The 72,074-nt window shown below is 35.9% G+C and overlaps 1 protein-coding gene across 5 annotated transcripts; it reads right to left on the minus strand.

The window, feature by feature from the left end:
* Positions 1-15,953: 15,953 nt before the first annotated feature.
* On the minus strand, positions 15,954-38,780 carry LOC125671295 (galactoside alpha-(1,2)-fucosyltransferase 2-like). 5 transcript variants are annotated; one of them, XM_056163963.1, is made up of 3 exons: positions 37,896-38,780; positions 18,127-18,198; positions 15,954-17,976 (listed from the first exon to the last, which is right to left on the minus strand). In XM_056163963.1, the coding sequence occupies exons 2-3, from the start codon at positions 18,140-18,142 to the stop codon at positions 16,535-16,537; spliced, it is 1,458 nt and encodes a 485-aa protein (XP_056019938.1). In that variant the 5' UTR covers positions 18,143-18,198; positions 37,896-38,780; the 3' UTR covers positions 15,954-16,534. The 5 variants fall into 5 exon arrangements, with proteins under 5 accessions (XP_056019938.1, XP_048762833.2, XP_048762838.2 ...); XM_048906876.2 differs by lacking the exon at positions 37,896-38,780 and adding an exon at positions 35,669-36,556; XM_048906881.2 differs by lacking the exon at positions 37,896-38,780 and adding an exon at positions 21,478-21,625 and having other exon boundaries at positions 18,123-18,198.
* Between the last annotated feature and the right edge of the window lie 33,294 nt (positions 38,781-72,074).

Below are 72,074 nucleotides of genomic sequence, written 5' to 3' on the forward strand. Positions count from 1 at the left end.
GTGACGTCTCTATATTGGCGAAAAATTCTCAAGAGGGACGTTAAACAATATACAATCAATCAATCTTTGTAATTGCTTGAGTACGAAAAATGAAATTCAAAACAATGTAAATATCTAATAAGATCCACATATGTAAATTCGATTCGTTCGACCCCATTGTAATTCGTTGTATGATTGGACAATTCAAGAGGTTTCTGATTGGCAGAGGTACAATAAACTCGAAAAAATAGTGGCGTCTCTACATGCTTTTTTGATTTAATATATCTTTTTACTTTTTCACCTTCGGACCAAAAATAAATGGAGAATTCCAAAATTGATACAATTGCCTATTTTGATAATTCAGTGGTCGTCCAATAAAAACTCGAGTCTCCAATTACTTCCCACAAGGTCTTACACTCTCAATGTAAACAAAGATGGCCAACAAGATATCGTTTCGTACGCTTTTGTAGCCGATTTTGATGTTTTAGATATTCAATTATAAGAATTACTTTCGTAACACATTTATCAGCTTGGCCGCCAGGCTTGGAAATTGTACATCACATGTGGCTAAAGCATTGTATTCACCGAGAAAATATCAGTAATTGTATCAAATCACAGAGAGCGTTGATAGAGAGTGGATCCAACTCTCTTAAAACTCTAGATAATCTCATCATCTTTACCCATTGCCCTTTTCTCTTCTGTCACCTCCATGCAACCGTAGGGATCCGGGTTAGAACAGGTCCTTAGTACCCCTTACTTGTCGTAAGAGGCGACAGATTGGGGCCGTCCTTCAGATGAGACCGAAAAAAAACGAGGTCCCGTGTCACAGCAGGTGTGGCACGATAAAGATCCCCCCTGCTCAATGGCCATAAGCACCGAGCATAGGCCTAAATTTTACAGCCCTTCATCGACAATGGTGGCGTCTCAAAATGAGTGAAATATTCTAGAGCGGGACGTTAAACAGTACATAATCAATCAATGAATCCACGTAACCTCGTCCGTCACTGTTTAGTAGGTTCTCAGGGGTCGGACTGACTGTTAAAGTAATTTAAAAAAGAGTTTTGTGCTTCAAATATAACCTATAATGTTTTCTTTTGTTTCCCTTATAATTCATACAGCGTCCTTTATCTCTCTCTCTCTCTCTCTCTCTCTCTCTCTCTCTCTCTCTCTCTCTCTCTCTCTCTCTCTTGCCCTTTATAATTATAGCATTATTCAGTGCCCTTTGTAACGTCTTTTAGAACTTTTAACATTATCCACTGCCCGTTGTTACTTCAGATATAACGTTACGTAGTGTTTTTATGTCCTTAATCCTATCCAATGTGGGTAAAAATAGTCCATATATATTGTCACTATACGCTCGGCGTATAGCCGTGCCTTCTTTTGCTGGCCATTTGAAATACACTACAGTTCCACTGGCAAGCCAACCCGTCCACCAACTGATGGGAGACAGAGGAAATCACGTGATCACATGTCGTCATCAAAGCCAAGTCTGCCGGAAATGAATTTTACTCTGTATTTTGGAGATATGTTGGCTTTCGATCATTAGAGATCATCGGTGCAAAGAAATGAAAATAGGGAAAAGGTGATCTTCAAATAGCCTCATGGCAGTGTGAAAGTATTTTTATAGGCAACCTGATATCCATTTTTGCTGTTGACCATGTCAGTTCTCCTTATATGGACAACGATCAAAGTCACGTGTCTCCGAGATTTGTTGTACGGATGTAGAATGCTATCTATTATCATATTAGCATTGATTTCCAGAGGATCTCGAAAAACTAGTTGTTGTCTGAGTTCCGCAGAAGCTTCTTGAAAATATTTCCAAGAATGTAGATAATTACCCACTCTGTATGTCGCATTCGGTGTAAAATGGAGGATGGTCTCGTCGTATAGAGACGCCTGCTTTTCCATGCAAAATTTTGCGTTCGAACACTCGGTTTTTATTGCCTATAGAGGAATGCGTGCTATTTCTTACTCTGAAAACTCTGTACACAGCATCTTTTCTAATTATAATCAAAGTTATTATTTCCTATAAGCTATTCTGAGGGCTGATGCAAATTGAAATAGATTGTTTCCTAATCTGTATATAAATGAAGGGCATACGTAGAACTTAGGCTGTGAAGGTGATGTACCATTCTCTCACCAGAGGGCGCGCTACGCAAGCTTCACTTTGTTGTGGAGCGTAGCGTAACGCCGTCTGGTGAGAGATTGGTGATGTACAGGAAATAGATTGAGCCAAGCGGGTCCATTTGAGGAGATTCGGGCACCCATTTGAAATAGCAGGTCGGTGGATTGTAATATATATTACTGATGGGAAATGGGTGATTGGGCTGGGTACCGTAGACATTCCGATCATTTGCTAACGCCCTATTCAATATTTGCCCTATTCAATAGTTGGAAACGCAGACATTCTTGGTCTGTAAAGATATTGATGACCAGTATCAGTGATTGAACCGTCAATAGAACACACCAAATCCTGCAAAAAAAAGTTGAAAACATAAGTATATATCCACCTCTTAATTACATGTATTAATGAATAAATCAAGTTTTTCAGTAGGTAAAATGAAGGAATTTACTTCACAATTAATCGACGGAGTAGTAAGAGATCAGGATAAAGTTAGAATAGACCGTAGTTACGTAAGCAAAGACTGGAATAACGTTAGAGAAGACCGGAGTAACGTTAGAAAAGACCGGAGTAATGTTAGAAAAGACCGGAGTAACGTTAGAAAAGACCGGAGTAACGTTAGAAAAGAGACCGGAGTAACGTTAGAAAGACCGGAGTAACATTAGAAAGACCGGAGTAACGTTAGAAAAGAGACCGGAGTAACGTTAGAAAGACCGGAGTAACATTAGAAAGACCAAAGTAACGTTAGAAAAGAGACCGGAATAACGTTAGAAAAGACCAGAGTAACGTTAGAAAAGACCAAAGTAACGTTATAAAAGTCCAAGTTCAGAAGATTTCATAAGGTCCATTGTTCACTTTATCTTAGAATATAACCAAATTCCTACTTTCTTGCAGGGTTTTGCCGATGGTGACTAAAATTCACAAACTTCCTGAATATAAGAAACTTGCTCCCATAACATTTTAGGTTTATTTACATGAACTCAAATCAATATGCATACATGTACTGATGCAAGGGCTGTACTAGTAATATCATGCAAACCACGTGACTCAGACCTATGAAATACTGATAATGATTTCTATCATTCGTATACCCAGTTTCTTAACTAATTTGCTGTATTTGTATGGACGTACTTAATCTAGGCGCGTAATGAAAGGACAAACATCTATGATATTGATTTCCGCGGGGATCCGGGTTAGAATAGGTCCTCCGCACCCCTTGCTTGTCATAAGAGTTGACTAAATGGGACGGTTCTTCGGATGAGATCGCAAAATCCGAGGTCCCGTGTCACAGCAGGTGTGGCACGATGAAGATCACTCCCTGCTCAAAGGCCCTAAGATCCGAGCAAATGCCTAAATTTTGCAGCCCTTCAATTCCATTCTCGAGCGGGACGTTAAACGATGTACAACCAACCATCAATGTCATTTTCATACACGAAGAATGCTAGTAAAGGTGAGGACAAAACACTTCGTCTTGTAGCAAACGTTTATTATTTTGGTTGAGCAAACTGATATTCTACACAAGAATTGGCATTGCTACAAAATTGTACCGGTAAGTCCTCGGAGGGTTAAAAACAAACAAATACTTCATATTTGAATCATACAAATTGGTCAAGATGGAAAAACCGACTAAAACTCCAAACGTTAATATTGAGATGAACTAACTCTGAGGTACACACCAGAAAAGATCGTCTGGACCAATCAGAGGTCAGGAAAATTCCGGATCATTTAATAAAATCAGACCCAGTGCTTAAGAACCCGCTTCCGACCCAACACTTCCTCTTTAAGACACACATTTTTCTTGTGCACTTTGTATAATCGCATATCTGACATACACAGCTATTAACTTTAACCCGCACCGCCAAAAACAATTCCACTCAGATTTTGTCGGAAAACTCTCGAATCTCAAGGGGGATTATTTAGGGAATATAACTCTCGAATCCCAAGGGGGATTATTTAGGGAATATAACTCTCGAATCCCAAGGGGGATTATTTAGGGAATATAACTCTCGAATCCCAAGGGGGATTATTTAGGGAATATAACTCTCGAATCCCAAGGGGGATTATTTAGGGAATATATCGTTTCAGCTAGAGGTGATTACTGATGTGAAACCTAAAATTATTGCACTCTAGCTGTAGATAATAATGGCCGACTAAATATCATTTGGTAAGTTCGACGTTTTATCCATTAAGGATGTACTCTAAATCGTCTTAAAATCCACCTATGACGTCATTCTTTTGTTCGAACACTCCATTATTTTTCAGGAATGGAGTGTTCGAAAAGTAGGTCAACCTTTATACAAGTAGATATAAATGCATGAAATAAAAGAAGGAAAAACGTAAGACATGATTGAAATGCACAAAGTTTAGTTTTTATTAATTAAGCAAAGGTGGATTTTAAGTGGGTCAATGTACTCGTATCACTCCATTCCTTAAAAGCAATGGACCTCGGCCCCTCCGGGGCCTCGGTCCATTACTTTTAAGGAATGGAGCGATACTCGTACATTAACCCTTACATAATGGCTGACTTCCTTTTAAAACATGGATGAAAATATCTATATGAGCAATATTTTGCTATTCATTTAAAAACTCGCCTCGTTGAGTAGCTCAGTAGGTTAGCAACGTCGACTGCTGAACTGTAGATCACGTGTTCGAGTCCAGCAGGGGTTTTGAATTTTTCTCAGATTGCTTTCAACTAAAACTGCATTTTTTGACTAAATAAATTTGAAAGTTTTAAATTTCAAAATATTGTTGTACATATCCTCAACTTTTCATCCATATCAAATTTCTCTGGTGTAGCATACCTCCTTAAGCTTTACTTACTGTCATTATATTTTGTTTCTTAATAAGTGATTAGGACCAAAAAATGTTGTTCATGATTTGAAACATTTCACTAGTGGGTGAATGCCAATACTGCATGCACTCATATATAAGTAACACTAATGCTTCTGTTTCTATACTTGGTGAGAAAGTGAATAAATCATCAACAACTGGGATGTACGTCATATAATACCTTAATATACCTCATATAATACCTTGATCTACCTCATATAATACCTTGATCTACCTCATATAATACCTTAATATACCTCATATAATACCTTAATATACCTCATATAATACCTTAATAAACCTCATATAATACCTTAGTATACCTCATATAATACCTTAATATACCTCATATAATACCTTAATATACCTCATATAATACCTTGATAAACCTCATACAATACCTTAATAAACCTCATACAATACCTTAATATACCTCATATAATACCTTGATCTACCTCATATAATACCTTAATATACCTCATATAATACCTTAATATACCTCATATAATACCTTAATATACCTCATATAATACCTTAATAAACCTCATATAATACCTTAGTATACCTCATATAATACCTTAATATACCTCATATAATACCTTAATATACCTCATACAATACCTTGATAAACCTCATACAATACCTTAATATACCTCATACAATACCTTAATATACCTCATATAATACCTTAATATACCTCATATAATACCTTAATATACCTCATATAATACCTTAATATACCTCATATAATACCTTAATATACCTCATATAATACCTTAATATACCTCATACAATACCTTAATATACCTCATATAATACCTTAATATACCTCATATAATACCTTAATATACCTCATATAATACCTTGATCTACCTCATATAATACCTTAATATACCTCATATAATACCTTAATATACCTCATATAATACCTTAATATACCTCATATAATACCTTAATAAACCTCATATAATACCTTAGTATACCTCATATAATACCTTAATATACCTCATATAATACCTTGATATACCTCATATAATACCTTGATAAACCTCATACAATACCTTAATAAACCTCATACAATACCTTAATATACCTCATATAATACCTTAATATACCTCATATAATACCTTGATCTACCTCATATAATACCTTGATCTACCTCATATAATACCTTAATATACCTCATATAATACCTTAATATACCTCATATAATACCTTAATATACCTCATATAATACCTTAATATACCTCATATAATACCTTAATATACCTCATATAATACCTTAATATACCTCATTCAATACCTTAATATACCTCATATAATACCTTAATAAACCTCATATAATACCTTAATATACCTCATATGATACATTAATATACCTCATATAATACCTTAATATACCTTATATAATACCTTAATATACCTCATATAATACCTTAATATACCTCATACAATACCTTAATATACCTCATACAATACCTTAATATACCTCATATAATACCTTAATATACCTCATATAATACCTTAATATACCTCATATAATACCTTAATATACCTCATATAATACCTTAATATACCTCATATAATACCTTAATAAACCTCATATAATACCTTAATATACCTCATATAATACCTTAATATACCTCATATGATACATTAATATACCTCATATAATACCTTAATATACCTCATATAATACCTTAATATACCTCATATAATACCTTAATATACCTCATACAATACCTTAATATACCTCATATAATACCTTAATATACCTCATATAATACCTTAATAAACCTCATATAATACCTTAATAAACCTCATATAATACCTTAATATACCTCATATAATACCTTAATATACCTCATATAATACCTTAATATACCTCATATAATACCTTAATAAACCTCATACAATACCTTAATAAACCTCATACAATACCTTAATAAACCTCATACAATACCTTAATAAACTCATACAATACCTTAATAAACTCATACAATACCTTAATAAACCTCATATCATACCTTAATATACCTCATACAATACCTTAATAAACCTCATATAATACCTTAATATACCTCATACAATACCTTAATAAACCTCATACAATACCTTAATAAACCTCATATAATACCTTAATATACCTCATATAATACCTTAATATACCTCATATAATACCTTAATATACCTCATATAATACCTTAATAAACCTCATATAATACCTTAATAAACTCATACAATACCTTAATAAACCTCATATAATACCTTAATATACCTCATATAATACCTTAATATACCTCATACAATACCTTAATAAACCTCATATAATACCTTAATAAACTCATACAATACCTTAATAAACCTCATATAATACCTTAATATACCTCATATAATACCTTAATATACCTCATACAATACCTTAATAAACCTCATATAATACCTTAATAAACCTCATATGATACCTTAATATACCTCATATAATACCTTAATATACCTCATATAATACCTTAATATACCTCATACAATACCTTAATAAACCTCATACAATACCTTAATAAACCTCATATAATACCTTAATAAACCTCATATAATACCTTAATAAACCTCATATAATACCTTAATATACATCATATAATACCTTAATATACATCATATAATACCTTAATATACATCATATAATACCTTAATAAACCTCATATAATACCTTAATAAACCTCATATAATACCTTAATATACCTCATATAATACCTTAATATACCTCATATAATACCTTAATATACCTCATATAATACCTTAATATACCTCATACAATACCTTAATATACCTCATATAATACCTTAATAAACCTCATATAATACCTTAATATACCTCATACAATACCTTAATAAACCTCATACAATACCTTAATAAACCTCATACAATACCTTAATAAACCTCATATAATACCTTAATAAACCTCATATAATACCTTAATATACATCATATAATACCTTAATATACATCATATAATACCTTAATAAACCTCATATAATACCTTAATAAACCTCATATAATACCTTAATATACCTCATATAATACCTTAATAAAGGGGGTATTGAACTTATATATCCGTGAATATCTTAAACTTGATGGGAGTATGAAGCGTGCAACCTTGCACATCTACAATCAACTTGCTTTACTAGTATTAATTACGAAGTTTTGAAATAACATAAAAAAATATATGAAATGTATTACTGAATGGGTTTTTCAAAGTTGTACTTCAATTTTGCACTATTGTCTAAATATTGAATTTCTTGAGGCCCTAGTAAATTAATCACAAAGGTATGGATTTCTCCAGGCTATGAAACAGCTTGCCTGATCAGATAACAATAGACGGTGCATTATAATTATATCGTGTACCATATCTAATTGTTTTATCTCAAATTTGCATTTTCCCTCGTGTGTAGTAACAATTTGGTTTAAAGAGCCAATAAAAAGGATGTGTGATTAAGCAAAATGATGATTATCTCCTGGTAATTAAATATCAAGCGGCATGAAATGCAGATATCGGGAGTTCAAAATTAAACTGCTTAACTGGAATATGGGTGAATCATTTAGGTAAAAAAAAAATATGTAAGAGTGAAAAAGCTACTTGATATCTACAGTAAAATCGCGTAGTTAATTATGTCATGGGGCGAGGTGGTATTGAAGAAAAAATTTTAAAAATCGACTATAAGGTGTGGGGTAATCCTATTTTCTAACGGCCAGTTGGCATATATGTTGCAGCAACTTGACAAAAGAGTCGGAGAGAAAAAGAAGCAGCTAATGATGAAAATTATGCAGAAGTTGGCAGTGGGGCTAGTTGTAATGCACTGAACATACCTCAACGTTTGATGAATTTACATTTAGTAGTTTTCGAGAAATCGTTTTTACTAACTTTTGAATTATCAACTAATTTATAAAGTAGATCAACCCTGATTTTTTTTTAAACTTTTAAATTTTTTTTATTATGATTTCAGAATTATCATGACCAGTTGTGATTTGATCAGAGGTTATAAGACCTCAAAATAGACGCGATCCTTATAGACCATGGGCTAATAAAAGTAATGGGGACCCCCCCCCCCCACCTCCACCACCACTTTGGGCTAATAAAAGTAATGGGGACCCCCCCACACCACCACCACCACTTTGGGCTAAAAAAAAAAAGTAATGGAGGATCCCCCCCTTTGAGATTTTTCCAAACAAGTGTTTTTGGAATGTTTCCAACTTTATTTCTCTACAGAGGGATCACGGCTCGTGTGACCATCTACAGGGTATGCTTACTCCCCTTAGGCACCTGATCCCGCCACTTCTGTGTCCAAGGTCTGTGTTTGCCCTCGTCTCGATTTTATGTTTTTTATAGGATTTCTGAGATTGATCACTATTCGTTATCTTTACCTTTTTCATTACCATGAGAAGTTTTGTCTGTAGGCAAGATATCAACGCCAGTAATCCATTTCCATCCCATCAGAAAGACGAAATACCCATTAACGGGATTGATTTAAAAAAATCTTCAGTACGTTTTTTGGACTTGGTCGATATAATACAAGAGACCTGAGCCACTTTCACCTTTCTTTATAATGCACAACCAACACAAAGGACACGCCCACCAGAATATAATCCTACATTCAAAACCCGATTTCAATGCAAAAAGTTTAAGAAATCCTACCTAATATAGACGGTTCATATTCCTACAATCAAACGTGGTCGAAAACGTGGCAAATCGTGAGAGACGTGGGGAAGTCTTCATAAGCGCAGTATGAACGGGCTAGGATGTCTTTACCCTTTCCCCACGCTTATTTTGAACCTGTCGCGGGGATGGCGGCAAACAAGACGCGGGGTAAAGTCGTATTTAGAGCGGGTTAGAAACGCCATAATTGTACAAGCAGCGTGGAAACATCGCGGTGAGATCTTAATGGTGGTAGTAAAAGCGCAGTACAGGCGGGAACTTACTCGGGTCAGTACGCCTCTACCACGCTCCCTCTATCTCCCGGACGTACTAGTGGCGTGCTTCACATTCGTCACCACCCTTCGTCCAAATAAATCAAGATACACTGAAATAATTATTTGTATGAGGTATCATAAACAAACGCTGTAAAATGGGCCGCTGGTCAGGAGCAGTCAGGACCGTTATTTAATCATTGGTCATTCTTATTTTGACGCTAGTTAATTAATGTATCTTTGATTCTTCTGATTCTGATTCTTTACTTTCCTTAAGCTATACAGCTCATCGGTTATAAATACAAAATATTTACAAATATATACAAATAATACAGTAGAGGGTGAGTAGACATACAGATACAATTTTGAGCATACATATAACAATACACGTGAATAATATGTCGAAGCAAGTACAGAATTCATAAGTTACATGAAGATCGAAACTTTGCAGTCTGTTGTAGGAACTTTCCTAAATTATTGAGTTTTTTGTATTATTTACACTAAGAAGCTTTACTAATTTGAAGACACTGGGTTTCTTGTAATAAAATGTTTTGATATATTTAATTCTTAAACCGTTATAAAAAGGACATTTTAAAATAAAATAAAATTCGTCTTCTAACTCATTTAGGTTACAAAATGTACAAATCCTATTATTTCTTGAAATATTTTTATGCCTACCCTTCTCAATGTTCAAAGAGTGTGAAGACGTCCGAAAGTTTGTTATATATTTCTTTCCATTGGGATCAATCGGTTTTTTAAGATAGAACTGTAAACAAAAATTATCAATAAGGTGTTGATATAAAAAGAATTTTGGTGAATTTACAAAAGATGAAAAAATATTTTGCTTATATATATCTAACAATTTTTGTTCAATTACCTTGTATGTATTCTGGCCAAATCCCGATTCTTCCCATAAATATGTTAATCCCAATTCAGACAATTCTTGTTTTATACTTACAACCCAACTGTCTTTATTCAAAATCATGTAATCAAAACATTCTTTTAAAATACAATTATTTGTATTTCTAAGTTTTAACCAGTATTTAAAAATGCACATTTTTCTTCTGACATATAGAGGTAACCGTCCTAATTCACAATATATAACATTATTATTTGTACGCTTACTCACTCCCAATAACTTTTTACAAAACATAAGATGAACCTTTTCAACATCAGGTGCCTTGTGAAAACCCCCAAATTTCGCATGCATATGAAAGAATGCTATGTAAATAAGTATCGAATACAGAACATTGTGTTTCTACATTAAAGTGATGGCTTTTCAATGTATTAGATATTGCAAACAACGCCTTTCGCCCTTGTTCAGTCACATGCTTTTGTGTTTGTAAAAAATTTCCATTATAGTTAAACAACATTCCCAAATAGTTAAAATTATTGTCAACTTCAATATTATGATTATCATAAATCCATTTTTCATTATTCCTTATAATGCTCCCATTTCCAAAAATAACAACTTTTGTTTTTGATATGTTCACAGTCAATCTTTTGTATAAACATGTAATGCATTCAACATTTCCTGCAAACCATCTGGTGTCTCAGCCAAAATCACCATGTCATCGGCATACATTAAAAGAAAAAAATTAAATAACTGTAATTCAATACTTGCACAATTTCCACGTATAAAACTTATTTCAAAATCATTTACATATTAAGCAAAAAGTATGGGTGATAACACTTCACCTTGCATAAGCCCAGTTTCGTTATTGAAATATTCACTCAAAAATCCATCGAATTTAACACATGACTTAACATTACTGTAAAGCGACTTAATGACTTGGAGTAACTTTCCCCGTATACCAACATTACATAGTTTGGACCATAATTTTGATCTATTCACAGAATCAAAGGCCTTCTGGAAATCTACAAAGCAACAATACAAACGCTTTTTATTATTCAGAGTTTTGTTAATTAATGATTGTAAAATAAACATGGCGTCAACTGTAGAACATCCGGATCTAAAACCAAGCTGCGCATCTGTTAATATATTGTTCTCTTTCTCCCATTCCAAAATTCTGTAATTTAAAACACCAGTAAACAATTTACCAAAGCAACTAACAATAGAAATGCCTCTGTGATTATTGATATCATTAATATCACCTTTTTTATATAAAGGAACAATACAACTTTTTGTCCATACCTCAGGATATAAACCGGACTCTAAAATTTTATTAAACAGTTTGTATAATATAGGCATCAAAATATCTTCACAAACAATAAAAACTTCGTTCATTATTAAGTCCTCGCTACAACTTTTGTTTAATTTCAACTTTCCAATTGCTTTTTCAATTTCCTTACATGTGATTTCTTTGTCCAATTCATCATACACAACTTCATTATCATATGCAGCGCAAGTGTTATCCGAAGGATTATTCATATTGTTTTGGATAAGGTTCTTGAAGTGTGTGTAGAAATCTTCATTAGTTAGATTACTATTTAAACGTTTGCTTTTTGAAAATAAACTGTCAAAATGCTTTGGATTCCGTTTCTTTAAATACTCTAACATATCACCCTCATGTTGTTTATATTTCCGTTTAAGTTTAAATTCATATTTTTTGTATTTTTTCTTGGCATTCAAAAGAGTTATCCTATTCTCATGAGATTTACATTTATTATAATTGTAAAGAATGCGTTTATACTCTTTCAAAAGGTTCGTACACGTATCATCAAACCAGGGCTTATCTCCCTTACCTTGATTACGAATAACAACATTTTTATTATTACTATTACCTATTGTATCTTTAACTTCAGCAAAAGGCAATACACAGTCATTTAAGACACTGCAGATATTATCAATACATGCATCTACATCTGTAGAACAATTAAAATCGACATCTAAAGCGCTCACTAACAGGTCACGATTACGTGAAATTTCGTTCGAAATACAATGTGAGTTGTCCTGTTTCCATTTCACTGATTTACAAGGTATTCTACCAAACGAAGATTTAACTTCATGGTCTAGTGACATTAAACGTATGCCAGATATCATTTTACCCTTTAATTTGTCAGTGAATGAGAATAGATACTTTGTATTTACTCAGTAATTTTTACCTGGACGACTATCTAACTACTGGTAATTTTTACCTGTCTATCTAACTACTGGTAATTTTTACCTGTCTATCTAACTACTGGTAATTTTTATCTAACTACTGGTAACTTTTACCTGGACGGCTATCTAACTATTGCTAATTTTTACCTCAATTTCTCTCTAATTACTGGTAATTCTTATCCGATCAGCTGTTTAATTACCAGTAACTCTTACCTGGTATTCAATTTCTGGTAACATTTACCTGGATTGATATCTAAATATAAGTACCTATACATCTAAAACAAATGATTACCTTGGAAAACACCAAGCTTTAACCATTCTGCAATTCAGGGTAGTAAGGTAAAAATTCACCAGGTATAAAAATTTTTTAAAAAAGAGCGGAAAGTTCAGTGGGAAATGATTAATTTTACTTATGTTTTTGATTTGTTTTGAGAAAAAATAGTAAATCCATTTCATTTTCAACTAGTTTACTGTAGAAAAAGGTTTATGGGTGAATGAAGTTCAACACGTGGCCGAGTGGTCAGAGCATCGCACTCAAAATCACACGGCCTCTTACCTCTGGTCGACGCGGGTTCGAATCCCGCTTGCGCCGGTAAGTGAAAAAGTTTCCCAGTTTACTTTCGGAAGGTCGGTGGTCTCTTCCCAGGTACATTGTATCTGGGTTCTCTCTTCCAACAATAAAAACTGGGCGCCACCAGATAACTGAAAAATTGTTAAGTGTGGCGGGAAACACCAATCAATCCACACAATCTAATAGATCTTTCTCGCCCCGTGTCTTAAAAGTAGTCTCGTCGTACAGGTATATCGATGATAACAAGACAATTATTTGAATTTCTTTTCTATAAATGACGAACACAGAGGTTTCTACCAAATGAGAATTCATGAACCTTGGGTTGGGTCAGGAGTTCCGGGATTATATGATAAACAGGAGGCTCACAGGCCTTATCGGTCACCCGAGTATTAGTAAAATGTATTACTAACCCCAAGGGCTGTGTAATATGTAATAATTGTCCTGTTTTGCATAGTAAGCTAAATTTTAATACATGAATTCAGCAGCGGTATAAAAAAGATGTGTTCCTGAGACACACGTGTCCAATCTGATGAAATACTTTGCATAATTCAATACACACTTTAACACTATATGAGCATTTTGGGTCCGCCTTAGAGTATAGAATCTTGAGGTTGAGAAATTCACAACTTTGGTATACTCCTTTCTGCTTTCCCTAAATATGCATTAATTTTTTTTTATCATATCAGAATTTTTTTTTGGGGTCCAATCCTCAACGAAACTTATAAAAAAAGATTGTTTGCAATTATATAGAAATATATAGGGATAGTTGCCACATTATCTGCTTTTCCAATGTGCATCGGCATGTCTGCTCTACTGGTTTTGTTACGAAATCCAGATAATCTGCAATATCTTATTAAAATGACTCTACACTATCCAACTACATATCTAGAAAAGATATAAATCTATATCGTATGACCTAAATACCTTAAAACAAGTCTTCATCTCAATCCCCGGAGGAGTTTCTTACTTTTCATGAATACCCGAGAACAAGAAAGTCTGGTGATATAAGCAATTGTCCAAAACGTATTATTTCATGAGACATATAATCACGTGACATGCAGGACAAGGGGATACTTCAGATTGTTTTCTTTCAGATCAGTTGATTAAAACGGTTGGTTTTCAATCATAAGGACGAGTCTCGCAGGGGTTTTCATTTCCCCCTAAAGGATGAAGTTGCAAATTTTGTCGCTAAATAAGTTAAATCTTAATACTATTAAAATAATTTTTATCCAATACTAATTTCTTTGATGTATTATTCATCCTTGATAGTAGCCACTGTTCCCTCAACAAGTGACCGAAATAAGACGAGAAAGTTGCGTTTCTGTCAGAGGAAACTTTGAAACACGAAGTCACGTGTCACGGTAAGCATTGACACGATGGAAAATTCTCTCTGCAAAATGACCGAGATTAACCTGTGTCACAATATGTAGCGTTCACCTGAAGAGTGCCCAACATGTGTCAAAATTAGCAGCGCTTCACCTAAAGAGTGCCCAACATGTGTTAAAATCTGTAGCGTTTCACTTGAGAGTGCCCAACATGTGTTAAAATCTGTAGCTCTTCACTTGAGAGTGCCCAACATGTGTTAAAATCTGTAGCGCTTCACTTGAGAGTGCCCAACATGTGTTAAAATCTGTAGCGCTTCACTTGAGAGTGCCCAACATGTGTCAAAATTAGCAGCGCTTCACCTAAAGAGTCCCCAACATGTGTTAAAATCTGTAGTGCTTCACCTGAAGTTGGGAACATCTGAATATAACTAGAGATTATCGAAAGGACGTACATTACCTGATAAATAAGGAGGTGATACATTATAAATACTAAACGACAAGACTTCAGATCGACAGCTACACAAGGCAACACCTTGGATCTACCAGCAACACAAGACAGCATCTTAGATAACTCCGTTTACCTGATCAGGATATAGGGCTCACGGCGGGTGTGACCGGTCAACAGGGGATGCTTACTCCTCCTAGGCACCTGATCCCACCTCTGGTGTGTCCAGGGGTCCGTGTTTGCCCAACTATCTATTTTGTATTGCTTATAGGAGTTATGAGATTGATCACTGTTCGTTATCTTCACCTTTATAGGAGTTATGAGATTGATCACTGTTCGTTATCTTCACCTTTATAGGAGTTATGAGATTGATCACTGTTCGTTATCTTCACCTTTATAGGAGTTATGAGATTGATCACTGTTCGTTATCTTCACCTTTATAGGAGTTATGAGATTGATCACTGTTCGTTATCTTCACCTTTATAGGAGTTATGAGATTGATCACTGTTCGTTATCTTCACCTTGCATCTAACAACAACAGAAACTTACACATCGGATCAAACTGCAACACAATCAACATTTTAAATCAAGCAACAAAAAGGAACCCTATCAATTGACAAAATTAATATATTATCTACATAGCTAAAAACATATCATTAAAAAATAAAATTTTATTGCAATGATATATGCAAGTTCGATTTAATGACAAATGCTTATCACAGACATTTTGGTACCAATTGACGAGCAGACGATAACAATAACATCATATCCCTCAATATCAATAATACTACATGCTAATAATAGATGCTCTACATTTCCAACATATTCAAAAGAACTTTTACCAACATAATGGTGATCAGAAAGATTAACGAACTATGACATCAAACATACAGTATATCAAACACTTCGGCTTACTGGTTTTTGTGTTTGGAAATGTTAGCGATTTGATCCCCAATAGGTAGCAAATTATATCCCACGTTTCTGCGGTTGTTATACATGTATCTATATATTTTGCGATTGTAATTCTTGCGGATTTTTCCTATCCGCAAAATTCTGCAATTAATGGACAACTGCAGAAATTACCTGTTATAAGGAATCACGTTCATTTGTTTTCTACATTCATCCCAATCTAGAGTTCATACAAATAATCTCAATAATTGTTAACGTAGTATGCTATGGTTATACACAATTTCATCAATACTGTAAACTTCACCCAATACACTAAGATTACTAATGGTTATAACCCTGTCCAATGTGGATAGAAATAGTCCATAAAGTCGGAACTGAACTGAGCGCGGAGACCGGATCCTTCCTTGGCCGGCCATTTGTAGTATGTCACTGTACCATTATTCAGCCAGCCCGTCCACCAGCTGAAGGAACCCACTGACGATATCACGTGATCACATGACGCCATCAATGCCATGTCGACTTCCGCTGAATTCCCAGATATAAACTCAACAGTTTTTGTCTGAGGTATGTTCGCCTTAGACCATGCGAGATCATTAGAACAAAGTATATAAATAGGACTAGAATAATTGCTGAACAATTCCATTGCTTTTTCAAAGTATTCCTTCGTAGCCACTAAATACCCGAAGCCATGATTGACCATGTCTCCACGTCTTACGTGAATAGCAATTAATGTCACATTCTCTCGCGATGCATTGTATTTCTTTAAAATACCATCTATAATACTGTCAGCTTTCGTCTGGGATTGAGCTTTAAATTTCAATTGTTCCCGTAATTCTTGGGATGCATTTTGAAAATATTTCCAAGATTGTAAATAACTTGCAACTCTATATGTAGCATCCGGTTTAAAGTTTCCAACATTTTTATCGTAGGAACAAGCACGTGCTTCTACGTGAGGTCTGGCGTGGGCACATTCGTGTCTGTCTCTACTTATGAGAAGGTGTCTACTGTTTTTCAGCTGAAATATTCGGGATATCAGATCACTTTCTCCAACCACAAACTGCATGTCCTTGGACGCAGCGATGCCAAATCCCGACGCAAACTGAAATAAATGATTTCCAAGTCTTCCCATGAACGTGGGGCACACATAGAACTTGGATTGTGCCTTTGTTGTGGCTTTTATCGGTGAGGGCGATGTGGGCTTTGTTGTGACTGTTGCCGATGTGGGCTTCCTGGTGGCTGTTATCGGTGTGGGCTTTGTTGCCGCTGTTGTCGATGAGGGCAATGTGGGCTTCCTTCTGGCTGTTTTCGGTGAGGGTGATGTGGGTTTTGTTTTTGTCACATTGATAATGGAAGACGACTCTGATACTCCCGTAGATTTAGCATCTGTTACTGTTGTGATGCTTGATTTCGTGGAAGCTGCTGGGGTGCTGGATTTTACATTAGAAGATGTTGTCCTGAGTTTCGTAGCGAATGAAGTGGCACCAACTTTTGTTGGGGAAGGTAGCAGAGAGGAAGATGGAGGCACCGATGGCTTTATTTGAGTATTTGCTATTGCAATAAGTTCTATATCAGTTTTTGTTGCAACCGGAAGTGGATCTCTGAATGGCGTGGACTTGATGATGCCATTGGATGACATCCGATTACCTTGTAGCATGACATTCAGAAGTTTTATTGGTCTAAAGTGATCTGGTCCCAATCTTTGGCTCAACATAACTAGGGTGCTGAAAGCTACCATTGTTGCAAACAGACTTGCAACGAGACATGCTGAATCTAAAATGATAAGTTATTAAATCATGAAAACACCAATTCGACTTTTTCGCTATACTTGTATTATCTATAGTTACGTTAGCGTGGAAATAGAGATATGACAGTGGTATCTGTAATAGATAGATGACATCTTTATGATAAATGTTTACCTACATCTTTTGAGATTCATGGAAATGGTTTGAACGGTTTCTAAATCTCATGTCGACTCAGTGAGATATCTTTAGTCTGCAAAAAGAAAGAACACGTGTTAAAAATGCATAATCCGTGCCTAGAGATGACAGAGCAGTATTTTTAAATTATAATAATTTCATTCCTAAAAAGTGAAAGGGATTGGGCAGCAGGCAGTGCAGTAAACACCATAATGTCGCGTTTGTGAACTCAGATCCGCGCCTCGTCAAAACGACAGCAGAGCAGTCATCTTTGTGTTTGCTTGAGAATCTTTCACTCATATGGAGACATCACCACTGCCGGTGAAGGACTACAAAATTTTGGTCTATGCTCGGCGCTTACAGCCTTTGAGCAATGAAGGATCTTTATCGTGCCACACCTGCTGTGACACGGGGCCTCGGTTGTTGTGATTTCATCCGAAGGACTGCCCCATTTAGTCGCCTCTTACGACAAGTAAGGGTACTGAGGATCTATTCTAACTGGATCCATACGGGAGGAATTGACAGGGGGGAGATACACGAAAGGATAAAATACAGGGCCGTAAATTAACCTTCAATTTGGAGGAGGCAGGAAATTAGGCGGGGGTCTGAGGGCCGCCCAGGCCCCCAGACGCTGAGCACATTTTGTGCACACTGAACACGTTTCGTGCAAAATCCTTGATTCTAGGGCCTTCTAAGATGTTACTTGACTAACTCATTCTAAAAGAAAGATTTGGAATGCTTTTTAAGGGAGGTATCATGTTCTTAGTTATTGGAAACAACATAAATTCTAATGAACTTTAAATTTTAATTTTTTTTGGCTCAAAAGTTGGAGGAGGCAGCTGCCTCCTCCGCCTCCATGTAATTTACGGCCCTGAAAATACATGTATCATATTCACACCTCTGTTGCTAGGAGTTGAGGGAGTCGATAAGTATCAAAAGATTTTTAGTAGTGATATAAATTATCGAGAGCATTGCATCAGTGTATGACGTTGACTTTATCTCAGGATCCTGTTTATAAAATTTTCGACGATTGTTGTCCCGCAATAGTTTAATTTGTTTTGTTTTCCCTCTGGGGAGAGTCTTAAAGGTTGAAATCAGTTACTGACAAGACACATGATCGCGCCTTTCCCCCGATGTACGTTATCATATGAAGAAAGTTGAAAAATTATTCCCTGCATCTAGAAAGTATTCGACTATAACGAACGTAAACTAACTACATGTAGATATATCAAAATACCTATTTATAGTGTACCGGCTATTAAACTAAATACATGTAGGCATATCAAAATACCTATTTATAGTGTACCGGCTATTAAACTAAATACATGTAGGCATATCAAAATACCTATTTATAGTGTACCGGCTATTAAACTAACTACATGTAGATATATCAAAATACCTATTTATAGTGTACCGGCTATTAAACTAAATACATGTAGGCATATCAAAATACCTATTTATAGTGTACCGGCTATTAAACTAAATACATGTAGGCATATCAAAATACCTATTTATATATAGTGTACCGGCTATTAAACTAAATACATGTAGGCATATCTAAATACCTATTTATAGTGTACCGGCTATTCGAACGGTATCAAGTTTAAATTTATTGTCGCTATTGCCAACAAAGTTCTATTTCTTTGCTCCTCATATAAAGACATCCCCCCAACCCCAACCCCCAACCCCCCCCCCCCCCCCAAAAAAAACAAACCCAGACACACGCACGCACGTACACATACACGGGCGACTGTAACGCTCACCTAAGATCGTCCTGGTGTTCTTTAATAAAAGATTATTTACCGACTTATCTGAACTTGAATTCACCACACATCGTAAGGCTACTTCTACATCAACATTACTGAATTTCCTGCTTTTGTGGAGATAAATCATAAATTAAAGTAATGAGACCCGAAAAATCAAACAAGTGCATAAAGAAATCAATCGATTGTTGGTACTAGTATAAAAGTAACTTAAAAGCCTCCAGACCCCGGACTCCACAAACTCACATCGCCAGGATCCGCCACTGCTGTAGATGTTTCAGAGAAAAATAGATAAACTTGAGTTTAAATTATTCTAAAAGCTAAACCAATCACTCTGAATTGTTAATCGATAGTATCGGATATAGAGGATGGCGTGGATACAATATAGTTAGGTTTGTTTCTGTTTCTGATGTATTTTGTATACATGTATGTGTTCAGTCTGAGACGTTGTTCAGGTGCGGTCATTGCTTTTCTACTGGAAACATAAATTATTTTTTATTTGTTCTGCATATGTTAAATTTATAGAAAAAAATATTCGGCAATATAGGATGTAATATCTCATTTTTTCAGATTTAAAATGAACTGTGTTTCAAGTAACTTTCTACGAAAAATGGCAAAATATCTGTAAATATCTTAAAACTACACAGTCCATCCTCTGGTCAATAAAATTATACATAGTGCCTTGGTAAAGTCACATACACATGTTGGCCCGATGGGTCAGGTTTAAAATTGTGTAAACTTTGTATTGAATATTTCTATAACATATTTAATGTAATTATGATGAAATATTTTATTAACTTATCAACTAATAGTAAGGCGTTTAAAAGTTTTACTCAAGTATTTAATCCTCAAGTGTGTCTAAGTAAGCGGGAATGCACGCAATTTACGCTAATCGGACGAATGAAGAAGTCCGTGTACATATGGGTAGGTGCGTTTATATATGGTAGTCACTAACATTTTATGATTTATGAGACATCGATGATCAAAAAGTGGTATGTTTTACAATGACCAATAAAAGAAATATATCTTTATCGCTCCAGGATGCACAAGTTTCATAAAATTGATCCCGACCACAATATATTGCATGTAAACAAAAGCTGTATTCAAATATTACGCTCGAATGCAATAAATCAACGAATACACACTCCACTTGGGTCTGAAGGAAGAACTAGAATCGCTTACAATGTACTAACCGTTGACTGCGCCCTCGATGTGCACAAACATATGACTAAAATCACTTACATACAATTTCCACGCCTCGGGGAAGTTTGATCATTTCGTGACAGAGCTCAATGATTAAAAAAAAAAAAACCTTACCCGGTGTAGGTATGTCGACGAGGCTACGCCTGACTGGTTTCTCCCATTTCCGAACAGTAAGGACTTTTAAAACGACTACGGTAAACAATGCTTTATATATAACAAAACCTAGTACGAGTTAAGAACACATAGCATTAGATGATTTTCACAAAAATACTTCTCAATGAAATGTGTACAAATCTCTCTCTCCCCCCCCTCTCTCTCTCTGCATTAAACCGGATTAAATATATATATATATATATATATATATATATATATATGTGACAGAAATTTACCTCGTGGCTCCTTAATACATGATTGTGGATCAAGTACGATAACTTAAACAGAAATCACATTATAGTATATCCGCCTTAGCCCGGAATAGTCAGTCGGAAATCACCTGCCTATTTCAGTACAGTTCCGGGATTACACATACCGGTTTTAACGCTTCATTAATTTTCAAGGGTATATGTAAATCTCAATTAAGGTAGCTCCACCCTCATGTGACTTATCAATATTAATGATTGAAATTGGATATACTGTATCAAATTCTATTCAATATAGTTTAATTTGATTAATAACAAAATAAAATGTGTATGTTTCACCTTTTTTATGATGTCAGATATACAAAAATAGAAGTATAGGTCAACATAAGGAAATCACACATTTTAGTAAAACAGAATACATGTATTAATTAAATAATTGATTATCTATGGAATATATAAATCTTTTTATTATCAAAATTTTACTTATCTTATTTTTTTTTTTACTTTATCCAGTAATAAAATTCCTCTGAAAGATATATTTCTATCATGCGCAAAGTTTAATTTGATGAAGATTTTTGCAAAAACCTAAGACATCATACGAGAATCGATCTAACTTAAAGACCCATCTCATGACCGTACGGTCAGTGAAAATGTAGGCGGGGCCTAATCTAAACATATGTTATTTACCTGGAGTGGACAGGGTCTACCAAGGTGTTAATTGCTATATCCCATGTCACTCAAAGAAATGCACAGAGACAGAACATGATAGAAATCTACCCGTCCTTGCTTTTTTATAGTTTTGATATACACAGGACCTGTCTCAGGGACCTCTGCAGAGTTCTGTGGTCATAGTGTTTGAATAATGGTTGTATTCCTATGGGTAGCTGACACACATTCTACCTCTCTCTCTCTCTCTCTCTCTCTCTCTCTCTCTCTCATTGACTCCATCAATAATTTCTGTTATAAATATAGAGGTATCATAAATTGATGACATAAATTATTTAGATAAGTTACAAGTTTTAGAAATTATTGTGTTAATTATTGTTTGATTTCTGATTGTGTAATTTATTCTGTTCAGGGGTCTTTTTAAAAACAATTGAATTACAAGAAAATTGCAGATGTGGACAGATCAAAGATATTTCTTTGTGGAATTAGAACACCAATTAAAGCACAAAATATAGAGTGCACCTGATACTCACTGCTACGCAATGCTGTGCTCTAATAGGTGAACCCGATCTGGTTCATTCTAATCAATCTACCGGTATTAATCAAACAATCTTCATGTGAATAATCCCGTGGGGATCCGGGTTAGAATAGGTCCTCAGTACCCCCTTGCTTGTCGTAAGAGGCGACTAAATGGGGGGGGGGGGGGGGTTCCTTCGGATGAGACCGCAAAAACCGAGGTCCCGTGTCACAGCAGGTGTGGCACAATAAAGATCCCTCCCTGCTCAAAGGCCATAAGCGCCGAGCATAGACCGAAATTTTACAGCCCTTCACGATATTCAATCAATCAATCAATCATGTGAAAAACATGAAAACATGGCATGTTCCTTTAAGATTAAGATATTTTTTATTTCTTTTAGTCACGCTGCTCGCGTGTCCTTAACTGTTTGACTTATTTTGAATGAAAAGAGATTAACCTTGGTCAGTATGGTCACACAAACTGTATCCTGTACAGCTGTACGGTCGGAGACATGACCACAAACTCGACCATGTGAGAACCATGTGCTGGCGAAATCATTGATTGATTAACAAACACGTGGTACACAACAGAATTAATAAAATGATGAATGTACTTGAGCGTTATATCCTATTTTAACGATTGCTTTGTTTTAATCCATGTTTCACGATTACGACCCGATTAAATAGAAGACATAAAAATAGGGCGCTAAAGTCAATGATGAAATATGCGCCGCTAAAGTAAATGATAAAGGTACGGCGCTAAAGTAAGTGATAAAGGTACAGCGCTAAAGTAAATGATAAAGGTACGGCGCTAAAGTAAATGATATAAAGGTACGGCGCTAAAGTAAATGATAAAGGTACGGCGCTAAAGTAAGTGATAAAGGTACAGCGCTAAAGTAAATGATAAAGGTACGGCGCTAAAGTAAATGATATAAAGGTACGGCGCTAAAGTAAATGATATAAAGGTACGGCGCTAAAGTAAATGATAAAGGTACGGCGCTAAAGTAAATGATAAAGGTACAGCGCTAAAGTAAATGATAAAGGTACAGCGCTAAAGTAAGTGGTCTATCCATTAAGAATTATTGAGATCCCTCTAGATCTACTGAAGATGGAATTTTACATCCTAAAGTTTATACATGTACACATGATTTTTTTTTTTTTACTTTCCCCAGACATCTTTCTTACATTTTACTAATGAAAGATGAAGATAATGAACAGTGATCATTCTCATAACGGGTACCTGTAAAGTGCGAAACGAAACGAAATCTACCGAAATGAAACCCACCGAAACAAAACAAAACAGACTGCATAACCGAACTCTTTTAATTATGATTATTAAAAATGGTATCTCAGGACAGAGCTCCAGATAATTTTTTACTACAAAGAGTATTTACTCCCTGATTTTCAAATCAATGAGTATTTTGCTTTTAAGAAAAAATCAAAGGTGCATTTTGTTAATTTACTGATTATCGTTGCTCTTTTGCACAGAAGATGTCACCAGATAAACGATACTTCTTCCGTTAAACTTTAACTTAAAGTTTATACGAAAAGGCCGCTCCAGCTATTTACGGGGGAAATCCTTTGCAGTTCTTTTTATTAAAACTATTCATTGTCATTGGGAATTTGTATCATTGATGCATTAAAGTTGAATATGCCAGACACTCAGTCACATGATTATGATCCAATTCTGCATATCATTCGTCCACGATTGATAATACAAGGTTTTTCCCCCGTGCTTTCAACCACACACCAACTCTTTAAGAAAGAAAGTATGATAAGTAGGCCTATATAATAGTGTTTTCAGTTAACTCTTCCAATTTTTCAAAATTGTGATTGTCATCAAAACGTATTTCATAGCGCTAAATATCATGTATGATCAAGCACTGGGCTAACTTCAATTCATATGAATAGACAATTCATATTTATATCATACTACATGTATCACAAATACGCGGACTAATACGCATTACTTTGGGAGTGTAAAAGCGTATTTGCATTCGCTAATGCGTAATTGTACGCATGATTTTCAACTTAAATGCGTATTTGGTTAAATTTAATGAGTATTTACGCTGATACGCACCTTATCTGGAGCTCTGTCAGGAGCCTGTGAAAGTTACCACATATACATAAAATTCGTCTCTCCTTTGATGTAGGTTTTCGGCTTGACTGATACAAAGTTTTAAAAGTTGGAAGGGGAGGGGGTGAGTAAGCACCATGCGCAATTAGTTTCGTTTCGTTTCGCACTTTACAGGTACCCTTCTCATAACTCCTAAAAGAAATACAAAATAGAGAGGTGGGCAAACACGGACCACTGGATACGGTATACCAGAGGTGGTTACAGGTGCCTAGGAAGAGTAATCATCCCCTGTCGACCGGTAACACCCGCCGTGAGCCCTGTATCCTGATCAGGTAAACGGAGTTATCCGTAGTCAAAATCAGTGTGTCAACAATCGGTATGAAACACGTCAGACAACATTTGACCTAATGATAGGTTGTATTGACAAACTAGATCGTTATGTTTAAACGAGACTGTTGAAACTCCTGTAACATCAACTTGTTCTTCAACAGCATGCCTCGATTTAAATATGATCAGACGCAAAACAAGCTCTTGTGTATCGAATCAGTTGAGAGATAAAGACACCATATGCAGGTGATAATGGAATATTGCTACATAAATATGGAAAATAAACGATGGAGAAACTGAAATCATTCCGTTTGTCATAAAGGTGATTTATTAGTTTGCCGTTAAAATTATTTTTCAATAAAATATCTAAATAGGAAGCAGATGTGGAGGACTGTGGTGCTAATGCTGAACTAAAGTAAAACTCTATTACATGTATCCTACTGCTGAGGAACATGTACCCAAATTGTTAATTTAACTTCCAACATTGGTGCAACATACGTTGCACCTTAATGGTGCGAAATGGGCATATTACATAAGAATACAGTGGCGCAAGTTCATGAAATTCACAATCTTACGTACTCCGATCCATCAATGTGTTATTTCAAGAAAAATGAGCATATCCTTACAAGGGCGTTGATCTGTTCAAATGTTAACGCACTGACGGAACAGATCATCCAAATCAAGTTTCTTAAAAATACACAAATTCACATTAATCATGGTACCTAATACGTTTGGGTCTATAAATAAATGGGACAATGCAAACCTTATCACATGCACAAGAACTTGGGATCATGATCATTCCATACCACCCCCAACACACGCACCTTGTCACCTTACTTTTCTGATATTTCTTTCTACTTATGTTTTGTAAATATGCATTAAAGATCATCCAACATTGTTATTTTTCGTCTCTGTCACTTATTATTAAAATTCTCGTTATCAGTGATTATATGTTATAATCACTGACGAAAAATAACAAAGTAGAAAAAATAATTCTTACTCTGATTAAAAACAATGTGATAAGGTATGTGTACTGGGGGTGGGGTGGATGATCATGATCCATGCACCAAGTCATCATAATGAAATATCCACAGCACAATATAAAAAACCTCCATTCGTTATAAAAACCACCATATCATTAAGAAATAACACAAGTACATATTGAAAAAGATCCATCTTTTGAAAAAACACCACCATGAATGTAAAATGCACCAAATAATCATGATAAAAACAAAGAATGTAATAAAGTGTCACCATCTTAACATAAAAGAACCACAGCATATAATGAAAAAGCTCATTACAAAAAAGCACCACCTACTCATGAAAGAACCACAGCATATAGTAAAAAAGCACCACCTACTCATGAAAGAATCACAGCATATAGTAAAAAAGCACCACCTTATCATGAAAGAACCACAACATATAATAAAAAGCACCATCTTATTATGAAAGAACCACAGCATATAGTAAAAAAGCACCACCCTACCATGAAAAAAACACAGCATATAATAAAAAAGCACCATCTTATCATGAAAGAACCACAGCATATAACGAAAGAGCACCACCTACTCATGAAAGAGCCACAGCATATAATAAAAAAGCACTACCTTATCATGAAAGAATCACAGCATATAACGAAAAAGCACCACCTACTCACGAAAGAGCCACAGCATATAATAAAAAAGCACCACCTTATCATGAAAGAATCACAGCATATAACGAAAAAGCACCACCTACTCACGAAAGAGCCACAGCATATAATAAAAAAGCACTACCTTATCATGAAAGAATCACAGCATATAACGAAAAAGCACCACCTACTCACGAAAGAACCACAGCATATAATAAAAAAGCACCACCGTATCATTGAAGAGCCACAGCATATAACGAAAAAGCACCACCTACCCATGAAACACACCAACATAAGGCAGTAATGGCGTTCCATAGAGTACACTTTATTTTTGAATCACATGACCTGACAGTTGTGGAAAAGCAAAGAATTTCGTCTGCTAGTTATGTTTGTCTCATTAGGTGGACAAGATGTAAAGGTTGTTTCTTGTAGCTGTAAGACCAGGGTCACCTTCCATTTTGTTTATGACGATAGAAACCTGCGGATAGCTTTCGTGTTGGTTTCAGATGGGTTGGTTGTGTTTTTGATATACTAATTATTACATTTTTCTACCCGTACTTGATATGAGTACTTTTCACATACACAAACAGTGTCACAGCGAAGATTGCATTTGAAAATTGTATATTTTAAAACTCCAAGACTGGCAGTCTGACCTACTGGGCGCAGGTGTCATCCCTTGGTACCCTTTGTATTCAGGACAATATTTTTTTTTTTACCATGTTTCGCTTTTAGTTTCCATATTACATCCTCGTCGTACTGTGCGTTTTCATTCAGTGTTGTTTCTTTTTATGGTGTCCGGATAGGGCCATTTGCAAAAGCGTAACTGCGCGTTAGTCATAACACGCCGTCACGCCAACAAGCAACGCGCTTTCGCGCTCTCACGCCAACAAGCAACGCACATTCGCGCAGACAAGCAACGCGCCTTCACGCTCTCACGCCAACAAGCAACGCGCCTTCGCGCTCTCACGCCAACAAGCAACGCACATTCGCGCAGACAAGCAACGCGTCTTCACGCTCTCACGCCAACAAGCAACGCGCCTTCGCGCTATCACGACAACAAGCAACGCACCTTCGCGCAGACAAGCAACGCACCATCGCACCGTCACGCCAACAAGCAACACGACGCGAAAGCGTATTGCTTGTTGGCGTGACGGCGCGAAGGTGTGTTGCTTGTTGTCGTGAGAGCGCGAAGGCGCATTGCTTGTCTGCGCGAAGGCGCGTTACTTGTTGGCGTGAGAGCGCGAAGGCATGTTGTTTGTTGGCGTGTTGTGACTAACGCGCAGTCACGCTTTTGCAAATGGCCCTATCCGGACACCTTTTTATCTTAATTTTTTAATATATCTATTTTACATATTGTACATAGGAGTGATTTAATAGTTCACGAAACAGGAATGCTAGCATACATTAAGTAAAAATCTCCAGTGGCGTAGCTACATTGTAGCACTGTAAGCACGTGCTTACAAATATTTTCGTCAAATTTTTATTACATATTACGAAAAATTGTCCTCAGCTTCGGGGGATGGGGGTGGGGGCTTCCGCTCCCCAGACCCCCTGCTTACAAATATTTCAAATCTAGCTACGCCACTGAATTCTCGCTATGTTATGCACTACTGCACTTGGTTCTTTACCGATATATGCAGAGATCTGTTGTTTAAAAAAAAAAAGAAAAAAAAAAGAGTTTTATCGCTTTATATCATTTTTACAATAATTCATTATTTGAAATTCTAAAAATGTAATATAATCATCCTTTACTGCCAAACAAATCAAAGAACACAACTTGATATAGCACATAATCAGCGACGTGAAAAAATAATGTGATGCTATCTAACGCCGTTTTCTCAAAATTATGACGCACAGGGGCTAAGCCCGTTTTGGGCTCGAACTATGTGATACCATAAATCTATAATAGAATTTGTAAACTGTGCAATAGTAATAACATAGAAAATGAAACTCACTTCCTATATGGTTGTGTAAATGTTATGAACAAGAAAGAGACTCCCTATACAATAAATTATTAATGTTACATAACTTTGATTATATTTAAGCTGATCAATGATGACAATATTAGGTCACAGTTATTAGTCCTGTAGTGTATTGAAATGCCTGCCTAAATTTATTGAAGATGTGTCTAATAAAAGAAATTTCCTTAAAGCAACTGATTCCAATATGTCTACATAATTTATCATGAGAAAGTCCTATGACTATTCCTATATATATGTATATTATGACTCCATATACTATTCCTATATACAAGGTACCTATTATGGTCCCTTTATCTCATGTACACCTTATATGCAGTGTAATATAACATAATATGATTTTGTCTGGTGTCATATTCATGCATTCAAATCACTGATTGTATTTTGAATATGATTGTTTCTATGGTATAACCTATATTATGTGCATTTGCCAGTAACTGTTATTGTGTTTGTGTAAATAAATCATTGTCATTGTCTATGTTTATGGTATCACAGAGTTTGGACCCAAAACGGGTTTAGACCCTGTGTTATGACGTACAAAACTCAACTAGCCTGGTTTTGTCGTGGGGGCTCACATATTGTATAGGGCTCTTTTTAAAATTTCGATACGATACGACTCTTTTTATTGCATGCTTATTGCAATTTGTTTGATATAATATTAGTATGTACTAGTTGAAGTATAACATTGAGGAAGTGTTAGTAATCTTTAAACTTCACTTCCGGATATAACACTTGTCTCGGATTACTGAGATTGGATTATTCCTCCCCGGTACTCTATCACACCATTAGCACATGTTTCACACATCGAACATAAGGTTTTTGCGTGTACTAAATAACTTGGTACACCCCAAGTCCAAGATTCATGGTTGGGTAACCGTGCTTTGTATTTCTAATTATCAGATCAATAATTATTAATGATTAGTAACAATTAAGGAAGGGTCGCGCTTTCTGAATACGGTGTGTCAATTACCGGACTTGGTATGGAGCATTGAATATTAAAACAAAAACACAAAAATTTGGGTGGCTTGGGCGACCAACAGAAACAAGAGAACAGACATGCTCTATTTAGAATTTTAAAAAGATATGCTCTCTCTCTCTCTCTCTCTCTCTCTCTCTCTCTCTCTCTCTGAGGTATCTGTTATGTCTCATCACTAACACTTCATGAAAATAATACAAATAGTCTGTTTTCATTATCATTTTCAGAAATGATATCTAGGAAACGCATGGAAGTATTTTCTATCATGCCTGAAAATATCCAAAACAATAGTTTTAGTAAGTTCTTAGCTTAAAAAATCCATTTGAAAAGACATGGCACTGCCCTGGCAGACACTCTTGAAACATGAAGATATATTGAATGTGTACAAAAAACCTAATAATACTTGAAAACTACTCACTATGTTCCCTCACCTGGCTGTTGGATACAGGTAAACTCCCCTTGAGGGCACAAATCATCAAACCCAGCCAGTACGAAATTGCACCAATAAAGATAGATTTTGTAAATGCTGATGATATTGATTAAAGGATAAAAACACGGAAGAGTTATGATAATAGAGACAACAAAGAGTTTTCATTTCTCGTGTGAAACATGTACTAAGTATGTTGTTAGACGTTTTCTCGTCACTCGATTTGGTCCCTCGCTTCGCTCGGCACCAAATCTTTTGGTACTCGGAAAAAAGTTTACCAACATATACACACAAATGGAAGACCTAAATAGAATTTTACACAAAGCCGATTTCTGAAATTGCAGTTCTTCTAACTGACGACATATGAATTATACTTCTACCACGGTCATTGCAAACAGGGCCGTAAATTACATGGAGGCGGAGGAGGCAGCTGCCTCCTCCAACTTTTGAGCCCAAAAAAATTAAAATTTAAAGTTCATTAGAATTTATGTTGTTTCCAATAACTAAGAACATGATACCTCCCTTAAAAAGCATTCCAAATCTTTCTTTTAGAATGAGTTAGTCAAGTAACATCTTAGAAGGCCCTAGAATCAAGGATTTTGCACGAAACGTATTCAGTGTGCACAAAATGTGCTCAGCGTCTGGGGGCCTGGGCGGTCCCCAGACCCCCGCCTAATTTCCTGCCTCCTCCAAATTGAAGATTAATTTACGGCCCTGGCAAAGAAGAGTGGAATGCCGCCGTCATTATTCTGCGATATACCTTCATTACGTAATAATTGATGGTGAGAAAAATTTATACTCATCTCGCTTGCACTTCGTATTTTGCTAAAGCAATAATAAAGTCGATGAATGATAATTCGATTTCATAATCATAAAGATATGTTGGAAAACAAACTCATAAATGACTGAAGAACACTTGTCATTCAGTATAAACCAATCGACTGCATTCCGAGGGCGATACACATGTAAACATGATGGCGATGCACAGACAAGTTTTTCTTGAATTGTTTATTCCAAGCAATTATGAAATAATCTGTTAATATCAAACTAATCACCTGAAATATTTTTTTTTTTCAAAATAGATTTAGAATACCCCTAACATCTCACCCTTTTCGTCAGCAGAAAACAATGTATCGTGTTCGTTTCGGAAACTGAAATGATGTCACAGTGACCTAAATCTTAACTATATAGGAAAACGATCTGCTGTATATTTCTTAGCCGCGGTGGAATAGAAATAAAGTTCTTGTTTTCGTGTAGGTTGTAGGATAACTTCCTTGGTCTCAAATGTTGTTTGAAATTTTAAATCCTTGGCTAACGCCTTGTCTTTTATATTTCAATGTAACATTTCTCCACTTCGGAGGTTATCCTGCAACATACACGAAAACGCGATCATTATTACGAGTCCTAAAAAATTTGAAGCATATTCATGTACTAATTACAATAAAAGCACCGGTCTGTTAAGTCATATAAGAAGCCCATAGGTAACCTAGTTCCAGAGGTCTTCCGAATTTACAAGCATAACGACCATTCTCTCACCAGAGGGCATGGAGCTCTGGGTAAAGACTAGAGGCCTCGGGAACTAAATAAACAGAAGGAAGCAGACAATTGAGAATAATAGAGAGGGAGAAGAAAGAAAATAAGACATGCGTGGAGGGGATGGGAGGAGAGAGATAATTAGATGGAAGAGCAGGAAAGAGAGCAGGAAAGGAGGAGAGAAGTGGCGGGGAGCGGAAGTGGGGACCAAATGAAAAATTAAGATTAAACTTTTTATTTAAATTAAGAATTTTCTCAGTTTTAAAGCACGTTCGATTCTATGACAGCTGTTGTAATCTAACGTTAGCGAAGACATTGATTGCTGTGTTTAATGTCCTCCCCCAATCTCTTCATTCACGACGTGGTGGTCAATTTGAATAACTGAAAGATGTTTACAAGATTCTTCCTTTATAACAAGTCATCTTCTTAATACATCTTCAGATAGGCAAAAGGCAATTTGAACACGTTTCATATATACATGCGTTCTCCCCCTTCTCGTGTATGAATACGAATCACTGGTCCGGGTGGTTTTAATCAGACTAAATTGTGTCAATCATAAAGGTCTCTTAGAAATTATGCAACTCATGTCTTCAGTTTTTGATAAAATCTCAGATATTTCAAGCAGACATCGACTTTTTCATACGTTCTCCTTTTGTTCATTTGTCGTTTGAGGGAGATTGAAGGGGAGATAATATAGAATCGATTTGTATATATCAAAGGCCCCTCCTCAAAGGGAAACGTTTTCTATATTAATGTTAATGAAGGTAAAACACACACAACTTTACGAAATGAATACTTTTAATTGTTCATTTCAGAAATCAACTATATTTTTATACTACTTTTTTTATTAAATGAAAGAAGGATAACAGTACTAGTTTTTGGAAACCTCGCACTAAATCAAACACACTTATACTTCTATACGAATGCTGTAGAAAAATCTAAGCAAACTCTCTACATGATTCGAAGTATATACACGTACATAATCATGTAGTTTTTGCACCGACATCGTATACCTGTGGTCCCTATATCGTTACAGTAAATGTGTGTCTTATGAATGTAAATACTTAAAAGTATAATATTGTCCAATCCTGCGCTCATAATCGGAGATTCGGGGACATATATTTTTATTTCTCGGTCTGTCCGCATAAAATGGCCATAACTATTGAATGGATGGCCATCGGTATTTGATATTTTGCATGTGTATTCCTTGTGATAAAACCTTTCTTTTGATATCAAAATTTTTCAGATTGTCACCTTGACTTTGGGGTTTGACCTACTTTGAAAATCTGTAATCATGGCCATGATCTACTTTGCTGACATACCGAGCATCACTCATTGCTTCACAAACACTTGTTGTTTTCATAGGAACTGTTTATGAATGAACTTATATTTCTTTTTAATTCATGGATCCGGATAATGAGGAAATTTCTATACAAAAATATCCCAGGGAATAATGGGAATGTTGGTGGTGATATTTCTATAAGAGGGAAAGATTTCTGAGGGAATAAAATGTGTGTGTTTTATATACATGTATATATAAAATCTTCCGGGGGTGGGGGTGGGGGGCAGTAATGTTTCTATGTAAGGGTACGTCTGAAAGGGAATACAATCTCTGTATTTCATAAACATGTATATATATGTACATTTTATATAATCTTCCAGGGACAGGACATTTTTTGGCGGGAATCCCCCTGGGAAGAGAAGCTTTGTTAGGGATGTGTTTCAATATGACACCGGAAACACATACGATCATACTGATCTCAAGCACAGGGGCTAAGCCCGTTTTGGGCCCGAACTCTCTGATACCATAAATATCTATATTTATGGTATCACAAGGTTCGGGCCCAAAACGGGCTTAGCCCCTGTGATCTCAAGCTCGATCTGTTAATTTTTATGTCACCTGAGTTTACTATTACATGTACCAATGGTTGTCGTCCGTCGTCGTGCGTCCGTGCGTTCTTGATAACTGCTATTCCAATTCTTTTCAAATTTGGTATGAAGCATCTTTGGGACAAGGGGGACATAACTTACAAATTGCAGGTCTCCTGCACCCTTGGAGTCTGAGGGGCGGGGGGGGGGGACTGTAATTTTTTTTTTTACCAATTTTCAAAAATCTTCTTCTCTAGACCTGTATATCTTTAAGAAAAACTAAATGCAGTGATGTAGAGTAGGAAGGTCTCTACCAAAATGTTAACTCCCAGGACCCCCGGGGTAGAGGTTCTGGCTCCAGGGTGGGGCCAGAATTGGTATATTTAATGTATATGTGCAAAACATTTAAAGGATATCTGCTGTAATGCTATTAATACTAAATTGAAACTAAATGGAATAGGAGTAGCTTTACCAAAATAAAATTGTAAATTTCATTATCCTAGGGAGTAAGGGTTTGGTTTCAGGGTGAAGTAAAAATTATTGTAGTGATTATATTTGATTATATTTTCTTTATCATTTGAAGGACTTCTTTCAGTTTACTGATACAGTATAAAAACTAAATGCATATTTAGGAATAGCAGAAAAGGATGTACAAAAAAAGGTGAATTTCGCAACCCCAGGGTCTTGACTTTAGGATGGGTCCAAATTAGTCATATCGTTTAATGTTAATAAATATATTATGTGTCAGTGTATGCACTTTTGAGAGCAATGAAGTTTTAAGAACATATCTTGTTTTATACCGTTGCTGAATATTGGAATTAGCTTAGATATTCAGAACAGGATTTTTTCATAGCCCTTGTGATACTTTAAACTTGTACTCAGGTGATCGATAAGGTATGTGGGCCTCTTGTTATAATAGTGATAATACATATACTATCATCTGGATATTTAAAAAGTCACCCCAAGAAATTGAAAATACTACAAATGTTAATTCAAAATTCAAGAAAATGTCTTGAATTTGAGATTATCGACGTGAAAATTCAAGATGATAATTCATCAATTTCAATTTTAAACATATGTTGTTTTTGAACTTCAAGCCAGTAACTTGAATTTTCAAGATCTTAATAAAAACACCAGGCTACATTGGGTCATTCTATTAATCACTCTCCGGGTTCCACGTGGATGCAGGTCCCAAGGAGGGGCCTTACACATTCACACATGTTACATGGCAAAGCTACACCGCTTATAGTATTCTACAATTGATTGCTTGCTTATTGTTTTACACCATGTTTTAAAACTGAGGCTTCTGGTCAAATACCAGCTGTTGAGACAGATTACATCGTTATACCTGAACAATAAATATTCTGCACCCTCAACAAGAATTAGATTTCAATGTTAGTTGTCAATTATAAAGACAAGGCCTTCTAGTGATGTAATTACAAGTACATACAATTACTCGTGCATCCCGCTACTGCTTATAGTTGTGTTCTGTTATCTTTTTTGTCTGCTATTTTTGAAACATCAGAATCATGTTATGACATGCACATGAGAACTAACGTGACGTAATGCTGAGCTGCCGTCCGTTTAATATGTCTGGTTGTAGTCTTCTAATCCTAAAACTGGGGGTAATGGAGAGACAGTCTGATACTGACACTGCGAGGTACTACCGTGTTTTGTCATAGACGCAGCTAATTGTTAAGTGCAGTTATGTTGAACATCCTCATCCGCGTGTATATGTGTATATATATATATATATATAAATAAAAGGGAAGTCGTTGTGGCCGAGTGGACTTACGCACGGGTTCGACAATCTTGCTAGGCGGTGGGTGCCGTACGTCGCTGGTTTGACCCTGGGCTGGGGCGAAAATTTTCAGTACCTAGTTGTGATTATTTGGTGCTTTATATATTAATTAATTGATTATCACATTTATCGTTTAGATCCTAGGGGTAAACGTAAGGTTGGGTGTTATAATTGTTTGTTTGTGATTTATATATATATATATATATATATATATATATATATACCTAACATACATACATACATACACACACATATATATACATACATTTGTATACACATATACATGTACATGCGTGTGTGTAAAGCACCGAAATTGCATTCAACTCTTTAATTTAAACATTTGATTCCTAAGTGCAGCAATATAGCAGCGTGTGACCAGCGCGCTAGACAAATCTATTATAATAAACGTATCTTACTCACATGAAGGGATTCCTCAGCAGTTAAAAGCATGGGAAACGTGACATGCATTTACAAACCGCAGTAAATTCATATATACACCTGACGCGAGTTGTTAGTTTTCCTCCGATATCGAACAAACTGCTTATGATACGGCTATAAATCGTCACCGACCGTGATAACTGAATAACGGTCCACGACGCAGTCTTATTTTACCAATGATTTATTAGTAAAATTTTATATCTCAATGAAAATACTAACACGGAAGTAACCTTTCAACTTAAAGCGAAACCCTATCTAATATATTTAAAAAAAAAAAAAGAATTTTATAATTTACACAAAATGTAGATAACAGGAAAACGTGCAGGAGTCTAGTTTATAAAAACAATGGGATGACAGAAACAGTCAGAATTAGGCCGCTGTTTGTATACTCCGCACATGTAAACAAAATAGACAATTAGTTAGTATTTTTGTTGAATAAAGGGAATAGGGATTTGTCTATGCTCTAAAGATATGCAATAAATGTGAACATTTGTCGTTTTCGAAAGCCCATCGATGTCGAACCAATATTTTACAGTCAGATTAAAGTAATTAAATCAAAAAGAGGAACCATTGTTCTCATAGTCTTCATAAATAGACTCACTCAATACCCACCACCGCTAAAACTCACTCACACCCACTCAAAACCCACCAACAACAACCTACACCGACCCACATCCACGCAATCCCACTAGCACCAACTACACCCACCCACATCTACTCAACCTACCAACACAAACCTACACCCAAAACACTTAACACCCACTCAATCCCACTAACACCAACTACACCCACCCACATCTACTCAACCTACCAACACAAACCTACACCCAAACACTAACACAAACAATCCCACTAGCACCAATATCCACCCACATCTACTCAATCTCACGAACACTAATCTACACCTATATATACCAACCTACATTCACCGACACTCGTCCCGTAGGGATCCGTGTTAGAATAGGTCCTCAGTACCCCTTGCTTGTCGTAAGAGGCGACTAAATGGGGCGGTCTTTCGGGTGAGACCGCAAAAACCGAGGTTCCGTGTCACAGCAGGTGTGGCACGATAAAGACCCCTCCCTGTTCAAAATCCGTAAGCGCGGTGCATAGGCCTAAATTTTGCAGCCCTTCACCAGCAATTGTGGCGTCTCCATATGAGTGAACTATTTTCAAGAGGGACGTTAAACAATATTCAGTCAATCAATCACCTACACTCATTTACATCCACCAACAACACCATCCATCAAAACCAACCTACAATCATCCACACTCACTAACACCCACCCACCCACCCACACTCACTAACACCCACCCGCACTCACTAACACCCACCCACACCCCATAACACTCACCCACACTCATTAACACCCACCCACACTCACTAACTCCCACCCACACCCCCTAACACTCACCCACACTTATTAACACCTACCAACACTCACAAACTCCCACCCAAACCCACTAACACCCACCCACACTTATTAACACCTACCAACACTCACTAACTCCCACACACACTTATAAACACCTACTAACACTCACTAACTCCCACCCACACTCACTAATACCCACCCACACTCATTAACATTAACACCTACTAACACTCATTAACTCGATCTCACACACTCACTAACTCCCACCCACACTTATTAACACCTACTAACACTCACTAACTCCCACACACACTTATTAACACCTACTAACTCCCACCCACATTTATTGACACCTACCAACACTCACTAACTCCCACCCACACTCACTAACACCCACCCACACTCACTAACTCCCACCCACACCCCCTAACACTCATCCACACTCATTAACACCTACTAACACTCACAAACTCCCACCCAAACTTATTAACACCTACTAACACTCACTAACTCCCACCCACACTCACTAACACCCACCCACACTCACTAACTCCCACCCACACCCCCTAACACTCACCCACACTTATTAACACCTACTAACACTCACAAACTCCCACCCACACTCACTAACATCCACCCACACTCACTAACTCCCACCCACACCCCCTAACACTCACCCACACTTATTAACACCTACTAACACTCACAAACTCCCACCCACACTCACTAACATCCACCCACACTCACTAACTCCCACCCACACCCCCTAACACTCACCCACACTCATTAACACCTACTAACACTCACTAACTCCTACCCGCTGCTTACTTCCTTACCTTTACTACCGATGCCGGCCCTCATGTGATAAGGATTCTAAGAACAGCCAGGATCTTCGGGGAAGAATATGACGTTCTTAATCCAGGTTCCTCAGGAAAGAATCTGAGGCTCTTAATCCAGGATACTCAGGAAAGAGTCTGAGGTTCTTAATCCAGGATCCTCAGGAAAGAGTCTGGGGTTCTTAATCCAGGATCCTCAGGAAAGAGTCTGGGGTTCTTAATCCAGGATCCTCAGAAAAGAGTTTGGGGCTCTTAATCCAGGATCCTCAGGAAAGAGTCTGAGGTTCTTAATCCAAGTGTTCGGAAATCCGTATCCGATCGATGACTCAGCCGGCCACACGCAACAGGTAGAAGTACCGACTATGTGTTACTAACACTATTCTGCGGACTTATCAATCAATGTGAAACATATGTCCCTGAGTAACTGTACACGAGGTATATAAATCCATAACATCTAAGTCCACCATTCAAATATCCGATTTCTAACGATGATTCAGGGATAAACTCGAGTACCTGACAGATAGTCAGCTACACGTGCAATTAATACGGGTATAGAGAGACATTCGAATATTGATACACGTGCGTTTAATGCAGGTATAGCGAGACATTCGAATAATTCTGAATGGTGATTAGAAAGTCAATATTGTAATGTAGATGAAACTAGAAGCAGTAGAGGGGAAAAAAAACCACAATTAGCACCTTAGGTACAATGTATTGATCGGGGAAAGAGGAGAGTCGTTGAAAATGTCGTACAATTCACACACACTGCATTATGTCAGTTCTCTAGAGTCCTGATGTGATAGGTTAGAAAAGTTTTTAAAAAAATAAATAAATAAATAAAAAACACCCACACATCTAGTCTAGCTCCCAAACCAAAAATTAAGGAGTACATGTACGGATTCTATTATTTTATCAAAAATATGGGATGTATTGTTAAAAATACAACTCCACAGCTCTAGGTATCGAATGTGTTTGTATGAATTAGATACCTTGTTCTTGGAACAGAGGGAAAACTTACTAAAGGTTTATATAGGTAAAGATAAAACCTGTGGTATATGCAGTTAATGTTTGTCGATGGAAATATATAGGATATGTATGGATGGATCTAGCCGTCCAAAAGGAAAATTCAGAGAGGAAAGGTGCTCCGACTTGACATTGTACTTTTTAGAGCGGCTGCGAAAATGTGAATTAAAACTAAAACCTCGGGGTGGGGGTGGGGGGATAATCACCCTGTTGATTCGTCCCTGCATCGTTCCTCTACCACGTTAAAACCCGGGGTGGAGGAAGGGAAGGTCAGTGGTCAAAGAAATATTGAGATCTTAACATACGCTGCAGTCGTCTTCTCAAAATCGGCGTCGTGACAGAAAGTTCGCACGTCCGCTTCCGGTGAGAAGAATCTAAATATAGGTAATCTAGAGGGGGTTATGGGGGTTGTAACCCTCACCCTTTGGTTTTTATTTTTAATAAAAGGTCATTTTTGATATCTTGGAGTCTTCACCCCCGTCCCTAGAGCGGAAAAGGTACGAACTTGGGTCGTAATCCCCCATTGAATTTTTTTGGACTCGCCCCTGAAATAGGAAAGTGTTATAGTATATATCAGATTGTTTTTATCGTGCTGAATCAATTGTTTTAAATTGTACAGTACTAGTTCACTGGTCCCCACTGGGCTCATACATCAGGATATCATATTGAGTTTAATTGTTATCGCCCTTCAAACATAGAATCAATTTCATAGCTAGCTGCAGATATTGCACTGTGATATAAACTTTTATTCATAGCTTTAATCCCGTTTACTGTGTTTTCGAATAGGATGGGTGTATATTGTTTAACGGGACGCTTGAGAATTTTTCACTCATGTAGAGACGTCACCACCGTGAAGGGCTACAGAATTTAGGCCTATGTTCAGCGCTTATGGCCTTTGAGCAGGGAGGGATCTTTATCGTGCCACACCTGCTGTGACATTGGGCCTCGGTTTTTGCGGTGTCACCCGAAAGACCGCCCATTTAGTCGCCTCTTACGACAAGCAAGGGGTACTGAGAACTTATTCTAACCCGAATCCCACTGGAGATTTTCGTATATAGTCACCTAGCTTTAAAAAATTTTTTTTACCCCCCCCCTCTCTCTCTCATCCAAACAAATGATCATTAGTAATGAAAAAAGTAGATATCAACAATTATCAAGGGATCAATTCAGGGACCTATCGAGGAAAACAATTTTCCGGAAAAAGTAAATGCGTTATATCAAGTTTCTTGGTACATATATATATATATATATATATGAATTTTTCATATTTTCATTTCGAATCTATAATGCATTATCTGCAATGTTGAAAGTAACCTTCGAAGTTGACCTGTACAGCATTTCACCGATTTTGACACAAAGTTTGGCTTTGAAGTCCTTCAAGGCAGGCCTGCCCTTAAGATTTTTGTTGTTGATATTTTGATAGGTTACAATCTTAAGAACAATTCAAAATAGTAATTGTTTTAGGGACACACCTGCCTTGTGGTAGAAATTGGTAAAAAAAATTTTTACCATGATTCGAATTCACCTCATGCCACACTTTAATTTTTTTATTTCGCATTTTCAACACCCCCCCCCCCCATTTTAATTAATCAAGAGTGTTTTCCCCCTCAACAATATAGTTTAAATGCATATCCATTCTTTACACAAAAGGCATTAAAATTATTGATTCTCTGTCAAACGCAGTCAAGTAGGACTATCCTCGTCGGCTTAGGTGCGACAAAAACGCATACCATGTTTGTCTGTCCAGAACGTCTTCTGTTGTTGGTGAAGTACTGAAGAATCGGTGTATTTCACTGCTGGGTAAAAATGTACAGTTTATTTATTTTTGTTTTATTGTTGCCAGAAATAAAGGCCTTATAAAATAAATATTTTTCAAGTAGGGAGTTGGCCCGAAAGTAATCAAAACCGAATATATACCATTATAAGAATATAAAATATATAGAGCTCAAAATGCGTAAACAATATATACATCGTTTTAAGAGGTCTATCAAAAAATTATGTCTATGCCCACATATTAAAGACATTAAAATATGAATTACATTTTCTCTGCCTGGGGTAACAATCTAGAACGACATGGATGAGATTTTTGCAAAGACTAAACCTAGATTTTCTTTCGTTACCCCGAATTGATCCTAGATACATTCAATCCTAAAGAAATCAATGATTTGAATGAGATTACAGATGAAACATTGAAAGGTGTGTAGAACATGATCAATTCAACAAACTGAGCATCGTGAGGTGCGGAGGTATACCACAGTACGAGGGCGGTTTGATTGACATGATTCGATAAATTGTTTATTAGAGACGTTTCATACTGCAAGTAAAAAAGGAAACGCATAATTGCATGGTGACCCCGTGATGATTAATTTTAGAACACCAGTTCTAAATCAGTCTGAGACAAAGAAATACTGAGCGCCAGATTAACATGAACTCAAATATTTGAAGACATCTTTAATTATTTGAAGATATCATCAATTCATTTGATGCACGCAACAATTCACTACAATCATATCTTCAAATAATTAATGATATCTTTAAAGGGAAATTAACACAGTTGAGCTGAAAATGTTATTTTTCCATTTTTATTGTTTACAGTGTTTAACTAACGCATTTCTAACGGTCAACCAAAATTTGAATATCAGTTTTTGCGTTACAATGTAAAAGTTATTCGGTACCAATTTTGATGCACCAGATGCGCATTTCGACAAATGTCTCTTCAGTGATGCTCAAGCCGAAATATTCGAAATAACAATAAACTTGTAAGAACTAAAAAGAAAAACAGAGTGTCAAAGACTTGAGTCAAATTCGTCTAAGGATGCAATGATGCAGTTTTCCGTCTTTTTTATTCGTGGATCCCTCCATCCACCGAAAAGATAATATATTCATTCCTTAATGAAGTGAATCTTCATGAATGAAAGAAAGAACTTCCCTTGTGGCAACCACCTGTAATTTGATGTTAACACAAAGCAATCGTCTTAACATCGTTGACCGATTGATTCCCTTTTCATTTGAACTGTCCACGCACCTAACATCTTTATCTTTTGCTGAAGGAAACCCATCGCTTTGCGTAATGTGTACAATATCACATTTAAAGACGCCGAACTTCACGAGGTGAAGGAATAATTGTTATAAAATAAGCCACATAGGTTATTATTGATAATCTCAACAAACCAACAAACAAATCATAACTATCGTACTAAGACCAACGGAAAAATTAATATTAATATGAAGTACTCAACCAATTACAAACAACTTGAAATATTCAAGGAAAATAAATCTTTATAGTTTAGACATTCAATTTTTTAAAAGTATTTTGTAAGAAACTGTACTGAACATTGTATTCAGCGAATACAATTTTATACTCCGCATAACACGGAGGGCTTTCAAAGGTCACCGCAGAAACCACAACTTCAAAACATACTATTACATGTGTGTGGGCCTACGCTTGGACTTTCGGTCCACGGTGTCCCGTGGATTTAGGGAAATACCTGTGACCCACACTTTATCTAAATAGGAATAAGTACTTAAGTGTAAATGTTATTTTCGTAAGCTCTAGAAACTTTCCTTGATTACATTAAGAAAAATCTTCATATTTCACTCCTACATTTTTTTTTTCAATAATAAAATCCTCTGTGTACAATTCTAATTCGTTTATTCTAAGTATTCTTGATTACTTACTCAGTTTTACTAACAAAATATCGCATTCATCATCGGCAGAAAACATGTTTATCTAATCAGCTAAAATGTATAGCAAGCCCTTTTACTATTTATTCGAAAAATAAGATACATGTATCTCTTTAAATCAAAGAGATATCTCTTATTTTAAAGAGCTATCTCTTTAAAATGAGAGATATCTCTTAATCTTAAGAGATATCTCTCCAAGTAAGAGATATCTCTTTCACTTAGAGAGATATCTCTTTCCCCTAGAGAGAGATCTCTTTCACTTAGAGAGATATCTCTTTTACTTTTAGAGATATCTCTTACACTTTAAGAGATATCTCTTTTACTGTAAGAGATATCTCTTACACTTAGAGATATATCTCTTTCACTTTAAGAGATATCTCTTTCACTTAGAGAGATATCTCTTATACTTTAAGAGATATCTCTTTAAGTGAAAGAGATATCTTTCACTTAAAGAGATATCTCTCTAAGAATTCCTAGAGAGATATCTCTCAAAGTATAAGAGATATCTCTTTAATCATTGAAAAAAAGATATCTCTCGAAGAGAAAGAGATATCTCTTTCCAATATTTTTATTAGTTTGAATACTTAAGGAATTCTCCCTAAAACAGAAGTCTTACCATGATGGCTGGGGTGTTGCTATAACGCGGGACGGAAAATGGAACGGAAGACGGAACGGAACGGAAAACGGAAAATAGATTATGCAAAAATGTTATTAGGTCAACATTTTGCAAAATCAAAAGGCTTATTATGAACAAGGGATGCACAAATTACAGAGAGAACAGAAAGTCATCCTCAGAATCCACCATTTCATATTGATACCTCATACTTATGGGGCATACTATTGCATTATTACGTATTTTTACATGGTGTATTTTGTGGATGAATGTACCAATAGGCGCTTGCTTAATAATTTGCATAGTAAGTTTTAATAAAAATATCAAGCAAGCGCCTGTTGGCACCATCTTTTTTTCCCCGGCTTTGTCATCCCTCCCCCAGATTTTGACAGTATGTTGTTTCACAAATGAATAAAAAAATGAATAAGATAACATACTGAAAAAAACTTGAATTATAATTGAACCCCTTTCAAATTCTATTTCTTTATTCTGGCTGGTATCGTAAGATAAAATTTTATGAGCCCATCCAATGAATAAAAGGTACCTACAACCCCGAAAACAACATTGTAAAAGATAAAATAATTTTTTGAACATTTCCCCCTAAACATAGCCTTTTTAAATCGAACGTGCTTCTAATCGAACTACATATGTTTAAGATAACTGAATTTGAATTTAGTTCTACACCTGGTACAATATACATTTATGTATTACATCAAATTTTAAAGCGAATGAGTCCGGTGAAGAAAAATGTTTTGCCTCAATTGGGATGAATCTATGTGAAAGTTAGTACATTTACCAATATCCTGCGGATTAGTGTTGAAACTGAAGAGATACAGCGGGAAAGAAGATTGAAACAAAACCTATGTTAACTAGAGTGAAGTTTACGACCAATAGTAAGAGGTATTAACAGATTTATTTCATAATATATGAAATAGCAAAAGCTAACACGGAATTCTATACAAGAATTTATTTAAAAAATTAACTGTCAGAAGTTCTCCCTATTTAGGAATAGAGTGCTGCGGTTACTAAGTCTCCTGTTAGTTAAAAAATAATAAATCAAACACACGGTGTTTAACTCGTTGACTAAATAAGATCATGAATTATTATTTATTGTTTTATACATATCACACTCCCTGTTGTAAGTACACACATACATGGTATTATGTGTAAATACATGTACATGTGCGTTAATGACGTTTTGCCACGGGGGGGGGGGGGGGGGGGGGGGGTTCTAAACCACGCGTGTTCTTTTTATTCTTTACCCATAGGTGTCACTGCTCGCTAATACCTCTGTCAATGCCTAAATTTCAAAATTCTTGTAAAATGCCTTGTAAATTCTTATACTAACGTTTTTACTAAATTCGCTTATTCAATTTATGATGCAAAATTTTAAGATAAAGTTGTTTTATTGCTTGTAAACAATTCCCAAATTGTTGATTTTAATCAAAATGAATCCCCCCCCCCCCCCGTCCCGATTTTTACCGCTAACTTATCTACATTAATCATTCGAATTCTTAGATTCCGATCCGCGTTTTAGCAATACCCTGATGGCTGCAATCCCGTGGGAAAATTTTGCTTTTACCGCATGTGAAATGTATACATGTACAGGTAACAAAAAGCAAAGACAATAAATTGATGAAATATACAAGCTAGACTAGATTTCGCCTCTCGGCAACTTGACAATGTTACCCCCAACAACCTCTTCAACCTTTCCCGCCATTTGTACACTAGAAGTATTTTGTTTGGTTAAAAAATAGAGTTACATCATTTCAATGACAATGCAACAGGGAGAAGTCATTATGATCACCGGGGGGAAAATCTAAAGAGATATCTCTTTAGGTTAAAGAGATATCTCTTTTTGAAAATTTAAAGAGATATCTCTCTAACTTAAAGAGATATCTCTTTTTACATCGATTTTGAGATATCTCTTTACGCTAGAGAGATTAATAGAATCCTTCATTAGTACGAGTGTGAGATAGGGAAATTCCACCGAGGGGACAAGATTCGCAGTCTTGGACGAGGCTTTGCCGAGTCCTAGACAGCGAATTTTGTTCCAGAGGTGGAATTTCCCTATCCCGCACGAGTAAATAATGAAGGATTATTTTTCTCACATTTTAACTACAGTTTAGTGCATAAAATTAAGAGCTTTCAGAAAATTTTAGATTATCAAAATCCTCATTTGAACTTCGATGCAAAAACTGATTAGATAGGCAGAAAGAGCATACCCGAAAATGGTTTACACTGTAAGTGTAAACTAAAAAACCCAAGGTTGTCCACCAGAAAGCTATACTACATTAAAATTTAAAGATAACAATGCAAAATATTTTTACTTCACCATGTAACGTAAATCTTCACCGTGTAACGTAAATCATAGAAAATATATGACGTCACAATCAAATGACGTCGCAGCAGTGTGATACAGAAAAACCTCACATGGTTGTCTCACATGGGTAAAGTCGATCTCACACTGGTGATAATGTGAGAAATATCTTTCTCTCTCAAAGAGAAAGAGATATCTCCCAAGCGTAAAGAGATATCTCATTTGTTTAAAGAGATATCTCTTTAAACAAAAGAGATATCTCTTTTGGTTAAAGAGATATTTCCCTAGCGTAAAAAGATATCTCTCTATCTTACAGAGATATCTCTTTAACCAATAGAGATATCTCCCTTATTTAAAGAGATATCTTATTTTACGAATAAATAGTAAAAGGGTTTGCCATAAAAATGTAACATCAATATGTATGAATCATCTAGTGCATGTGCGGTACAACGCCGTTATCTTATGAATATGTATGAATCGAGGAATGTAACATATCAGTTATCTTCGCGTATATAGCACAAAATTATATTGAAAAGGCTTCAAATTTTTTTTTATAATCATACACACTTAATTTTGATAATAAAAACAAGTCAAATTTCTTGATTTTCTCCCTGCAAATTTCCACCGTCTAAAAATTAATCAAAGTACTGGCAGTACTGAAAGACGATGACGTGGGTTGCGAAAAGTTTAACTCAGGTGAATTTCAAACACTACAGAGAAAGTAATTGTCTGAATGAGGAATCATTTATGGTAATTCATTTAGTAGTAATAATTCAATAATGGTAAAGCAGGGTGTAATAGTCCATAGTTTATTAAATTCAAAAGAAGCATGTACATGTGGTTTAAAAATGCAGTTTCCAAAATTGAATTAAGATCATGCCTTTTAAATGAGCAAATTTGTTTTCTCAAGAGAATGGAGGAACATGAAACTCATATCCATGCACTGTTTTCCTCTTGAGCTTATACGGAATATTTCAGAACTTTAAGAATGATCACCTTGTAAAATGGAGAATGGCATAAAAGTCTGTGACCTTTCCATTTCGAAATATCCATATTTTTCTAGCATGCTGTGTCACTCAAAACTTAGTTCTCAAATAATATCTGGAAATTTTTCATGTGTTTAAATTATTTTCATATGACGCTTTATTCAATAATTGTCTGAAATCTTGGAATTTTCAATCACGAATTCTCAACTAATAGAATGTTGGAGTCATCAAAAAGCTATCTAAATTAAAGACTCGGTCAGAGTGTAGGGTCCCGTGGAGATCCGCGTTAGAATATGTCCTCAGTACCCCTTGCTTGTCGTAAGAGGTGACTTAAATGGGACGTTCCTTCGGATGAGACTGCAAAAACCGAGGTCCCGAATCACAGCAAGTGTGGCACGGCAAAGCAAAGGCCGTAAGCGCCGCAGCCTTCACTAGCAATGGCGACCTCGCCATAGGAGTGAAACAATCTCGAGTGAGGTATGCTACACCAGAGAAATTTGATACAGATGAAAAGTGGGGGATGTGTACAACAATATTTTGAAAATGAAAACTTTCAATTTCACTTTATTTAATCAAAAACGACAATTTTAGTAGAAACCAATCTGAAACAAAATGTTAAAACGCCTGTTGGATTATAACCCGCGATCTACAGTTCAGTAGTCGACGTGCTACTCAGCTAGGCGAGGATTTTTTTAATCGAATAGACAATTGTTGATATCTATGTTTTCATCCAGGTTTTAAAAGGAAGTCAGCCATTATGACGATGTAGAGTACCTCCTTAAACAATATTTAACCAACAGAGTATAAGGAGGATGTACAACTTAAAACGACTCTGCAAAAATTAACTAGAAGCATTTCAACTAATTGCAGCAAATTAGTCAAAGGATGAACTTTACGAGCATCGAGATAATCTCTTTATTTGGAAACAGGTAGGGGCAGCTTCAAATTAGGGGAAAAAAAGCAGCATTAATAAAAACAATGTATAAAGTGGACCAGAATTTGACTCCAAGCTATCATAAAGATATATTTCCTGCTGAAATTACAACACAAGAAACACACTAAATTGCATATACCTAAATATAAATCTATATTTAAAAAGTCCTTGTAAATGATCATACAAGACTTCTATACACAAAAAGACATTCTAATATCATTCCATCTTCATTTATGTGTTTGTTTAAACATTGTACAAATATTAATCAGTGACATATAGGTCCTTTGGACCGGGTGTAAAAAACTACGTTTATTGTAAAATTTATTGTATAACTGTATCATTACACACTATAATAAACAATTTACTTACTTACTTACTCTAGACAATTTAAACAAACATTTATTCCATTGTAACATCATCGATAGTCCTCTATGTAATTGTGGACAAATTGAAGATGGGGTCCTTACAAAAACAAACAAATATTGTCAATTCTTATTGTATACTTTTGTCTATTTATTTCGAAGAAAGAATTGTATGTTAAGATGTGATCAATTAGTGACTTTACAGTAAAACCAAAACTGTCGGTAAACGATCGATGTACGCATCTGCAAAGCTTTTTCATGCACGTATCATTTGTCTTGATGAACAGAATATATTTTCCGTTTTCCAGAAATTCATATCTTTATTCTTTTATTGAGCAATTTCGACTAAAATTTAAAGTATTCGACTTTGTGCACAAATAATGGAGAAGATTAGTGCTTATAGACAGTTAGCTTGATTAATTCTACACAATGAGTGCTGTAAAATCTTATTTATATGAATATTAATGAACTAAGTATCATGGAAAAGTACTTTACAGATATAAATCGAATTTCCTTAGTCTATCTATTCAGCAAAGGACAACTAAAGTTTTCCCGACTTTTTTTTTTTTATACACACGAGATCCACGTGCTCCATCTATCCAATCAGCTGACGCTTGCTGATAGGGAAGTTTGTCATACTTCTTCATTACAAAATTTCTCCAAAACATACACAATTATCTATTGTAGTTATTTAATTCAATTTACAAGTGAAAAGGGAAAGTTCTCGGTTGTTTCCATACTAAAATAAAATGAATGTACTGTCGAACTCACGAACGAAATTTTTGGATTTACTTCAATAACTGCGATTTGATGCTAGCACAAAGCAATTGTCGACGTTACCAACGTTCACCAATGGATTCCATTTTGATTTGAACTATCCACGCAACTTACATAGAATTATCATAATATCATAACTAGCGGTTCTTTATCTTTGGCTGTGAGAAACTCGTCGCTCTGCATAATGTGTACAATATCAAAGACTCCGAAATTCACGGGGGAAAGGGATCATTGTCTTAAAAATATGTGTTGTAGACTTGATCCGATGGGCTAGGTAAGTTGGAGTATTTGTTCAAACATCGTTCTTGATACCCTCAATCAAATCAACAAACAAATCATAAGATCAACGGCAATTAATATCAATACGATTTACTCCACAAATTACCAATGATTTGAAAATTTAAAAAGTAACGTTGAAACAAGAAATCGCCCCATTCAAACAATTTACAATTGCTCATGGAGAATAGATCTTTATACTTTAGATAATCAACATTTTAATAATATTTTGCCAGAAAAAGTGTACTGTACATTATATCCATTGAATAAAATTTTATACTCCGTGTGATGTCGTGAAAACACACCGGGACAGTCAGTGGACACATCGTCTTCTACGGAGGGCATTCAGATTCAAGGCTGACGGAGAAACCGCAACTTCAAAGGCGCCGACTATTGATTACAACGCCGTTATCTTCTGCATATTTATGAAACGAGTACTATAACTCACCAGTATTTCGGGATTATCTTCGCGTAAATAGGAAAAACTATTATTGAAAAAACTTTTCAAAAACTGTTCACAATCATACGCATATGATTTTGATGATAAATTTATGATTTTTGGCCTGCAAAATTCTGCCGCTAGGGTCCCCGTGTGTATACAGTAACGCCCACTGTAGCGATAGCATATAAGACAGTGGCTATAAATAGCCACCGTCTAAAAATTGAAAATGAAACTTTGGTACCATAGTCTGAGAGAGAGAGAGAGAGAGAGAGAGAGAGAGAGAGAGAGAGAGAGAGAGATATCTAATTACCTATCTATCTAGATATCATAAAATGGATATACCTTCACTGACATGGGTAAACAGAATACGTCAAATGAAAACAATGGAGAGAAGAAAGATGAGTATCCGTGTCATCTTCACCAGATTGTGTAGGATATAATAGGAATGTGTGTGTGGCATACAGTGTTTATATGTATATACATGTATAGACTTGTCCCACTCCCGTTCTACATGACATAATGATGGATTGGATGACAACACGGGTGCCTTTACGGGTGTTTTACCACAGAAATAGCATTAATCACCATTTCCTCACACACAGATCGATCAATACATGACGTTTAGGAACAAAGTACCTTACGACTGGAATAACTGTTGCGTTTTATTTTTCCTGCATGACGTGACGTTTGTTGTTCTTTTACCAAACAGCATTTTGAAAACAAAATGGAATGAATAAAAGATATTATGAAAAAGTGAAGATAACGTATAAACTTGCTTTCGATGACGATGGAATTCTCGCCACGTAAACGAGGGTCATACAAGATACACATTGCATTTGAAATATTTTATATAAAGCACAGAAATAGCAATTAACTCTTAAATGAACATAACGTAATTGTTTCAAATGAGCGCTGACTGATATGTGAATGCTTACTCCTCCCAGGGATCTGATTTCTGGTGTGTCCACTCTAGTGGTTCGTGTTTGTCATATTCTTACTTTTTTATTCTTTATAGGAATTATTAAGAGATGGTACACTGTACGTATAATCTTGCCTAGATGGTCGAGCGATCTAGTTACATGCTGCTAGGAGATTTGTTTCCGCAGGTCGTGAGTTCAACCCCCGGGTAGGGGCAGAAGTGGGTATCCAAATAAAGTGAAATAATATGTGCTTTATATATATATTATATATACATACGACGTCTCCATATAAGTGAAAAATTCTCGAGCGAGACGTTAAGCAAGATACAATCAATCAATATATACATACGTACAGACCTAAATTGACTTTGGCGTCTTGAAATGGTATGCAAATGTTGGAAGCGATGATTGCCATAATTTTATCGTACCTGGTTAAATTGTTCAATTACCAGAATGGGATATTGCAGTCCTTATAGCAAAAAAGTCATCTAAATTGGGATATAACAAAAAAAATTACTTTGTTAAATACCACTCTGATTCTATGCACAAGTACTCTAAAGTTGAAATTAAGAATATGTTAGACTTCCTCATTGACAATATCTTCGTAGTCTTCGGCGATGAGGTATTGCAACAGTCTGTAAGAATTCCCATGGGCACGAATTGTGGTCCTTTGTTAGCTGACCTATTTTTATATTCTTATGAAGCAGAATTTATTCAAAATCTTCTACGTCAGAATAAAAAAATCTCTTGCTGTGGCCACAAGCGACATTTATACCGGGTATATATCGACGACGTTTTATCCATTAACAGTAACAATTTTCAATCATTTGTCGATTCGATATATCCCTGTGAACTCAAAATAAAAGACACCACAGAGTCATTCATTTCTACTTCATACTTAGATATTTTATTGAAAATAGATATCAACGGCAAACTAACAACTCATCTTTATGATAAACGGAATGATTTAAGCTTCTCCATCGTCAACTCCCCATATTTATGTAGCAATATTCCATTATCACCTGCATATGGTGTTTATATCTCTCAACTGATTCGATACGCAAGAGCTTGTTCTGCGTATGATCAGTTTTTAAATCGAGGCAGGCTACTGACAAACAAGTTGATGGTGCAGGGGTTCAACAGTCTCGTTTAAAGTCAGCATTTTGCAAATTATATGGTCGTTATAACAATCTAGTTTGCCAATACAACCTATCATTGGGTCAAATGCTCTCTGACCTGTTTCATACCGATTGTTAGGCCGTTCTTGGTACACTGATTTTGACTGCGTATAACTCCGTTTATCTGATCAAAATATAGGGCACAAGGGGTGTGTGACCGGTCGACAGGGGACGCTTACTCCTTCTGGGCACCTGATCCCACCTCTAGTGTATCCAGGGATCAGTGTTTGCCCAACTCTATTTTGTATTGCTTGTAGGAGTTGTGGGATTGATCACTGTTCGTTATCTTCACCTTTCATTACATGTAATATATAGGGAAAATCTTTAAAAATCTTCTTCACAAGAACCACTGGGAAAGAAAAAAAGTTTACATTTAGATGAAAGCTTCCTAACATAGTGCAGATTGCAGTTTGTAAAAATCATAGCCCCCGGGAGTAGGTTGGGGCCACGATAAGGATCAAAGTTTTACATGCGAATATGTAGGGAAAATCTTTGAATATGGACAAGGTGACTCAGTTGAGCGATGCGTCCCATGCGCCTCTTGTTTCATTACAGATATTGCCCTGTTTCGCCATAAGCTTCGTCTTGGAGGAATACAACTTCGGTTTGTATTTAAGCTGGATAGGTTTGTCCGCTCATGAGCTACTTTAAGGCTAAAAGTAGGTCAAACAGTTTTCCGAACTTTTTTCATTACGGATACAGATAGTGTTCTGAAATTGAGCTGCAAGCTTACTCTTGTAGGAATACTACTTCAGTTTGCATTTCAGCTTGATTGGTCTATCCTTGGGCTACGTTAGGGCTAAAAGTAGGTCAAACAGTATTTCAGACTTTTTTCATTTCTGATATATATATTGCCTGAAAATTAGTTACAAGTTTCCACTCGGAGGAATACAAATTCAGTTTACATTTCACCTGGATTGGTCCGTCTGTCTGTCTGTCCGTGACTTACATTATGGCTAAAAGTAGATCAAACAGTTTTCCGGACTTTTTTTTATTACGGATACAAATATTGCCCTGAAACTTAGTCACAAGCTTCCTCTCGGAGGAATACAAGTTCAAATTGCATTTCAACTGTATTGGTGTCTGTGTGTGTCAGTCGAAGGTAATGTTTTCCGGACTTTTTTCTATAACGGATGAATGTACAGTGTTGAAATTTGGTCACAATTTCTTCCTCAAGAAGCATAAGAGTAAGTTTGCATTTAAGCTGGATTGGTGCACCGTGACATACTTTACGGCTAAATGTAGGTTAAACAGTTTTCCAGATTTTTTTTTCATTATGGATACAGATATTGCCCTGAAATTTTTTCACAACCTCTTTCATTGATAAACGCAATCAGTTCACATTTCAATTAATTGTTGCACCGTGACCTACTTAAAATGAGGTCAAAAAGTTTCCTAGACATTTTCTCATCATAGAATATTGATACTGCAACCTCTCTCAGACAAATACACAATCAGTTCATATGTCAGATAGATTGGTGCACCATGACCTACTTTAAGGCTTTTCTATTCAGAATGTGTGTGATATCAATTCAGAGTGCTTACAGGTTGAATTTCACTTTCAGACGGGCGTATGTTGTACCGTTTGCAGTATTTTTGTTAGTTTTGGTGATACTACATGATAACTAAATACATGTACATATTTATGAAAAGCAGAAAGGGTTGTACCAGAATTGTGAATTTCGTAACTCCAGGGTTCTGACTCTAGGGCGGGTTGAAAATAGTAATATAGTGTAATATATTATGTTACGCAAAGTCTCTCATCAGTATGAGCACTGTCAGAGGCATTTGATTATTTTTTTTAGATTAGATATGCAGATTTCTGAAGAATGTTATTTTTAGATTTTGTAGCCCTTAGGCTAAGGATACTTTTAACTAATACTCATGTGAGCAATAAGGCCTGTGGGCCTCTTGTACATTAGTTTAAAATGCAATGTATAAGTGAAACGGGGGCCACATGGGCCTATATCCCCCTTGCCCTTTGTTGCACATCTAGAGTACTTTGTTGCTTTATCAGAACACTGAGCGGTTCTGTTTATAGATATTTTTAGTAGTGATTATAAATGTGTGTTTGTATGTAGATATATTGCGTTTATTTCTTTATTGTGAAGAGAATAGACCACACTCCTTAGCTTGTTGCAGGAAAATCGTCCCAATCTTTTGCCGACGATGTTTGCCAGACTCTATGCAAGGTGAAAATAACGAACAGTGATCAATCTCATAACTCCTATAAGCAATACAAAATAGATAGTTGGGCAAACACGGACCCCTGGACACACCAGAGGTGGGATCAGGTGCCTAGGAGGAGTAAGCATCCCCTGTTGACCGGTCACATCTAACGATGTCACTTCATTCTGTGATGAAGAGTTCTCGCCTCTTGATGGGAATATCACCACCAGCTTAGCTTTTACATATCATATACATGGTTTTTGTGCATCAAAAGTTTTTTAATCCGTACTTTATTGCTAGAAATATGTTTTAAGTGTTTCTTATGAATTTTTTGTTGCAAATCCGGAATTAGTTTATATAAAACAATGTCTTATCTATTTTATATCCACTTTTATATACATCTTAATTTGATATACCCAAGTGAACTCGAAAAAGAAGACACCACAGAGACTTCCATATCTCCTTCATGTTTATATATTTTATTGAAGATGGATGTATATGGCAAACTAACAACTCAATTTATGATAAACAGGACATCAGCCTCTCCATCGTCAACTTCCCATATCTATGTGGCAATATACCATTATCACCTGCATATGGTGTTTATGTGTCTCAACTGATTTGATTCACAAGAGCATGTTCTGCATATGATCAGTTGTTAAACTTAGGCAGACTACTTGACATATAAGTTGTGGTTTGTACAGTCTTATCTAAAAGCAGCATTTCACAAATTGTATGATCGTTATGATGATTTAATTTGCAATTTATTAGGTCGAATGCTGTCTGACATGTTTCATACCAAGTATAAGGCCGTTTTTAAAAAAAAATCATGATTTACCCAATTCACTTGATCAAAACCTAGGGCTTAAGGTGGGTTGGACTGATCAACAGGGTATGCTTTTTCCTCCTAGGCAACTGATCCCACCTATGGTATAGCCAGGGGTCCGTTTTTGTCCTACTCTGAATTTTGTATTCTTTATAGGATTTATGAGATTGATCACTGGTCAGTATTTTCACTATTTCATATGTATATGTAGATCTCTGTATGTATTGGGAAAGAAAAAGAATATGTGTTATTGTATCACTTTTTTATTTTCTTGAGAATTGTATATCCCAATTTGTACACAAAATTTCAGTAAGATAAAGAACTTCAAAGAACATAGAGTTCCTACATTTGCAAGATGAAATGATTAATACAGAACTTTAACATTTAGTATTCTTGGTTTTTTTTCTTTAATACAGATGCCTTCTTCTTCATTGTGGAGTTCTTGTCTTTATGTTCTCTGGGTAACTCAAACATAGAGAAAGTGAAAGCTGAAGTAAGACCTGGGTTGTATATCCCGGGGGTCAGGGGACAAACAGTCGGTGAAGCCTGGGCTTTGGACTTTGGACTCGATGCTTTAAAGTTGCCCATATCTGTTAAAATATAACTTCTATTATTGCATGCTGTGGATTTGCATATATAAATTTGTGACATGTATTCGGTGCATCATTTGATTTAAAGCAAGAGTTTTCTAATAAATCATAAAGAATGAAACGCAACACATAATAGTTTTACTATTTTCTTATTTGCTTACATGTACAATGTAGTTAAGTATATATTCCAGACAAAGCATGATAGTGTTACTACAGACCAACAGAACCAGATTCTACAATTTGTCCGAACTTTGACTTAGATACTGCCTGGCCTTCACAACCAAGGGGTCCGGATTACTTCCGGTGCCACAACACAAAACCTACGACATTTAACATAGTGACTGTTCCTTTGCCAAATGTTTGGCATTAGAAGTGAAAGTCACCGGTCTTTCCTATATGACCTTAAACAATAGAGATACCATGTCACAACAGGCGTTAACACGATAAAGACCCCCCCCCCCCCTGCTACAGTCCTGGGGTGCATTTAACAAAAGAACTTACGACTTCCGACCAATTTTACATACTGGGATTCTCCCGTTTATTGAAAGATGATTCACTCAATTGTAAAATAGTCAAAACATAATGTTGAAAATGAAGTTTCAGAAACATTTCAATTCCTTTATTTAAACTAATAACTGTGCAGTACAATTTAAGACTTGCGACTTTGTCGTACGTTGTTTGGTAAAACGGGCGACAGGGCGCCATGCATAGGTCTAAATTCATGGCGATTCACTTAGAGCTGGTCACGTGTCTACGTGATTGAATATTTTCAAATGAGACGCAAAAGAGCAAACAGAAGACATTACCTTGGTATTGCATAAACTTAAATATTTACAAAAGTGAACTAGATTCAATATTCTTTTCAGATTTTTACTCGGCAATCTAATCCAGATCATTCGTTCGAGTTCCGTTGGCTACGCACTGTTAGTGGTGAAGTATGGATCCCAAACAGATGCTTTTAATTTGATTGTTGTCTTAATTAGTCACTGTCTTTTAATTACATGAATTGCAAACTTACGTGAAGCAGATTCCGTAATTCTTCCAGGCTTTAACTTCAGTGTCGCATTTTCTTTGGTTTTCTTTGTGTGTTGACCAACAACATTCCCTTTCTTGAAGTCGGACGCCATCATCGCGGATGTTGGCTTGTCTCCGGTGGACCAACTCAATGTTACTGAAGTATCTCTGATCATTGGATTAGTAGGAAGGCTGTTGTAAATGTTAAAAGAAGCATTGTAACAACTGAGAAGTGAAATTTTGGAATGAACGACGTACAATTTCATATTTTGTAAAAGTATTTGATGGATACATGTACCTTTTGATCGCACGGGAATTATGAAGGGATTCTGGTCTTTCGCTAGAAGTAACGGGATGTGATCCGTACAGTTTCAATTCCTCGGGAGAAATCAGAGTATTGCGCTTGTCCAGTGTTGTCACCTTGTGGTCCAATTTCTCCGGCGAAATCGGAAGGACATGTGTATTGCGCTTGTCTAATGATGTCACCTTGTGGCGAGTTTTGTGTAAGGTTGGTAAAATTGTGTTATCCTTATATGGAATGGGTTTAGAACCCGATGCAACTGTATTTGATAGATATAAATATGATTAATGAATTGTCGTCTGAAATTTGAATACTTCTATATACAGTAAAACATGGTTATAGCAAATCTCTAAGATCCGCAGAAAACAATTCCTCCTAGAGAAATAAATATCACTTCGCAGTAAGCGTGAATTCGTTATAAGCGTGTTCCTTATAACCGTGTTTTACTGTACTATATATAGAATCAATGTATTATGAGCAGATAAGTAGATAACTACCTTCTAAACTGACACTAGGATGTTCGTAGGTTTCACGCCTAATTGACTTAACTCCGGAGGCAGTGGACGAAGTCTCCACTTTCTTACAGTGTAGAGTTTTGGTGGATTCAGGACTAGGTTCAGATTTACCGCTATCAGTGCCACTGTTAGGGGATATCCTCATCCTAGATACCGCATCTTCAACCGTCTTCTGTCGTCTGCCGAGAATTAAATTGTGAAGCGCGGTAACCGATCCTTGGTCTTCCTCGTCAGAAGAATGGTTTGGCGACCTTGACGTCCTTCGTCTTTTGTCAACCCTTTTTGTTCTTTTCCAGCGGTCGTACCTTTTATCGGTATTTGGTTGGAAGCAGATGTCGTACATTTCTTTTGGTATATTGAATTCTGAAAGGAAAATTAAAAAAAAAAAAAATCTAGTGACGAATGAAAAATATTACATATAAAATGCACTAGCTTGCAAGAAAATAGTCATTTCACACTTCTGCTTTTCACAGAGACAACAGACATTCTATTATACCGGATGGTGAACTTTCATGAATTACCTCGGAAAACTTGTAGGGGATGAAGCACCTTTGGGTGGGTGCACCTCTCCTTCTCCTTGTTTTTAATAGATGTATTCAGAAGAGAATCGACACCGTTCTGTTTTACATGGCAGGTATCTTTTCTGAAATGTATACCCAAAAAGTTTTTACCATAATGTTTTTGGAAAAAGAAAGCTAAATACATAAAATTAATGCATTTGTAATGCACAATCTTTAGCTGAGAAAACGATTTATACCTGGATGACAACTCTGGTAGAGGTGGCTGGTTTGGATTACAGTTTAAGCTTATGGAGGAAACCACATCTGGAGGAACGCCATCTCTCATTGACGTTGACCCTCCAATAGGCGGGAAAGTTATCATGGTTGCATGACTGCTTCTCTGTGATGAATGCTGGTTAGTTACTGGTGTTACCGGTGTGGCTAAATTAATCGTTTGAATGTCCAAACTGCCTTTACTGACATGTCTTTTATTATCTTTATGGTCTACATTTTCTGCCAATGACGGAGAAGTTGTGCTATTATTAGAAACCACCTCTCCACGCACGTCATCATTTCTCAGAGTAGGTAAAACCGTGGAGCTGTTTCCTGGTGATGTTTGTGATGCCACTCCTGTAGGATCTATCCTCGTATCATTAACGCACCAAATATCTTTCAATAAGAAATTTTCAATATGTTCAAACTCAACAGCTTCAGCAAACGACAGACGAGATTCCGTGGCGGCTTCCGGTTCCGTTAACTTTCTGAGTGTACTGTAGTCTGATTCAACACCGTTTGGTAAAACGTGAAATGGAAGTTTGTTGTCCTTCTTGACGTGAACTGAATTTATTTGCAATGACGGCAAGGTGTTGATTGCTTTTCCTGACTTGGACACATACAGTGGTGCAACAGATGCTTTCTTTTGATTGGCTAACTGAGAAGAGTGTCTGGTAGTGGAAGGTCTCAATGCAGACACCGACTCTGTGCCAAGTACTGTAAAGAAAAAAATCTCAAGGTAAAGCAAAAAGTATCAATACAAATAAGAGTATTTTTCGTTTCTTAAACTTTATTTGTATTTTGAATTCATATTAGAATAGGCTGTACCAGGTATGTTGTTTTTCGAGGGTGACTGAGACGAGCAAATGCTTGGCAATGTTCTTGCTGGGACGCTTTTTCTGTGCGTGGATATTGCGCAATCATTTCCCTGGGCATATGATGATGGACTAGTGTGCATTTTGAGAGATTTGTGGTCAAGCATTCGTGGGTCGCACTTTTCGCGACCTAAACATTGTCCTTTGACAAAATCTGCCGACTGCAAACGAAAAATTTATCTGTAAATATCCGACCTTTGGGATCCAAAAGGCATGACTTATTAAGTAAAATAAAATGCATAACATAATTATAATGATGACGAAGTGACTTTTGGCTTCCTTTTTGTTTTTGTTTTAAATTTATTTGTTGGGGGGGGGGGGGGGGTTGCACGTGAATATACATTGAGTGAATAATCATTGCTTACCCCTGATGAAGTAGATGTAGCAATCTTGATGCGATGTCCATCGATATAGAAGCTCTGATCCGCCCCTGACGTGTAGAGATTAGCAGAAGATGGCATGTCAGGCGCTTTAAATCTGTTTAACCTTCGCATGTCAGAGTGCATCACTGTACGTTTTTGACAGGTTCTGACATCATTTCTCGCTTGTACACGGAGATGAGGCATTATTTGCTGCAAAAAGATCCAGTGCACATTAGATAAACTGTAGCAGATCATAGCCACATATAATCGTCAGTGGCGAATACAGAATATTTCTAGGGGGTGGGGGGGGGGGGGGGGGGTGGGTAAGTTTATACTTTTTCCATCCAAAAATGGACAAGGGTTAAAAACCCCAAAATAAAAAATACCATATAGATAAAGGCTTTAAAAAAAAATGCTTCTCCTAGGCACCTTATCCCACCTCTGGTATATCCAGGGATCCGTGTTTTCCCAACTTTCTATTTCATATTGCTTATAGGAGTTATGAGATTGATCACTTTTCGTTATCTTCACCTTTCATGATGTAATGCGTAGTTTGTCACATTAAAGACAATTTGCATGTGGTACATATATATGAAAATATAATACAGACGTGTGATTTGTGCGTATACATTACTTGATATATATAGTGTCTATGATATTTCTGCACATGTGGAGAAACAGAGCATACATTATATAGAGAAAAATTAAATCCTCATTGATTTCTTGAAAATCAGTTCTTTATCATATTATCATTCAACTTTTTTCCATTTATTATTAATATCAACTTTAATCTATGAAAATACATATCGACACAGTATCTATTTGATATAAGAAACATATCAATAATATGATCTCTTAAATACAGAATACTTACTAATTACGACGAATTAATAGATCTGTCTAGTAATCAAAGATATGTCAACATATAAATTATATTAGGCCCGGCAAATAATGTAAATAATTACTATAGGCAAAGAGGGAAATCGACGTTTCAAATATCGCATTTCTCATTACTTTCACCGCACGCATAAAGACTATTTTCAAAAACGTGTAAGAATTTTTTAACCAAAGACTTATACATTTTGACTAGGTACATGCATATGCATTTTTTTAAAACAATAAAATCATTATCCTAAATTTGAATTTAAGAAGGAATAGGAGACATTCAATAAATAAGTTACGTTTGTGAATTTGGTCCACAATTCGGTCCGCTAACGCTGAGAATATATAGGTGCTGTTAGCATAAGCAATCGGGAGCGTGTAATAGTTTATTGTGACGTAAAATTTGCATGACGTCACAGAAGGAAATCGTAGTATGCTAAATGTGTGCGGTTGCCCCTGGCATCCTGTAGTTTCAGACTAAAGCGCGAAGAGTACTCTGTCAGTGGCGGATTTAAGGGGGGCGCAGTCGCCCCCCCCCTAAAATTTTCAAATTTAAGGTAAATCGTGGTATCTTGCTTAGAAAAATGTACTAAACAATAAAAGAAGCAACAATTTCTCCCACTCCCCGAGAAATAAATGATAAAATCTCTTAATTTCTTGAATTACTTTATTGGGAGAACTTATTAATTTTTTTCAAAAACCCTTAAGATTTGCGTCATATTACTAATTTCACCTTATCAAAAATGATAGAAAATAGTAAAAATGACTTAAATAGGAGACATATTTCAAGCTCTGTAAAATCCAGGAGCTTCGCCCCCTGGGTCCCCACCAGGGCTTGGCCTTGGACCCGCTGGGGGCCTCAAGGCGGCCCCCAGATCCCCTGCCTCATAAAGTGCTCCCCCCCCGTAACCGCAATTCCTGGATCCGCCCCAATCGGATCACGCACTCGTCCTTTTCCGTTCATTTGCGGTTACGGAAATAGCCGAGTAGTTACGACTGGATCCGCCCCTGTCTGTAGTCGCAAAAACATGCAATGTCTACCATCATGGTAACCATGACGTTTGAATTACGTTTGCAGTAGTTGAAAAAAAAGTTTATTATTCGCGTGAAATTCTGGCTCTGGAACAATAAAAAATCTTGGATGCAATCAAGGACCCACAATCATGAAGGCATACCGGATCAATCTAATATTAAAATCAGATCCTAAGATACGCTCACAATCACTAGTACAATATCTTACGCAAAGTATAAGGCGCGGATCTAAGAAGTCTGATTTTAATTTGATTGCATATCAGATGTGACGGTGCAAAAAAGAAACGACAATGGTTGCTAACAAAATTATACATGTAACTATAGATAGTAAATATAAAGCACATTTAATAGTTTGATTATCATGCAAAAAAAAAAAAAAAAAAAAAAAAAAAAAAGCCCATTCGGAACAGCACCTCAGTAATGATTAATCGCGAAAACGTTTACTGGGTTTTTGTTGCTGCTGTTGTTTTGCTTGTATCGTTTCGTAATTAAAATATGGATTGTCTATCAAACAATGATTTTTACTTTCAACAATATTGAAATCAGATTGTTCAAAAGGAAGAAGTGTGTGTGACCCATGTTTGTATCTTTTCTGTCCAAGGAGGTGGGCGGGGTGAAGAGTTCGAAATGGCAAGAAAAGAGGCCATGTTTGTCAAAACTGTTCAAACCGAGGGGGGGGGGGCGTCCATCTAGACCCACCACTGCTCAATGAGCGTAAGGGACCGGTCAATATTTATTGGGGGGTTGAGACCGGTGCATTTTCCATATTAAAAAAAACAACAACCTATGCCCTATCTTCTATGAATACAAGAAAGTTGCTGTCCTACATCAGATGTGTAATAAAAATGTGTGTCCTATCTAATAAATAAATAAATATATGCATTATGATTAAACAATATTTTACTTCATTTTAAAAATCTCTGGCGTTCTTTATAATTATCACTTAAAATTTGTCTCTCCAGTTAGATCAGCTAAGGGATTCAAGCTCCTGAGAATTTTTTTGTTTAATTTGTTATGCTTGTTCGGTAATTTGTCTAGTGTACTTACAAATCTCATTATCTTCATCTTATTTTTTCCCTTATGTTAAAGTGTTGTTTAAAGTGCTACATTTTGCATATTTTTAAATTACAGATTTACTGAATTGTTGTCCCATGTACTGGGTATTTTTCACATCTCAGTATTCTCTATGAAAGGTGAAGATAACGAACAGTGATGGTTCTCATAATTCCTATATATAAGCAATACGAAATAGAGTTGGGCAAACACGGACCCCTGAATACACCTTCCGTGAGCCCTATGTCTTGATCAGGTAAATGGAGTTATTCGTAGTCAAAATCAGCGTGCCAAGAATGGCCTAACAATCAGTAGGAAACAAGTCAGACAGCATTTGACCCAATGAGAGGTAGTATTGGCAAAGTATCAAATTATTAAAGATGTGGTCTGTATCCTTCAAGTTATAACCAACAGGATATACCATTTTTATTTTCTATGATTGAAATCCATCTCCATGCAAAACTTACATGTAATATTTGGAAATTTTATTCACAGCTGAATACTTCTTTTGTGATTTTTAATTACATGTTTTAATATGAAAGTTTTCCAAGGTCCAGTATTCTATTGCAAATTGTCTCTAGTATATTCATCTTGGACATAAAATAAAGCATGCTTACACCTCCGTATTGCTGTTTGTAAGATAGTTGAATTATAAGTTAAAAAAATACTTTATGATATTTTTGTTCATTGATACATTTGCAAAAATATGTTGCTCTCCTATCGGTGTTGAAAATAAAAGAAACGTTGGAGTCCTATCAATATGTAAGTCAAAATAAATGTGTGCCCTATTGCATTTTGCACCGGTCCCAACCCCCCAATAAATATTGACCGGTCCCCAAGTACGGCAAGTTTTCAAATACTAGTAAATCTAATACATTAGATATGAATGTCTAAAAGGCAATAAAATTCATGATGAAATTAACTTTTTAATAACATCCTATCTCTAATTTAACACCCAAGTATGGTTTAGTAGGGTGCATCTTTCACGGCGTATATCACGTTGGGGTCTAGCCTGGTTCCCTAGGCCTTCTGATGTGCAAGCACAACATCGGTAGGCTTCGGGAACCAGGTTAGTTGCAATCTAATTAAAATTAGATGTTGGATCCGCTCGCATACTCGCTACACGTAGCGAGTATGCAAGCGGATCTAACATCTAATTTCAATTAGATTGGGTTAGTTGGAGACCTCGAGTGATTACGTCATTAAAAGGAATAGATAGAACATTTACCATTTCTGATTGTAATTAAGTGCAAGTTCCAATGAGGCCTCAGGAATCAGGCTAGTTGGGGTCTAGACTGGTTCTTGAGGCCTTCCGTTGTGCAAGCAATCTAATTAAAATCAGACTTCTTCGATCTAAAGTTAAGTAAAAATTTTGACTTTAAATTAAGATTTGAACTTAGCTAAGATTGCTGACTTAAATGGATCACAAAACGAACTTAAGCAAATCTTAACTAAGATTGTCTTAACTTAAGTCTAAGTCTAGAATTTTGAATTGCCATGGCAACAAGGAACTCTTTTGCGTAGAGGTAACAATAGGATATAAAAGATAAATGACTTAAACAACATAGTCAGTGTCTAAAACGTCTAGTTTATGATCATTAATGCTGACGCAGACACATACATGTACATGTAGCAACACCCCCCCCCCCCCATTTTTTATCAAAAAGAAACTTTTCTAGTTATTAAATACTTGTACATACAAAGTTTGATATTTTGACCCCGTCGCCTCCCTCTTTTTAAAAGTAGTAATGAATGAAAGTGGATATGTAAGAGTGATTGAAGCGATGATTTTATCAAATTCAATGCCATTACTGCTTGCGTAGCAAAGAAGGATAACTCTAATTAATTTCAAATTCGGGCTCGGACTGCACATTATTCGTGTGCAAATGCAGACAGCAAGTAATGATTGTTTTCTTCTTCCACATTGTCAACAAACTCAGTCAGGTAAATACATGTACTTTTGTAGTCGTAACTTTTTAGTGAAATGGTCGTACGTGTGCATGCTACTTTCACGTTTGTAACATCTACTTTTCGAACTACGATCAGGTAGTGAAACGGAGAATCGGGCGATCAATCCTGCGATATTTTGATCACATAAGAAGTCATGTTTGAATACGCCCGCTCTCAATTTTTTTCCGGGCTAGCGGTGTTACTGTTTGATTACAGGGATTTGACTTCTTTTCCTGTAAACAAACTTTTTAAGTACAGATGTTTTTTGTGATTTAATCTAGTACAGATTTTTTTTTAAAGTTTTGTAATCTAAAAAAAAAAAGAAAAAAGAAAAAGGTTTGTAATCTAGTGTTGATGGATTTTGTGAAGTAATCTAGTAGTAGTACGGATGGTTTTTGTGAAACAATCTAGTATAGATGATTTTTGTGATGTTTTGTAATATAGTACAGTTTGCTTTTAGAAGTTTTGTAATCTAGTACAGGTGAGTTTTGAGAAGTTTTGTAATCTTGTATAGAAGGTTTTTTATGAAGTTTATGTAATCAAGTAAAGATGTGGTTGTTGTGAAGTAATCTAGTACCGTTGGTTTTTGTAAAGTTTTGAAATCTAGTATAGTTGGTTTTTGTGATGTAATCTAGTTGAGATGATTTTTGTGAAGTTTTGTAATCTAGTAAAGATATGTTAACTCAGATTTATTTATGCTGTTGACTGGGATATTATATGTGTTTCAAACTGAAAGATGATTTCGAAAAAGTTAACTTTAAAAAAAGTTTTCTTTTGGTAGGGAAATTAAAGTATAAATTAGATTACCAAATGTGGAATTAAAGCCAAGTTCTTCTGAAATACAGTCGATTGATTGAATTTTGTTTAACGTCCCTCTAGAGAATATTTCACTTACATGGAGACGTCACTAATGCCGGTGAGGGGCTGCAAAATTTAGGCCTATCAGGGGCGGATCCAGGAATTGCGGTTAGGGGGCGCAGGTTTATGAGGCAGAGGGTCTAGGGGCCGCCTGGAGGCCCCCAGTGGATCAAGGACAAAGCCATGGTGGGAGCACAGGGAGTGAAGCCCCCGAAAGCTCCTGGATTTTACAGATTTTATAGGGCTTGAAGTATGACTCCTAAGTAATCATTTATACTATTTTTGTCATTTTTGATGAGGTGGAATTAATGAAATGACGCAAATTTTAAGGGGTTTTGGAAAAAATGTAAGTTCTCCCAATAAAAGTAATTCAATAAATCCAAAGATGTTGTCATTTATTTCTCCGAGAGTGGAAGGAATTATTGCTTCTTTTATCCTTTACATTTTTCTAAACAGGAGACCTCGATTTATCTTAATTTTGAAAAATATGGGAGGGGGGGGGGGGGCGCCGGCCGGCTGCGCCCTCCTTAAATCCGCCACTGCCTATGCTCGGCGCTAATGGCCTTTGATCAGGGAGGGATATTTAACGTGTCACACTTGCTGTGACACGGGACCTCCAATTTTGCGGTCTTGTCTAAAGGATCCCATTTAGTCACCTCTTATGACAAGCAAGGGGTACTGAGGATCTATTCTAACCCGGATCCTGACGGGAAATACAGACGAGGAAAATTTTAATTTACTTCATTTTATTTAGGTTGTTTCAGATTCTGGCTGTTTATAAAATATCTTTTTGGGGTTTACTCCCTACTTTTGAGCAACAGCTATGAGCTTTGGATGCAGTTATGGCGCATCTTTTGATAGTACTTCAATAACATGAACGACATCAATAACATGAACGACATCAATAACATGAACGACATCAATAACATGAATGACATCAATAACATGAATGACATCAATAACATGAATGACGTCAATAACATGAATGACATCAATAACATGAATGACATCAATAACATGAATGACATCGAAACATGAATGACATCAATAACATGAATGACATCAATAACATGAATGACATCAATAACATCAATAACATGAATGACATCAATAACATGAATGACATCAATAACATGAATTATGACATCAATAACATGCATGATTTAAGAAGTGAAACTTATAATTCTTTTCTTGATGCAGTTGTCACAGGAAAAATGGACGGAGAACTTCATTAATGCGTATAGCGCATTAATGAAAAAGTTTTCATCTCTTATCATGTAATTGTTTTTAAAAACACGGTTTAAAAAAGCTGTAATAAAAGTTTTTGAAGTGGCGCATAGGAATACATGTACACAAAAAAACTGGCTGTGCGTTCAGGTCAGGTAGAGTTACTTTGCAGAATTAAATGGATTAAAGTAATTCCACCCTCCTGTGATGTCATCAGAATTAGCAAAATCAATTATTTATTTAGATTTATGCATGATAGGAACATAAATTTTGTTGAAGTCTTTTCTGATAGTTATTGCAAAAAATCTTGTTAAAAATAAACTATTTTAAAAGTCTAAGTTATAGGTGAATAATCAATGATACGTTTCAAAATATTGAATCCAAGGGCAATAACTCTGTTTCAATTGATTTCTTTATCAAGGCTATTATGCGATAGATTTCCTTTATTTTTTACAGACATTTTGTATATTTTTGTGAAGATACAGTTTCATGAAATTGTTATGAATGCTTCCATATCATCATAACCAGTTTGTATGAAATTTTGATAACGCTGTTTAAGGAAAATTGCAATTTTCTGACGATGATATATGCTTCTTTTTATGTACGTCTCATATCTTAAAAAGTGTGATGAGATAAGATAAGATAAGATATTCTTTATTTCCTCCGACTTAACGGAGAGTTTGTGGAAATTACATGCATCAAACATAGAGCATATTTACATAGTGGAGAATATAAGTAACATATCTATAATATATATAACCATATATTTAGGTAACAAATCATCTAGAACTTTCGGCAATCTACAATAAAGCAACTTCTTATTCTGTATATTATCGTTGCAACACACAGCATTATTTCTTTCCATTTACAAAAGGATATGTCATTAAAACTAGTTTCATCAATACAACCCAGTAACGATAGATATTGTTTTTCTGTATCCTGATTTTCAAAAAGAACATATTCATGAACATCAATAATATCTAATATCATTTCTAAAAGACATTGTCTATCATCTAATGTGTAAAAGCATTCGAGGAGAATGTGCAAGTTGTAGTTATCCGAATATTTGTCACAGAATGAGCACAATTTAGAAACGATTTTCATAGATGAAAGCTGTATGAGAAAATTAAATAGCAACCGTTTCGACGGATCTTCTTTCACCAGGTACCAGAGTTTGTTTGGACATAGTCTTGTGTGGATTTTTCCAAATGTAGACAGAGATGGATCAGCAGATAATGCACCTCTCCATTGTCTTTCCTCTGCTGACCGTATAGTTTTCACAACGATTTTTGAAAATTCTTTTTTGTTGAAGACAGTTGCGGAATTCATAGTGTCAGAGAGTTGATATTTTTCTGCTGTTTTTAATAAAGTCTTAGTTGGTGAAAACGTTGAAGATACAGGAGTGTCAGTAATAAATCGATATATTTGGGAAAAAATAGAGGAATGGTCCGCTCTCAAGAGTCTGCCAAGAAAGAGCAGTTGGCATTTATCTATATAGCCTTGTATAGTCCAAAGTCCAAGGTTCGATATACTTGCAAGTGAAGGTGAGAATTTCGAAAAACCTTGCACGATCCTAGAGAAGTGTTTTTGGATATATTCAAGCTTTTGAATTTCAGTATTTGATAAAGTCGGCCAGAGTTCACAAGAATAGAAGGCAGAAGGCAAAACGATCCTTTTCCATATTTTAGCAGATACAGCTGGGTGTAATCCAGTTTTGTTGACTCCGATTGAATATAACGAATGTATTTTACATCTCGCAGTTTTACATACACGTTCTGTTAATTTATCATTTTCCATATTTCCTTGTAAAAGGCATCCAGCGTATACAATTGAGTCATTCTGAGGAATATCATTACCAAAAAGAGTAATACAGTATTCCTTTTTTTGTGATTTACTGAATGTAACAAAAACACTTTTAGATGGATTGTAATGTAGCCTCCATTTGTAAGCATATTCTTCGACAATATTTAACATATTTTGTAAGACCTTTGGTGAATAACTAGTAAGTGCAGTATCATCAGCTAATAAAATACCCGGGATATGTACATCTCCAAGTCTTAGTCCATAATTATATTTACACAGTTCATGCAAGAGATCATTTATATATACAAGAAACATAAAAGCACTCAGCACTCTTCCTTGTCCTACACCTTGAGATACTTTAAACAGGCTTGAATTAAGACCTCCAAAAGATACAAAACATTTGCTATCATTATACCAGTATTTTAAAATTTGCCAAAATCTACTGTCAATATTCAGATAATACAATTTAATCAGAAGGCCATTATGCCATATTCGGTCGAAAGCCTTTTCATTGTCTAAAAATGCACAGAAAACCGGTGAACCTCTTGAGATATAATAATTTAAGGCTTCTTTGAAAACAAAGCAAGCTGGAATCGCTCCATATTCGCATCTAAAACCAAACTGTAAATCGTGTGGAAAAGTCACATTATTATGTGTAAAACTTTGTTCAACTCTTGACAAAAGTATTTTTTCAAACAATTTGCTAATTACAGAAGTAAGTGTAATACCTCTATAGTTTGTAGGATTACATTTATCCTTGTTTTTACCTTTGTATATCGATATAATTTTACCTACTCTAAACATTTCAGGTACATATTTACACTCCAATATATTATAGAAGAGTATGCATAAATGTTCAATCAATTTGTTTCCTCCGTGTATAAGATGTTCGTTTGTTAAGAAGTCAGGTCCAGGAGCCTTGCTTTTAGAGAGGTGTTTCACTTGGTCCATAATATCATTTCGAGTTATGTGATCTTCTTTTGGATAAGGTTTATTTTGAAGGTTGATATCCTTTTCTATGCGCTCAATATCATTATCAATGTTTTGCTTGAAATCGTCATCACATTTATCTGGTACATATTTTTCCTCAGCAAGGTCAGAGTAATAGTCTCTCCATAAGTTACATATGCTTTTGACATCGTCTGCTGTATTACCGTTGTAAGTTAATTTTTGTGGAATTGCTGTTGAAGTACGTTTTGTGTTTCTCCATGCTGTTTTATAGAATGTTCCTATGTCAATTTCTGCAGCTTTGTCTATTTCATCAAATATTGAAAGAATCCAGTCTTTTCTTGCTTGTCTGTGTTGTTGTCTAAAAATCCTTTTTTGGGTTTTGTAATTTACATAAGATGTGCTGTCTTTATTTCTGGGAGATCCTTCTGATTTCCATATTCGTCGCGCACACCTCATTTCATAATGAACAATTTGTAGGTTTGATCTTTTCCAGTAGGGTTTGAGATGGGATCTAAATCTTCCATATGGTATATGTTGGTCTGCGGCAGATAGAAGTGAGGCAGTAATGTGAACAAGGTGTTGGTCAGTATCATCTGTGGAAAGATTAGATACGTTGGATTTATTCAAAAGATGTTGGGTTGTTTCTGTAAAGTTCTTAAGGTTTTTGGGATCAGCAGATGACCATTTAGGAATATTTCTTGACATATCAGGTGGCAGAAGTTGAAAAATATTTGAGGTATTTATTTCACAAAGTAGAGGTGAATGGTCTGGTATTTCATATTTGAAGTCGTTAAAGATTTCCTTGTACTTTACTTCACACTCTAGCCATTCAGGAACTAAAATGTAATCTATGATAGATTTGGAAGTTTTGTCTTTTGTTTGAAATGTGTATTGATTTTCCATCTTGAATATACTACACAAGTCTCTGTCATGCATTAGTTCTGTAAGAAGCTTTGACTTTGAGCTTGTGGTTTTGTTTATAAAGTCAGTGTTGAAGTCATCGCAAATAAGTACAGGTCCAATTTCACACAGTTCATCAAATAAATCGAAGACTTCTGATAATACATTTTTGTATTCTTCGAAATGTACATTTGTAGATGGCAGAAGGCATCCAATTATAAACAGTTCATTTGCACCATAAGTCCAGGCTTAAGGTGAGCTATAATGGGGCTGGGTAAGAAATAAGTCCAGGCTTAAGGTGAGCTATAATGGGGCTGGGTAAGAAATAAGTCCAGGCTTAAGGTGAACTATAATGGGGCTGGGTAAGAAATAAGTCCAGGCTTAAGGTGAGCTATAATGGGGCTGGGTAAGAAATAAGTCCAGGCTTAAGGTGAACTATAATGGGGCTGGGTAAGAAATAAGTCCAGGCTTAAGGTGAACTATAATGGGGCTGGGTAAGAAATAAGTCCAGGCTTAAGGTGAGCTATAATGGGGCTGGGTAAGAAATAAGTCCAGGCTTAAGGTGAACTATAATGGGGCTGGGTAAGAAATAAGTCCAGGCTTAAGGTGAGCTATAATGGGGCTGGGTAAGAAATAAGTCCAGGCTTAAGGTGAACTATACTGGGGCTGGGTAAGAAATAAGTCCAGGCTTAAGGTGAGCTATAATGGGACTGGGTAAGAAATAAGTCCAGGCTTAAGGTGAACTATAATGGGGCTGGGTAAGAAATAAGTCCAGGCTTAAGGTGAGCTATAATGGGGCTGGGTATGAGGAGTAGGATCACAGATTATACACGTGACTTGGTCTTCCTTCCTATAACTCGATAATCTTGGACATATCGAACATTATAGAAGCAGTTTGAGGATACTGAAACCCATAAGGTCCATACCTAAGTCGTAAAACCCATGATTCCCCCATGAGGTCTCTTTATAAGTCGTGAAACCCATGATTCCTTCATTAGCTCCCTTTCCAAGTCGTGAAACCCATGAGCTCCCTCATGAGGTCCATACGGAAGTCGTGAAACCCATGATTACCTCATGAGGTCTCTTCCTAAGTCGTGAATCCATGATTCCCTCGTGAGGTCCCTTCATAGGTCGTAAAACTCAGGATTCACTCATGAGGTCTTTTTCTAAGTCGTAAAACCCACGATTCCCTCTCTTGTGTTGAGACTCTGGGAAAAAACGAAGTTCCTCAAACTTTTAAAAAAAATAGTTCATTTGAAAATATCCCCCATTCACTTTAATTAATGTACATGAACAAAGTATTTGATATGAAATCACATAGGCCTACTGCACAAATTTCAATTTACACTGTACTAGTTAATATATTTGTGAAAGAGTTCATGACCAGGCACAGATCCAGAAATTTCAAAGGGGGATTACAATCCAAGTTTGTAGGACAATTTTTGTTGAAAATTTTCAACCAAAGGAGGAGTGGTGGTGTTGTAAAGCCCTCTCTTGATCCGCCACTGAATGACGGTTATCTGCCCTTCCTCGCGGTACATGTATGTAAGTAAGTATAATTATTTCCAATTTTGTGCCCTGAGGGCATATACAAAGAATACAAAGTTCGTAAACATTTAAATAAAAAAAGAGAGTGATTATCCATAAGATAGATAAAAAAAAAAAATAAATAAAAATACTAATAAAAATAAAAAATGAAATAAAATAATGATAATAAAAATTACAAGTTCATGATGAATAAACTTTTCTCAATAATGAACAGTTATATATGTATGGCTTTTTCAAAAATACTGTCATATTCGTTGCTCACAAGTCAGGTAAACTTTTCCCTAAACACAGGTTTATAAAATTCTTGCACAAAGTGTTCATGGACTCTGTGAATGGTTTTCTAAGGTGTTGGTATGTTATACAGTGAAATACAAAATGGAATTCATCTTCTACACAGTCAGAATTGCAGACATCTACACAACAGTTAGACGAACGTGCCCTTGATTGGGTTGTTCAAGAAGTCCCTCTATGAAATGCATTCCGGTGTAAGGCGGAAAAGATGAATCCGCTCACCTACGTTTCCACACCCGCTTGCTTGTATCTGTTGTCATTGATCATGGAATGACTTGACGAATATAGTTAATTTACGTTGACGCGACCAGCATTAAAATGTTTCTTATTTTCTACACATTGGTTTTCTTAACATGCCGATACCGGCTTTACTGTTCCCCATTTTACCAGCACCCACAAACGAAAAAAAATAATAAAAAAATACAAACAAACAAAGCAATAAGGCGTCTCGGACAGAGTGAGTTACTCGGTCGCGGTTATATGATATTAATAATGGGGATATAATTTTTGGCGATAGAAGACGGTTTATTACAACGCCATAGAATACTTTGGGGTAAATATTGTACCGATTTGTAAATATGTTTTCCTTAATGTGCTATTTTTGAAAAAAAAAGTGTACGGTGATCCGAAGATGTTAAAATATGATGTTTCCCCTCCAACTCTCATGGGTTAGGGCTAAACACCGGAATAATGCCATAGGCTTAGGCTAATTATGGTGGCATATTTCTGCCCCCTGTATGCACT

This window comes from Ostrea edulis, chromosome 4 (assembly GCF_947568905.1).
Source record: "Ostrea edulis chromosome 4, xbOstEdul1.1, whole genome shotgun sequence".
Lineage (NCBI taxonomy): Eukaryota > Metazoa > Mollusca > Bivalvia > Ostreida > Ostreidae > Ostrea > Ostrea edulis.